General features: G+C 46.0%; 10 protein-coding genes and 1 non-coding gene across 11 annotated transcripts; 5 read left to right on the top strand and 6 right to left on the bottom strand.

Annotated features, from left to right (window-relative positions):
* Nucleotides 1-6,652: 6,652 nt before the first annotated feature.
* LOC128723996 (cytochrome P450 6a8-like) lies at nt 6,653-8,220 on the bottom strand. The gene is made up of 2 exons (XM_053817761.1): nt 7,140-8,220; nt 6,653-7,077 (listed from the first exon to the last, which is right to left on the bottom strand). Exons 1-2 carry the CDS (start codon nt 8,218-8,220, stop codon nt 6,653-6,655), a joined length of 1,506 nt encoding a protein of 501 aa, XP_053673736.1.
* A 4,707-nt stretch (nt 8,221-12,927) lies between these two features.
* On the bottom strand, nt 12,928-14,489 carry LOC128723997 (probable cytochrome P450 6a23). Its single transcript, XM_053817763.1, has 2 exons — nt 13,409-14,489; nt 12,928-13,343 (listed from the first exon to the last, which is right to left on the bottom strand). Exons 1-2 carry the CDS (start codon nt 14,487-14,489, stop codon nt 12,928-12,930), a joined length of 1,497 nt encoding a protein of 498 aa, XP_053673738.1.
* Nucleotides 14,490-15,340: 851 nt separating this feature from the next.
* Nucleotides 15,341-16,914, bottom strand: LOC128725993 (probable cytochrome P450 6a23). Its single transcript, XM_053819769.1, has 2 exons — nt 15,831-16,914; nt 15,341-15,756 (listed from the first exon to the last, which is right to left on the bottom strand). The coding sequence occupies exons 1-2, from the start codon at nt 16,912-16,914 to the stop codon at nt 15,341-15,343; spliced, it is 1,500 nt and encodes a 499-aa protein (XP_053675744.1).
* A 1,104-nt stretch (nt 16,915-18,018) lies between these two features.
* Nucleotides 18,019-18,091, top strand: Trnak-cuu (transfer RNA lysine (anticodon CUU)). Its single transcript has one exon. It is a non-coding gene; the product is annotated as a tRNA-Lys (tRNA).
* Nucleotides 18,092-18,797: 706 nt separating this feature from the next.
* LOC128725992 (cytochrome P450 6A1-like) lies at nt 18,798-20,363 on the top strand. The gene is made up of 2 exons (XM_053819768.1): nt 18,798-19,878; nt 19,945-20,363. The coding sequence occupies exons 1-2, from the start codon at nt 18,798-18,800 to the stop codon at nt 20,361-20,363; spliced, it is 1,500 nt and encodes a 499-aa protein (XP_053675743.1).
* An 875-nt stretch (nt 20,364-21,238) lies between these two features.
* On the bottom strand, nt 21,239-23,162 carry LOC128725989 (probable cytochrome P450 6a23). Its single transcript, XM_053819765.1, has 2 exons — nt 22,021-23,162; nt 21,239-21,965 (listed from the first exon to the last, which is right to left on the bottom strand). Exons 1-2 carry the CDS (start codon nt 23,099-23,101, stop codon nt 21,550-21,552), a joined length of 1,497 nt encoding a protein of 498 aa, XP_053675740.1. The 5' UTR covers nt 23,102-23,162; the 3' UTR covers nt 21,239-21,549.
* A 1,001-nt stretch (nt 23,163-24,163) lies between these two features.
* LOC128725987 (cytochrome P450 6a8-like) lies at nt 24,164-25,739 on the top strand. The gene is made up of 2 exons (XM_053819762.1): nt 24,164-25,256; nt 25,324-25,739. The coding sequence occupies exons 1-2, from the start codon at nt 24,164-24,166 to the stop codon at nt 25,737-25,739; spliced, it is 1,509 nt and encodes a 502-aa protein (XP_053675737.1).
* Nucleotides 25,740-26,499: 760 nt separating this feature from the next.
* On the top strand, nt 26,500-28,285 carry LOC128723998 (cytochrome P450 6a2-like). Its single transcript, XM_053817764.1, has 2 exons — nt 26,500-27,601; nt 27,667-28,285. The coding sequence occupies exons 1-2, from the start codon at nt 26,500-26,502 to the stop codon at nt 28,095-28,097; spliced, it is 1,533 nt and encodes a 510-aa protein (XP_053673739.1). The 3' UTR covers nt 28,098-28,285.
* Nucleotides 28,286-29,013: 728 nt separating this feature from the next.
* LOC128725988 (cytochrome P450 6A1-like) lies at nt 29,014-30,674 on the top strand. Its single transcript, XM_053819763.1, has 2 exons — nt 29,014-30,094; nt 30,167-30,674. Exons 1-2 carry the CDS (start codon nt 29,014-29,016, stop codon nt 30,586-30,588), a joined length of 1,503 nt encoding a protein of 500 aa, XP_053675738.1. The 3' UTR covers nt 30,589-30,674.
* A 1,997-nt stretch (nt 30,675-32,671) lies between these two features.
* Nucleotides 32,672-34,287, bottom strand: LOC128725990 (cytochrome P450 6A1-like). Its single transcript, XM_053819766.1, has 2 exons — nt 33,204-34,287; nt 32,672-33,138 (listed from the first exon to the last, which is right to left on the bottom strand). Exons 1-2 carry the CDS (start codon nt 34,285-34,287, stop codon nt 32,717-32,719), a joined length of 1,506 nt encoding a protein of 501 aa, XP_053675741.1. The 3' UTR covers nt 32,672-32,716.
* Nucleotides 34,288-34,775: 488 nt separating this feature from the next.
* Nucleotides 34,776-36,166, bottom strand: LOC128723999 (probable cytochrome P450 6a17). Its single transcript, XM_053817765.1, has 3 exons — nt 35,696-36,166; nt 35,278-35,659; nt 34,776-35,215 (listed from the first exon to the last, which is right to left on the bottom strand). Exons 1-3 carry the CDS (start codon nt 36,164-36,166, stop codon nt 34,776-34,778), a joined length of 1,293 nt encoding a protein of 430 aa, XP_053673740.1.
* Nucleotides 36,167-65,327: the final 29,161 nt, after the last annotated feature.

Genomic DNA, 65,327 nt, shown 5'->3' on the forward strand with positions numbered 1-65,327 from the left:
GTCCCGTGAGTACCGTCCGTGCGTTCAACGTTGGGTCCCATTCCTTACCGAGCCTGAGCCATTTTGTACCACCCCCCCCTCCCCCCAACACCACTTGGTGGGGTAAATTCCTCCTCTTGGCTGTGACGACCAGCGGCGTCCGAAAGGACACACCGGAGGGAGTCATAAAAAGTGTATTTATTTTATCATTACTCCCGCCAGCATCCACCGTTAGCAAACGGCTAACGAGCGCTGGCGGAAAACCCCAGAAAAGGAGCTCGGAACCCGGGAGAAGCGTGTGACCCGCATGCCTCCATCACCGCCGGGCAGCCGTAAAGGGGAATTTGCGCCTGCCTGCCGGCATCGCGCTGAAATGTGATCCGATCAATAATGCTTTTCGGTGGCGGCCGGATTAGTGGCCCATCGCTTTTGGGGGGCACATTTTCACCTCACACCCACGTGGCCTTGGCATCGTGGTCGCATTTCGTCGCACCGCAGCAGACCATCCGTTGACGAAGAAGAGCCGTTACGCAACGCACAGTCCAGCCGCCTGGGGGGAAAGAGATTTTTCTTGAGCATCGGCTGAGATTTCCCTGCGGCAGACTTCTCGCCGGGAGGTTGGCGTGTTTCTACCGGCGCGGGAAAATAAAGCACCCATCGTGGCCTCGCCTTTCCACGCGTCACTTTATCAAACCGACACGATTGAATTGGAAATATACGATTTACGTATCGATCCGGTGGGGTGAACGGTGGATTCCCTTCTTTCCCAGCAAAGAAGCCCGACCTCAGCGCGGTCACTCGGCTGGCTCGTGGAATGCGCATTCCAGCAGCACGATAGAGCACGGAAGCGGCCTATTTCCGTTGCCTCTTCGTTAGCGTGCCCGGGTTCTTATTGCTTCCGATACACGCCGGCCAGTTTGCCGTTTCTTGCCTATTCCAGTTCATTCGTCTTCCGACGACGGCGGTCCTTTTCCACGCGCCCGTACGCCGTCGGTCTTTTTTTTCACATCCCACGTTTTTCCAAAGCGTCCGCTTTTCCGGGCACAAAATCTCGGTCGGATAAATCGATCCCGACCGCTTCCTACCACCCGTTTTTCCACCGATCGAGCACGTGCGCTTCCCGTGCCGAGCGTTGGCACACACGCAATTTGCGTATCATTTCCATTTCCTCGCGTGTGCGTACGTGGGCAGGTAGCCTTGAGGATGGCGTCCCGAATCCGCCTCTCAGGATGCGGCAACGGCAGGAAACAACAAACATTCAGCCTTCAAAATAAACAGATGGCTGGAGGGGCCCTTTTTTTGCGCCACGACCACACGTTTCCGACAGCGCATACGGATGGAACGCATTACGTAACACCTTGGCCGAGATCGTTGCGACCGAATGTCGGAGGTAGTCGCTAGCGGCATCCAATTACGATTTGGTTCCATGATTAAATTAGGCCCGATGGCATCTCGGACACTTACCATCGTCCCGGCTCGGCTAAGCAAGCTTGTTGTGTATTTTTCATCCACAAAAAAAACACACACATCATTAACCCAGATCGCCAGGGTGGGCAGGAGCCTTTTTTACTCTTTATTTTTTCCTCGCTTTTCCAGCCAGCCAGCGATGGGAAAAGCCTCGATGATGCTGAGTGACCACATGTAACACGAAATGTAGAGCAGCAATTCGACGATGCCGTGCCTTCGCGGTCAGCATTTGCTCATCCCAGTTGCGGCTGCAAAACGATATCCTATTACGCGAGACCGTATCCATCATAATTAATCTTGCCACGACGTGTGACGCACGTAGAGACGATCGGTTTGTCTGGGAACCTGGGACCGACCGACTACGGGACGTAGACGAGTATGCTTTCAATGGCTGGCATCAAACAGCTATCATTCGTCTATCAAGCTATCATGGCAAAACGGGCGAACAAGCACTCGCCCACCCATGGTGATAGCCGCTGCGATCGATGCCTTTTTTCGCGCTTGCAGAAAGAGTACATTGAGTACAGTACAACAAGCAAAACAAAAATCCCCAACGAGTGTGGAAAACAATACACCAGCCCTGGCTGGCTTTTAGCTGGATTAGATTTCCGTTTGCAGTCACTGCGTTCAGCCTTGAAAGTTTCCATGGAACAGCCTGCAGCGTGCTGCTAATGGGTGCACAAGTAGAGCAATGCAGAGCGATAAATTTCCCATGAACTCTGGTGGGTTCTGCGCTTGACGAACCACACATATTGAGACAAAGATCGACAGCAATTTTTGTCGCCAAAACCATATCATGTTCCCATTAAATTTAACCATTTCAAAGAAACGTGGTTTCTGTCGCAATATTGTGCTGCGAATCGGTTCGCCTTCCCAGAACATTGCCTTTCATCTTTCGCTTTCCTTTCGCGGTATAACTCTACCGTTCGGGCTCGTACATTCACCCTTCACCATAAATATGTATTTACCAGACCAAACGAAGACCGTGCACGCACTTTGCTCGTCACAGAGCGGTGTCACCGATCGGACATTTTTTTTTTTGAGCGACAACACACACAACAACATCCCACGTGCTGTTTCGCTGAATCGAGCAAATAAATAACATTTCCATAAAATACACGTGCCCTTTTCTGTACGCATTTTTGACGGCGACATCAACAATCGTCCCAGCTATGATGGCAGCAACATGAGAACGGTGGCGTTCCTCGACTTACCTGCAACCATTTACCTAGAACATCCGACGGGGTTTTATTTCCCCCCAAGCCAATCTCAAACCGTCCGATAAGACCGCTGGGTGGTACGCTTGGTTCAGCACCATGCCAGAGACGCACACAGGTGCGCCCCCAAAAGCCACTCCCGCACAGACACTAGATCAATGCCGGAAGGCAAGCTGAAGCCGAGCAAACCCTCCTTGAAAACCCGTCCAACCCGGACGGTTTCGGTTGGCTGGTTGTTTGCTGGTTTAGGTTTCGACGCACGAATTTGCTGAATGTTGCTTCCCGCTTCGCACGAACTAGCTCACCCTAATTACGGATAAGCCGCACTTTGGGCGCAAAACACAAAGCACAATTTAAAACGCACTAGCACACGCTCACTTCTTAAAAACACGCGCCGTTTAATGAACAGCGCACCGCTTAGTGGGCTGTGGGAGAGTCGTTGGTTAGGGATGATCTCGGGTGCTTTTCTCCGGTTGAAATTGATTATTTCGATGAATTTTCGCTTTTCATTCGCGCGCTCGAAAAGAAACACCTTTCCGAATCAAGCACGATCAAACGTTAATTGACGAAGACGCGAGGCGTTGATGCAAGCGAGCGGAATCAGGCAACGACTAGTTAAGGGGAAGGATAATTTGTATTTTTACAATCGCACACACACGCACGCATACACACGAACGTTCACATGACACTGCACACAAAACACGTTTACACACACGGGGAGAGATTTACAGCGCGGAAAAAAACGGGTCACATAAGCACGAAACACGCAACGGAACCGCACCACACACAAGAAGGACACTCGCGAACGGATACGCGCGTATTCGTTAAGCCGTTGCTAGTAATTGAATTGAAACTTCAATCCCCTGGCACGCTTGGATGAATTAAGCTCTAGGCCGGAAGGTAGCCAGCGTCAGACACCACCGAACGGGTGCTCGAGCCGTCGCTTCACTCAAAGTCCCTTCAGGCGATCGACGCTTTGGAAGCGTAAAGCGTTCAAATTTGTCAACCGCCCTGCCGAGAGTCTGGCACGTCCTGTCTCGACGGCAACTTGCCAGTGGCTCAGGAACTTGATGAAATTAATTTGCACTCGCTCCTCGGATGGTTCCCGTACCAGCTCGAGCTCCACGCGCGGCTAGGCTGTTGCTTTCACTTTCACAGCTTCCACAAGGATCAACCAGACCGTCCCTGCTGACTCGCTGGCCTACTGGCACACTGACCACGGACGGTCCAACGGTTCAGGCGCTCGCCTCTCGACACCAGACCGTGCGCTCACTGGGGCAGTGTGTGTGCTTCACTCGCGTATCCTGCTGCACGACTGGCACGCAGCCTGGCAAGGACGTGTCGCGACCGCTTGCGAAACGAAACCGAATCACCGAAACCAGCCCGGCTTCGGCTGGATGCTGGAGCACACGAAAAGCACGCAGACTCCCAGAGCAGCATCGCGCGAGCTTTGCCACCTGTTAGGAAAGCTCGTGCGAGGGAGCTTTTCGAGCAGTTTCGAGCTGTTTCGGGATTGTTCCGGCCTTGCCGAAGGTCGCACCCGAACGCAGCCGAGCACCGATCAGCTGGGGTTGCCCATAGCAACCCTCGTGCGTCCCACGTGCGTGTCACTGTGTGCGGCAGGACAGCAAACAGTCCATCACACTCAGTGCGATTTTCGACACGAGCTGAAAATGGGGATGCGACCCCCAAGACCCTTACCCGATTCGCTTACGAGCTGGTTAATAACATGCGGGTAGCGAGTAGCTGCCGCCTTTTTGGCCAGCCTGGTGGATTTACGATCGACCCGAAACCCATCATTCGCTTCGCATCCTGCAACCCCCCATGGACGGGGTCGCTGATGTTCACACGTGGGGGTGGGGGTGGGGGTTGAGGAGTGAATGAGATGGAAAACACGTCCTCGCAAACATCCACCGAACGGGTGTGGGGATGAGTTTGAAACCAGCGGGTTGTTGCGTCTGGTTATTAGCTGGCGCACCATTCTTTGATGCTGGTGAAACAAGGATGAACATCGGTGGAGGGCGCCCATGGGAGGGATGCGTGCCCACCAGCGTGACGGTGTTATTTTTATGAAATTATACTAAAAGCTACAGCCGCACTCGGGCTGTTACCATGGTGTTTGGGCATGTATTGCCTTCACCTCGGGTGGTGGTTCAAACGTATACAGCGCCAGCGGCACGGGCCGCTACCAGGGAAGAAGCGAACCACAGCCATCATCATGAAATTTTCTTCATTTTGGTTATTCTGTGCGGAGTGAAAAAAAAATGTTCATCCCTCACACTCTCTTCGGTTGCGTGAGGCCCTCCACATCCCTTAAACGAACCCCTTAAACTGGCAACACCTTTGGTGCCCTTCGTGCTACATCACATTGAGAAAATGGCGTCGCATGCTGATGTTTTTCTTTAATTTTCGCAGCATGTTTTTCTTTCCGGTGGGTGATTTTTGCGGTTCGCCAGGAGGGGATACCGCTACCCATTGTCCCTGTTTTTTCTTCTGCTGCCACTCGCTGTGGTTGGTGTAAAATCAAAGCTTCACTAACGCAGAAGAACACAGAGCAGAACTCTAGGAAAGGCCACTAACGTGGCATGAAACAAACAGACACTTGGTGAATGTGCCCCCATGTTTCTTACATTCGTGTCAACGAGGGACTGATGAAGCTGCGTTTTTGAAGGGCGTGTTTCACGGATTCTCTCGAATCATCCGTTCTGTGAGGAAGCGATAGTCATCTCCTTTAAACAACCTCATTCTCAGATGCATTCTGTAAAACAAATCTGGTGGTCGTCTCGATTAAATATATTGTACGACATTCGAGAGTGACCGTTGCAGATGTCAAGCAAATAATGAAACAAAAAAAACCTTATTTTTCAAATCACCAAACCGGAACATTACTCGTTTGTTTCTGATAGATATTGATCCCAAAAATAAAAGTCTTTTATTGCTAGCAGTGTTTTGTAAGGCAATTATATCAATAAAATCGCAATATGAAGCAAAAAAAGCATTAGAACTACGTTGCTCGCTGCATTGTTGACTCGCAACTTTACCATTCATGAGAATATCTTTTCACAGATTTGAAATTTAAACGGTGGTCAATTTATTCTTTAGCTCTATGGTACGTAAATCAAGTAAAGATTTCTTAATGTTCAATTCAAAATTACACCGTTGCTGTGAAAAGTTTAAAAAAATATATAGTGGTTTTATATTTATAACACACAGTGCATCGTTGAAAAAGCTAAGCGTTTTAGTGAAATATTTCGAACACTTTGAAATATTTCATACAGCTTTGAAATGCTCTAGGCTACCGAGCGTTGAAATATTAAATTTGTTTCACATAAAAAATCATTGCAAAAAGTGGCACATTAAATCAAACCACAATACTCGTGCTCTGATCTCTCTTCAATTGTCGAATTCGTACCATAATGCACAATGGAATTAACAAATATTGCAGGCGTTTTTTCTTCTTATTGTCCATTTAATGAATAGAACACAAAACATGGACATAAATCCAACAGGGTATATATAAGTTACACATGCCTCGCAGCTCAAAATTTCGATCATACACTGGCGTGCAGTTGGAAAGCGAGCTTCACAAAGTTGATGCAGTATGGCCAAACTATTATTCGTGGTATGTGCAGTGTTAGTGCTCCTAACTATCACCCAACCAATTCAAAGTCATTTGCGAAACTGCACGACGTTTAATTCAACCACGGTATGTTTCCAGGAATTTACTTTCACAAACAGTAATTTCTAAGGTAAATTGTGCTTTTTACAGGTTTATTGCACAATAAGCAACACTACGGGATACGGTCATCACCACAAAAAGCGCTTTCAATCAAGTATCATCAAAACTTTGAATGTTATGGATGAACCTATAGTTCCTGTTCCCAATTCTAATCAGCTAAATACAGACCACTAACAGCTATGAAGCTATGCAAATCAAATTAAATCAAAACAAAAAAAACGCAAAAAGCAATTCTTTTCATAAAACCTCTCTAAGGATCGTTTACTTTTTCCACCTTTAACCACATTCCTCCACGTGGTGATAAAATAGCATTTTTGATATCAAACTTCATCGGAACAAGGGTTTTTGAGCACGTAGAAAACTGAAAACTCGCGATCAATCGCGCCAATCCGATCCGTGTTTGCATCATCCCAAATCGGAGGCCCACACAAATCCTTGGTCCTTCTCCAAACGGTGTCCAGGCGTACGGGTGTCGTTTCGCTTCCTCTTCGGGTGTAAACCGTTCGGGGTCGAAACGATTGGGATCGGGAAAATATTCTGGATCGTGATGAATTCCTAGAACCGGAACCATGACTGAGGTTCCTGCTTCAAGCACCGTGTTCGTTCCTGGAACGAGGTAGTCCTGTGTCGCGATTCGAAAATGCACGGAAATCGGTGGGTATTTTCGGAGACACTCTGCGAATGGTCAGATAAAACGATAAGTATGTCTGCAATTAACTAAGTTTCAAAAAGCGAACCTTTCAACACTCGTTCCAAATAGTGCATCTCCATGGCAGCCTCGTATGTCATCTCTCCGTTGTGGCGCTCTAACACTTCTTTCACGCATTGTCTTGCTTTTTGTTGAATTTCTGGATTCAAAGCCAGCTCGTACAACGTGAACGCCATCAAGGACGATGATGTTTCAAATCCGGCCAAGAAAAACACAAACGCTTGTGCGGCAATCTCGTTGAACGTGAGCGTACCATCATCCGACTTTGTTTCCTTATCACTGCGCATCCGAATGAGAATGTCCATGAAATCATTCTTCTGCACATTGTTCTCCACCCGGTACTTGATCGTATCGCGCACGACGTTCATAAAAAAATCGGACACCTCCGGTGCAATCACGGTGATTCCAAACATCCTGGCTACACTTGGTAACGCATTCATGAGCAAAAGTTTCACTTTTCCCCGGGGGCGTTGGAAGATTTTCTTTCCCATTACGCGAAACTCAGCATCAGGATCGCGCATACTGTTGCACTCGATACCGAACGCGCACATCCCGATCACATCGGTAGTGTAACGAGCCAGCAGATCCTTCAGCTCCACTTCTGGTTGTTCGCGAATCGTGTCCTCCATAAAATCATTAAACTGTTTACTTGCTGCCACGACCGTCGGAAACATCATTTTCATCTTGCCGGACGTGAACGTTGGTGACAAGCTACTGCGCAAGGTCCTCCACTTTTGACCCTCGATATTAAACAAATGTGCCGATAAAGGATCGTCCCGTTCATTGTAGTATGTTCCTCGATTGTGAAAAAACTGAAAGTCCCTCACAAAAACACTCTTCAACAGTTCCAGATCGGTCACAAGTGCCACCGGTTTGATGAACATGTAGATTCCTCCGAACGGATGCTTGCCCTTCAGTTCGCTGTACAGCTGCTGAAATCTTTCTCCGATGTGATAAATTTTATTCACCTCTCGAACGTTGCCGAACAAAAACTCTGGTTTCGAATGTGGCACGTTGCGGTCCGCCCAGTACTGAAGTTTCTTAATGATAAAAAGATACACCGCAGCGCACAGCATCCCAAAAGGGATCAAGATGTCAAAAACTCCCATCTTAGATTACTTTCTGTGATGATTTCTAAGGTGATTTGTATGACCATAGTTTCTTAACTTAAGCACTTAACTTTGAGTTGACACCCTGCTTCTTAAAAAACTGGACGAAGACTATTGAAACACGCATGGCGTAAGACTCTTACAAGCGGTATATAATCTTGTTTCTTATCAATCTATTTCAAAATGAAGCATACTTGATACGTGAGATAGCGGTAGCTCAGAAATCTTTTCCATTTTACCTGCCAACACAAATTTAAGGTTGATTTCTTATCTATCCACCTCTGATTGAAGCATGTTCAATGGATGAGGCAATACAAGGTAATGAATGGGTAATTTTATGTAAAAAAGAAATAGTGTAACATATTTTAGTATGAGCTTTTGAAAACAAGTTTTATTTAAACGAATGGGCTGTAGTTTTGATTCATGTCAAACCATTTCAGTGCTTTTATAGAACTGTAAGTTGTTCTCTCTTTTTTTTGACATTTTTAGAGTGTTGCTTTTAACAGTATTCGATATTGTCCATTTCCATAGCCGTAGTCAAGTCAGAGATTCATTCCTTCAAACTAGTTTTGCTTTTATTGTTGGGATTGGTCGAATTATCATCTTCATTTAGCTGTTATTTGGATGTTGTCACCTAATCAGGATACCATATTATGTTAACTATATTGCTATATTCCTCCACGTGATTAATCGGCATGATGCAAGAGTACAATTGGTGAACGGTCCAACGGAATAATTTTTTTTTCAAGCGCACAAGCGTCTACAGTTCACAAAGCCACGGCACAACTGACGAAAATTCAACTATGTGCCAGTCATTATATATGCTGCATCGCACAGGTAACGTTAGGCACTTTCACGTTTTATGTTTGCTACGTGTATCATCAAAATTTATTTTTATTATCATCTTCCTGTTTTCATTTGTTTGGCACAGCTGTATTTAAAAAATGAGTGGCTCGGTGCTGTGAGAATAAACAAGATAAAAAAATGTGTAAATTTTCTGGAACAAGATTATGACAAATTTATATTTTCGAACACAACATTCCATGAAAATTTTCTTTGAGCTTAACTACTTCACGAGCTGTTATTGCGTAAGGAGTTATTCAAATTGAACACATTTTGAGCACATGCAAAGAGTTTTGATCCTTTACGTATCCTTGACGTTTTGCTTGCCATAAAAAATATTATTTAGTACTTTTTATCTTACATACTCATGCATCCTTTTTGCTTTTGCTTTCCTTTGTTTACTATGTATTACTAAAACAAACAAATATCCTTTTATTCGCTAATTGATTCATTCCTTAATCATGATTTCTTAGAGAAATATACCATGCAAATATTTAACTTTAGCATCCTCTGCAATTTGTGGTTTTGGTTACTGTTTTTGTGTGCTAATTTGTTGGCATTTCGCCGATAGCCCTGGAGTGGAGGACCTTGTCGGCATTTGCCGCGATCCTGTTCCCTGTCGACATCGGCGGCAGACGTTAGAATACGATGTTTTCTAACACTACCATTAAATTTGCTCGTGTTACGATGAATTTTCAAGATATTTATTTGAAAACCCAAAACTAATTTTCTGGTTTGTTATCGATCTAATACGAAATTAAGAATATTTGATGTCATATCACGTAACTACGGTTGAAAGGAGTATTTTAATGTTATCTGCATACTCTTATTTTTCGGTAAAAGTTTATAAATTATTTTTTATTAATCCACCTCTGATTGAAGTATTATCAATTAGCGAGGCAAAACGATGTAATAAATGGGTAATCGATGCCGTATTTAATCTTTTCACAAATTTTTATACGACAAATATGATAAATTTTTTGGTTCTCTATTTTCTTGTTGAATGAAACTCTCTTATATACTCGTTGAAAAAAAAGGATTGCATTTTGCTATAGACTATAGCATTTTATCACATTAAAAAAAATAAAAACGAAAATCATTGCATTTTTAAGTACAAGCTGTTGAAAGCACACTACATTTTATTGAAACAAATGAACTGTAATTGTGATGCATGTCTAAGACATTTTGGGCTTGTAGTCTACTAAATTACTCAGCAAACATCCCTCTAAGAAAACGCTTTTGAGGCACCTCTTCGAAGTATTGCTGTTGACAGTGTTCGTTGTTGTCCATATCCGTTGCCGTAGTCAATCCAGAGATTCAAAACCGCTTACTCCTCTTGCCTTTGTTGTTGCGATTGTTCGATTCGTCATCTTGATCTTGTAATTATTTCCTTTTGCTCGTCTACACTTCAATAAATTATAATAATTATAACATCTCCTCCGTACATATTCGCCATGATGCTAGAGTACAGTTGGTGATCGGTCCAACGGAATAGAATTTTTTTCAAGCGCACGAGCGTCTACAGTTCACAAAACCACGGCACAACTGACGAAAATTCAACTATGTGCCAGTCATTATATATGCTGCATCCCACAGGTAACGTTAGGCACTTTCACGTTTTATGTTTGCTACGTTTATCATCAAAATTTATCATTATTATCATCTTCCGGTCTTCATCTGTGTGACACTACTATAAACGAGTATTTGGGAGCTTGAAGGAACAAATAAGATAAAGGAACGTTCAAGTTTTTTACCACGAGAATATGACAAATATTTATAATGAAAAAAATATGTTTGAGCTTTGCTGTATAAAAATTTGTAATTGGGGGAAGTTGTATCCGAAACGAACACGTTTTTAGCACATGAAATGGTTTTTGATGGCTCGATTTTGGTTTCGATTATGATTTTATTTACTTACGAATAACATACACCCAGATCTTTTTATTGTCCTTACATGAACCAGTTGCAATTACATCTATTTAACTGAGCAATATGATATACTTAAAACAAACAAACATCTATTCTATTGTATTCATAGGCAGATAGATGAATGAAACATTGTTATTTAAAAATTAGCTGAAGTAGCCAATTTTATTTGGCTAATTGATGGTTTAATGAATTAACTTTTCGTTCATTAAAAGACAAATGTCAAGAAGAGCATATCATGAAAATGATTATTATATGCAGCCAAATGATAAGAAATGGAAAACATTAGATTTCTCAGCTTCTTCTAAAGAGTAATAAAATGTATCTAGTAAAACTTCCATTTTACTGAAGATTATTACTTTTTATCTCATTTCAAATCAAACAAAAAAACAAGTAATATTACATGCTTAAGTATGAGCTTTTGCCAATACGGTAAGATTTATTGATAAAATTTAGTTTGGATTAGAATAAATTTCAGAAACATTTTTTAGTGTCCTCATTCAATTATTTTCATTTAGCATACATCCGTCTAAGAAAACGCCATTTACGCCTGGCTTCCTTGGAGTATTGCTATTGATAGTGTTCGGAAATGTCCATTTTGTCCATCCTCGTAGTCAATCCAGCCAGATATTCAGTTGCCCATACTCCTCTTGCTCGAATACGACGATCTTCAAAAAGCTCGTAAGACGCTTTTGCCAGTTGTTACGATTGGTCGAGTCATCATTTTGTTCTTGCAATTATATCTTTAAGCCATCTGCACATCACACAACAACGATAATTATAACAACATCCCCCATCGAATACTGCATGATGCTAGCGTGCAATTGGTGATCGGTCCTCGTCGATAGGTTTTCAAACTCGCAAATGCGTCTACAGTTCACAAAGCCACGGCACAACTGATGGAAACTCTGCTATGTGAGGATCACTATATATAAGACATCTCATAGGCACCGTTAGGCAGTATCACGGTTTTTGTTCATGCCCTGCAAATTACTATCCTCACTATCATCTTCTGGTTTTTATTTGCTTAGTAAAGCTTTGTAAAAACTACCCTAATGATCTCGATACAATCTCTTACTGTAAGTTCTCTAAGATACAAGCAACAAACAAGATAAACGAAGGTGTAAATTTTATGCCACATGCTCATGACAATTTATTATTTATTCAGCTAACAGTATATTCCAAGAAAACCTCCAATAAGTTACGTTATCAAACGCGTTTCTATCCGATGCAGTGTGATCGCAAATGAATGTATTTTGTACAAGCTAGCATTTGCTAACAGTTCATTTTATCTTGCTTAATATGGCTTTCAACATTGTTTGAGCTGGTTTTCAATACTTTCTCCTAACTTGTTTTCGGACACTTTTTTATCTCGACAAATGAAATTAGTTATTTATTTCAATTTCTTATATTTATCAAAGCATAATTAAATTATTAAGCCAAAAAAGGCATACATGCTGAAAAATTTTTACTCTTAAAACACCAGATGGATGAAACAGTGATAGAGAAATACACGAAATGGCAATATTTGAACAAAATTGTAATGAATTTGCGTTGCAGAGATAATGTTGCAATAGATGGTCCGAGAGAATTTCATCGTTTGTATGGTAAACTTGGTCACCAACGAATTGTAATTAAAAATAAATATGATCAATTTGTGTCTCAAATTTGCAGATCTTAGCAATTCATCACATAAATATTCAATTGTTTAATAAACTGAAAGATACAATTATTTATCGTGAGTTGGTTGCCTGCTTTTATGTCTTAAACGTTCATCTAAATAGCAATAGCCATTTGCAATTTTAAATAAAATTATCGCTTTTCAGATCTACTTCCAATTGTGATCGAAATATAAATACTTAAAACACAGTAACACTCAATGCAGCCACCTGTGTGCTACTTCAAAATCTAGCAAACACTTGTTAAATTATCTTATACTTATAGCTTCACAACTTTAAGCCACATTCCTCCTTCGGGAGAAAGGATGAAGCTTTTAATATCGAGCTTCATCGGAACGGGCGTTTTCGCGCCTCGAGTAAAACGGAATCCTGTTAACAAATAAGCTAGCCCAATTCGAGCCTGCATCATACCAAAACGAAGGCCAACGCATATCCTAGGACCCTCGCCAAACGGTGTCCACGCATATTGATGACGCTTCGCTTCCTCTTCCGGGGTGAATCGATCTGGATCGAAACGGTCTGGATCGGGAAAATGTTCGGGATCGCGATGTATCGCATAAACCGGAATCATTACCGATGTTCCAGCCTCTAGGATCGTTTTTGTGCCCGGCACTTGGTACTCCGTTGACGTTACGCGAAAATGAACTGGCACTGGTGGATATTTTCGAAGGCTCTCTAAGGAATGCAATGAAAACGATAATGAGCTTCCTAAATGCAGGACTTCAGCCAATGATACTCACCTTTGAGAATCTGATCCAAGTAGTGCATTTCCATGACAGCGTCATACGAAAACTCGCCATTGTGGCGCTCTAACACCTCCCGGACGCATTGTCTACCTTTATCTTGTATCGCTTGATTCAAAGCCAGCTCGTACAATGTGAAAGTCAACAGAGTGGAAGATGTTTCAAATCCGGCCAAGAAAAACACAAACGCTTGTGCGGCAATCTCGTTGAACGTGAGCGTACCATCATCCGACTTGGTTTCCTTATCGCTGCGCATCCGAATGAGAATGTCCATGAAATCGTTTCGCTGCACATTGTTCTCCACCCGGTACTTGATCGTATCCCGCACGACGGTCATGAAAAAGTCCGACACATCTGGATCAAGCGTGCGCAGGCCAACCAATTTAGCAAGTTTTGGAAGCGAGTTCATCATCAAACTCTTGACTTTTCCCCGTGGACGAGCAAAAATTTTTCTTCCCATTACGCGAAACTCAGCATCAGGATCACGCATGCTGTTACACTCGATACCAAAGGCGCACATCCCGATCACATCGGTCGTGAAACGTGCCAGTAGATCCTTCAGTTCCACCTCCGCTTGTTGATGTACCGTTTCCTCCATAAAGTCCTTAAACTGCTTGCCGGCAGCAACGATCGTCGGGAACATCATCTTCATCTTGCCGGACGTGAACGTGGGGGAGAGTTTGTTGCGAAGGTTTTTCCATTTTTGACCCTCAATGTTGAACAGATGGGCCGTCAAAGGATCATGCTTCTCGTTGTAGTACGTTCCACGATCGTGAAAGTGTGAGAAATCTTTCACAAAGATACACTTCAAGAGCTCTAGGTCGGTCACGAGAGCGACAGGCTTAAAGAACAGGTACATTCCACCAAACGGATGCTTGCCTTTCAGCTCATCGTATATCTCACGAAACTTATCAGCCAGATGAATGGTTCTGCTTACTTCTCGAACATTGCCAAAAATCAGCTCAGGCTTTGATTGCGGCACATTGCGATCGGTCCAATACTGGAAGCGTTTTTCAAGCAACAAGTACGCGACGACACAAAACACCACGATCGTGATCACAATGTCCAGAGGCTCCATCGGGCCAGTTTGTACTCTACGGCTCTTGTCTTTTTTAGCTCTAACAACCGGAAACGCAATTACGTTCGTTGCTCTTCCTCTCTCTCTCTCTTTCTATTTAAGTTAATTCATACCACCAACAAACGATCGCCACCCAACCAGACACCACGGCAGTTGGAACTACACTAGCAGATATACGACCAATTATGGGTCATTTTATATTACACACCGCAGATAATGCACTGCTCACGCTCGGACATGACAAGCGGGATTCGTTATCGCGAGCTGCTCTCGCGGATGCTCAGCGTTTGTTAAAACAGTGAAACGCATTGTTATGGAAGAGCAACGGCGTGTGAGAGCAAATGATTATTTTGGATTTCTGCAGCACTATTCATCATGACATGGCACTTAAGCGGGCATCGGGTAAGTGTGACTCTAACCGATAAGCAAAAATAGTGAACCGAGAAAAACTGTGTTTCGTTATGTCATTTCTAGAGCAAAATGCTTGATATGTGGTTAAAATAGAAGGAATTCAACACCTAGTAGGGTTTTATGTTCCATGATGGATAATTTTTGTAAGTATGATAAAAAAAATCATCAATAAATTTGTTTACTCGACAGTGTGGCCTGAAATCCAATTTTTCCATCGTAATCGATGTCAAAATAAGTACAATATCTGTTAAAGCAAAGAGCTATGTTTCTGAAAAAGTATTAGTGTGTAAATAAAACTTCTTCCTTTATATGTGAAATACGTCTATTTAAATAATTTTTTGCCATACATTACTATTTACCATCTAAACAATGTGTACCTTAAATGCTAGCCAGACTTTTAATACTGAGCAAGTGGTGAATGCGTCCGTATCGAGAGTGCTTTAAATTTTGTCGACCTTTAGCCAGAGACCACCTTCCGGTGCCATAATGAAGCTCTCCTTCGACAGTTTCATGGGAATAACGGTTTTGGCACTCGGTGAAAACTGGAACCCATCCAGCAGATAGGCCAGCCCAATGCGAGCCTGCATCATACCAAACCGAAGTCCCACACATATCCGAGGACCTTCACCGAACGGTGTCCACGCGTAAGGATGACGTTTGGCTTCCTCTTCCGGGCTGAACCGCTCCGGATCGAAACGATCCGGTTCGGGGAAAACCTCCGGGTCGTGGTGGATTGCGTGAACCGGTACAAAAACGGCGGTTCCAGCTTCTAGCACCGATTTAGTGCCAGGTACGTGGTAATCCTTCGATGCAATACGGAAGTGAATAGGAACTGGTGGGTATTTACGAAGAGACTCTGTGGAAATATTTAAGCAAACGCAGACAGATAAGCCTGAATTCATAGACATGGTTAATCGCACTCGAGCTTACCGTTTAGAATCTGATCTAGGTACTTCATCTCGACGATCGCTTCGTACGACATCTCGCCATTATGTTTTTCCAGCACTTCCCGCACGCACTGGCGGCCCTTCTCCTGCAGCTCTTGATTAAGCGCCAGCTCGTACAGAGTCCAGGTGAGTAGCGTGGAAGACGTCTCAAACCCGGCCAGGAAGAACACAAACGCCTGCGCGGCGATCTCGTTGAACGTGAGCGAATCATCGTCGGGTTTGTTCTCGTCCTTGCTCATCATTTTAATCAGCAGATCGACAAAGTCATTGCGCTGAACATTGTTCGCCAACCGATAGTCGATCGTGTCCCGCACTGCGTTCATGAAAAAGTCCGACACTTCCTGGTCGGTCAGCTTCATGCGCAGTATTTTCGCCAGCTCCGGCATGCCATTGATCATCATCGTGCGGAACGTACCCGGAGAGATCTCAAAGATCTTTCTTCCCATCGCGCGGAACTTCGCGTCAGGATCGCGCAGACTATTACACTCGATACCAAACGCACACATCCCGATCACATCGGTCGTGAAGCGGGCCAGCAGATCCTTCAACTCGAACACGTTCTCGCGCTCCACCGTCTCATCCATGAAGTCCTTAAACTGCTTGCCAGCCGCAATGATCGTCGGGAACATCATCTTCATCTTGCCAGACGTAAACGTGGGTGAGAGTTTATTACGCAACGAGCGCCACTTTTGACCCTCGATGTTGAACAGATGCGCCGACAGCGGATCATCTCGCTCATTGTAGAAGGTACCACGATCGTGGAAATACTGGAAATCCTTCACAAACACGCACTTCAACAGCTCCAGATCCGTGATCAAGGCCACCGGCTTCACAAACTGATACATGCCAGCGAACGGATGCTTGCCCTTATGCTCATCGTAGATCTGTTTCATCGGCACAGTGATGTGTTCTTTTCTGCCGACGTTGCGGAAATTACCGAACAGAAGGTCACCTTGTGGGCCAGGCACGCCACGTTCCTTCCAGTAGTTTCGTTTCTTATCCAGATAGTAGTACACGGCGGCACCGAGGGCCGCCACGAGAAATGCGAAATCTAGGAAACTAAACATTTTCGGTGCACGATCATTCACTACGATCTAACAAACTAATTCGAAGTGCCAAATTGCTTCCAAAAGCACAGTTCTTCTCACAATGATGCCAAACGACTGATTTTGGTACGCTGAATTGGTGAACCCACTGTTTGAGGCGCGTTGCTGCTCTCGCCTCGAACCTCCACAGTATTGATGAATTGGACGCCCAAACCGGTCCATTATATACGTGCCGCTTCTCTCAAAAATAATCTAACCATCGCCAAACTTATCGCTCTCAATTACTTCGGTACGATGCGTGTGTCAGGATGAGTTGGCCAATTTTTACTATGGCACGGCTCGTGTGCGTAATGAACAACAAAAAAACACTCGATGTTTACCCCCAAGAGGTCTCGACCGCACAATCTCTGTCTTTTGGCGCGTTTTACAAATTTTTTCTCGTGAAAGATTAGATAAATAACGGCTGGATGTGACTGTGCGGACGGTAAGGGTGTGAAACAGTGACATAAGCAAAAATTGAGCTGTGAATCAACCTTGCCCTATTGGGTCCCGCTGTCCGAAAATGGGAATGTACTGCGCATTGGAACAGGGCTGTGTTTACCGATGCAATATTTGCTGTGGTAGTGAGATTTTTGTTTTATTGTGATAATCAAGATGCTTTGTTTGTAAATAAATTGAAGTAATAAAAAAGATCATAACAGGTGTTTAAATCGGAATGTATTTAATATTCATTGAATTAATCTTTTTATACGACAAAGTTATTAATCTTATACAAAGGCCCGCGCATGCCATTTGAAGTGAAAAACATAAGCATGTAACGAAAGAGTTAACCTAAATCCAAGCAACTGTTGAGTGCCACTGGCGATTAAACGACGACCAGTGATATTTTTTGGGCTATTATAAATTATTCTCTTATCTCGCTGATGCTTTATCTGGTTTCAAATATGAAATTCATTTTTTAAACCCACTGTCGAATGCCGTGCTCATCCATCCATGTCGTTTATGGGAGGGGGTTGATACAAAATTAAACTCCGAATTCGTAGCGCCGGCGCAGTCGCGTGTTAGCAAGTGAACGCGAAATAGAAAGCATCACTGCGCATCAATGTTGAACTAATCTATGCAACAGCCCGGCTAGCTCAGTCGGTAGAGCATGAGACTCTTAATCTCAGGGTCGTGGGTTCGAGCCCCACGTTGGGCGCAACATTTAATCTATTTTATGCATATGGTCATCATGCATTTCACTTATTGATTGAACGGAAGATGATCAAGACAGGGGTAACACATTTCTTCTAATCTTTCAATCACCTTTCAATTCACCAATCTAATCATTCAATATTTTTTCGAATATTTCTTATCATCAACATTGATTCATCTGCGGGCTCAATTGAACCATAAGCGCACCATGCCTCTGCTCGTGAAGATTATCAAATTACTGTATCATGGTGACAGACGCCTAATTTCCCACTGCAGACAAAACCGGTGTTTGCCAAAAAATGGAACACGCGTCGACCATCCTCCGATAATGTCCTGACTTTAAGGCGCCCGATCTGCACCGAGGGAATCGTTTCAACAACCATCATTCGCAGAGATTAGATAGGTGAGCCGCACACAGCTGATGCACTCGCATTGCGAAGATTGCGGTGTACAACATCTCTTTACACTGTTGCTCGCAAGATTACTCGGGTATTTTTTATCTCAATTTTGAAAGGCGTTAAATTTATCCCCGAAGGAACGCTACGTTATACCGTGAAATAATATCTGAGCACATTGTGCGAAATTACCGCACAACAGTGTGATAATTATTCGGCCCGGTTTGCGCAAGTCATGCTAGAACGGTTTCATTTGCCAAGCCTATTCAAATCAAGTCAGTCTCTCAGAAACTTACAACCCTACAACATCACGAGATGTGGATAAATCTGCTCGCTGTAGGTTTACTGCTGGCGGTGTACTGGCTCAGGCAGCGCCTGTCTTACTGGAAACACCGCGATGTGGCTTTCGTACAGCCATCGTTCCCTTACGGGAACCTGGCCGGAGTTGGGAAAAAGAAACACATGTGCCAGATATTGCAGCACTGCTACCAGCAGCTGAAAGGTTCGGGCCCATTCGGTGGAATTTACTTCTTTATCAATCCCGTGGCGTTGATCATCGACCCGGACCTCATCAAGTCGGTGTTGGTGAAGGATTTCACGATCTTCCACGATCGCAATCTCTACCACAACGACCGGGATGATCCGCTGTCGCGCCATCTCGTCGCCATGGAGGGTTCGAAGTGGAAAAACCTGCGAGCCAAATTGACGCCGACGTTCACCTCGGGCAAGATGAAGCTGATGTTTTCGACCGTGACGGATGTGGCCGAAGAGTTCGCAAAATGTATGGCACGGGAGTCCGCCAATCGGTCCGATGTGGAGATGAAGGATCTGCTGGCACGCTTCACCACGGACGTTATCGGTTCGGTGGCGTTCGGGCTGGAGTGCAACAGCCTGAAGGATCCGGAAGCTAAATTTCGTGCCATGGGCCGCAAGGTGTTCCAACCGTCCTCGTACAGGGTGATGAAGATCTTCCTGGCAGCGCAGTTTCCAAAGCTAGCTCGAACACTGCGAGTCACGCTGACCGCACCTGATGTGTCTGAGTTTTTCATGGGCGTCGTGAAGGACACGATCAAATTCCGCACAACCAACCACGTGCAGCGGAACGATTTCATGACACTGCTAATGAAAGTGATGAAAGACCAGGAAGAACACGGTGCAGTCGGTGACTCGAAAGATCACCTCACGATGGATGACATCGCGGCCCAAGCTTTTGTGTTCTTCCTGGCTGGGTTTGAGACGTCTTCCACCACGATGTCCTTCTGTTTGTACGAGTTGGCACTGCATCAGGAGTTACAGGACAAAGCTAGACAGGAGATCACAAGAGTGCTCGAAAAGCACGACTCCGTCAGCTACGAGGCGATCCATGAAATGAAGTACATCGAGATGTGCATTAATGGTAAGTCTCAGCCATTCGAATTCAATTATGCCACCATGAAAAACTAATGATCGCCTTTCACCGTAGAATCACTGCGAAAATATCCACCAGCAACCACCCTCACCAGAAGAGTCGAGCAGGACTATCGGGTGGCTGGCACCGATAAGGTGCTGCAGAAAGGAATGATGGTTGCAATACCGGTGTACGCCCTTCATCGCGATCCTGAACATTTTCCCGATCCCGAGCGATTTGACCCGGAACGATTCTCCCCGGAAGCGTGCGAAAAACGGCACCCCTTCGTTTATCTACCCTTTGGGGAGGGTCCACGCGTTTGCATTGGATTGCGCTTTGGCATGATGCAGGCTCGTATCGGGTTGGTTTATCTGTTGAAAAACTTCCGGTTCACGCTGGCGCCGAAGAAAATGAGCGTTCCACTGAAGACGTCACCCTCCAGTTCGATTTTATCCATCGAAGGAGGCCTTTGGTTGTCAGTGGAAAAGTTGTAGCGAATGTGGTCGAATGGAGTAGAGGAAAACAAGAATGTAAACATTGCAATAAATTGTCTTTCTGTCAAACAGACAGCACCTTTGCACTACTCATATCTGAATCTTCACGTGTCAGCAACACAGATACTTATCGGGTTCAATCGTGTCCAGTCACGTGCTTACTGCAGCAGTATGTTATTTGTGTAATGGCAATCTACCATCCACCATGGTAATGGGTACATGAATAGATGTGAGTAAGCTTTTCAAAGCAATCGGTAGCTCGCCGATTCAACAAAAAAAACATGTCAGAGTTAATTGGACAACACTCGAGCAGAGGGTTGATTAGCTCCTAGAGTTGCATCTATTTATCTTTCCCAATGCCGTAGATGCATTAAGTTGCATAAACAGTAGATTAATGAAGAGCTATTTCTATTGCATTATAGAGGGTCTTCATGATTTAGATATATTGAAAGCACACATATAATCTTCTCTTAATATAACCTTAAAATATTTACAAATTTTAATATCGTTCATTTTTCCTTCACCTGAAACATGCAATGATTAATTCTGTAGAACAGTACGCCTCCGCTTTCCTTCATTCGTACATTACAAGTCGTATTAACTCTGTTTGATTGATGACGTACGCAAACACAGTTTTATCGCATCGATTATAGTACCAATAGTAGTAATTCACCCCTTTTTTCCGCTCTCTTGCTATCAACACCCGGATATTACCACTTCATCGGTCTGTCTGGTGAAACGCTCATGGGATGCGCAACAGTTTGCTACTACTCTACAGTGCCGTGTAGATTATACTGTACTGTACTTGCGTTTGAGGCTTCTAATCTAAACCTCTTCATACGTATCGAGTTGATAAAGCGGCAAGCCAAAGAGCTAGCTGATTGTTTGTACTCAAGGGGGGGTATTGATATCGAATTTCACACTTTCTGAGGTACGAAAACAAGACACCTTTTGAACATGGCACTTGCTGTAGCACAATACACCGCTACAGTACGTTTTTATTCATTTTTCTCACATCACAATATATCACATAAAGCTGGTATGTTAGGCATTTTTTTTATCAGCGAAACCCTGTTACAATGGTGTACACTTTTCTCCATTCTACCCATATAAAATACATAAATACGTTTACATTTACACATCACTCAAACTTCACTTGATATGTCAGCGCCAAACTTTGAAGCCCTTACAGTTTATTAATTTTAAGCCATAACCCGTCTTTCGGTGCCAGAATGAAGCTGTTTTCAATGAATTTCATCGGAATGCTGGTTTTCTCGTACGCGCTGACGGTAAAGCCCTGCAACAGATACGCCAGCCCGATGCGTGCTTGCATCATACCGAAGCGCAACCCAATGCAAACCCGCGGACCCTCTCCGAAAGGTGTCCACGCGAACGGATGTCGCTTTTCCTCCTCTTCCGGGCTGAACCGATCGGGATCGAATTTAAGCGGCTCGGGGAACAAATCCGCGTCTCGTTGAATTGCGAAAATCGGAATAAACACCGGTGTGCCGGCTGTAATTACGGAGTCCGTGTTCGGCACCTGGTAGTCGTTGGCCGTCACCCGGAAGTGCATCGGAACTGGCGGGTATTTTCTCAACGACTCTGAAAGATGAAAAGCGTCGTTATTTAAATTCACCAAGTAAAGCCGATGTACTACCTTTTAAAATTTGGTCCAAATATTTCATCTCCATCACGGCCTCGTAAGTCATTTCACCATTGTACTTCTGCAGTACCTCGTTCACGCACTGTCGACCCTTTTCCTGCACCTCGGAGTTTTGCGCCAGCTCATAAAGCGTCCACGTCAGCAAGGTAGAGGACGTTTCGAATCCGGCGAAAAAGAACACAAACGCCTGGGCCGCCACCTCGTTGAACGTTAGCGATTCTTCCGAGCTCTCCGTGTTCCGGTACATTCGGATCATCAAATCCATGAAGTCGTTCCGCTCAACGCCGTGCTTCACGCGGTAGTCGATGGTTTCGCGCACCACGTCCAGGAAAAACGTCGAAACCTCTCGGTCGATCAAGCGCACACCCAACAACCGGCACAGCTTCGGTGAGAACTGAATCAACAAATTCACCAACTGTGACGGCTGGCGCTCGATGAACTGCCTTCCCATGGCTCGGAATTTTGCATCCGGATTTTTTATACAGTTGCACTCGATACCAAACGCGCAGGTTCCGATCACGTCCGTCGTGAAGCGCGACATAACGTCCTTGAGCTCGAGCTCGTTCTGCTTCTGGACGGTTTGCTCCAAAAACTCCTTCAGCTGCTTACCAGCGGCCACGATCGTCGGGAACATCATCTTCATCTTGCCGGACGTGAACGTGGGCGTGATTTTGTTGCGCAAATGGCGCCATTTTTGACCTTCGAGATTGAACAAATGCGCCGTTAGCGGGTCACTTTTCTCGTTGTAGTACAGCCCGCGATCGTGGAAATTTTGGAAATCGCGCACGAGCATCGTCTTCACCAGCTCGAGGTCTGTCGGCATCGCGGCCGGGGAAATGAGCAAGTACACCCCCATGAAAGGGTGCTTTCCTTTGAGGCTTTCGTAGTGTCGCACCACCCCGTCCGTGAAGTGTTCCGTTTGGCCGGCATTTTTGAAACTGCCAAAGAAAAAGGCCGGCTTCAGATGGGGCACGCCACGGTCTTTCCAGTAGGACTGTTTGCGCACAATGTAATACACTGCACCGCCTAACAACGTTAACAGCGCAATAAGCGCTTCGATTGAGAAAAGCCACATTCTACGAGCTCATCTACGGACGCGTTCCAGCGTTAGACTGGCGTTGGCCAACGCCCGATGGAGGCGCCAGATGTTACGACGCCAAACGCGACTGGTTGTGTTCGTGAGCTCAGCTCCCGCGGTGATGCAGCACTTCCAAACGTTATATTTATAGAAAACATATCCAACGTCTCAGGTTCCATGGCGGGCAGCAAGCAAATACAGTCGTAAGTCGATAAGTTTTGTCACGAGTACAGTGCATAATAAAAGAATATGCCTCCTAGCAGTTTTTGGACTATATAACACTTCCTTAGAATAGAAATTTTATTTCCTTACGCCATGTTTTCCACCGGCTCGAGTAAAGGATTTCCAACAATAAATCAAGCCCAATTTAATTTTAAAAAATAGATTTATAATCAGTTTTTAATGTATTTTTTAATATACTTTATAATTTGTCTTTTTTCAGCTTGAATTTTTCAATTTGTATATTAAAAATATATTACAGTGAATTACATTAAATATCTATTCTGTTGGATAAAAATCTTATTGCTAACGATAAGGCGTCTCCATATTTTTATAAGACTTTTTTTTTCAAATAAGTCATAAAAGATTTTTTTGAGTTGTCTACACCTGCTGAGGGCAAGAGCTTATACGTGCTTCACTTCAAATTTCTTTAAGCTTCCAATCTCTACTTACAACTGAACGATCAGTGGTCAATCAAACTTGTCCATTAATCAGTATGGCAAGCGATAACTTGCCGCATATTTAGCACGATCGCTCATAAATTTCCGGCTCAAACCGGTTCAATAGCGCTGATTAAGCCCACTGTCATATCAGCTATAAAAAGGCATCATTCGTGCAAACTAGCTCTCGCGAGTACTCACCATTGTCCGGTTATCACAACGCGGAAAGACGCGATTGTTCGAAATCGCACTCTCGCTCAATATTCCGCCGACCAAAGGAGAGATCACATCGTTTGTGCTAAGAACTCACTCCCCTCTACAGAGTAGATTGAAGGCAATCGTTGCCTTCCACCGACGAAGTAGTTTTAGTGTAAATTCAAACGTGAGCCAGCTCGTAAGCATGTGGCTTCAAGTGATCGGTTTTGTGATCGCGATCGTAGCACTTTGCTACGCGTGGATCAAACGACGGTACCATTTTTGGAAGGATCGATCCGTCGCCTACATTGAACCGAGCTTTCCATTCGGTAACTTCCGCACACTCGGCAAAGTGGAACACATTGCACCGATCACGCAGCGACACTACGATTACTTCCGGCTGCTAAACGTGCCCTATGGCGGTGTGTTTATGCTCACAACTCCGCTGCTCTACATCTTCGACACACAGCTAATCAAAACGTTGCTGGTGAAGGACTTCCACAACTTCCCCAACCGGGGTGTCTACTTCAACGAGCGTGATGATCCGCTCTCGGCACACATGTTTGCCATCGAGGGCCAAAAGTGGCGCACTCTGCGTGCCAAGCTTTCGCCCACGTTCACGTCTGGCCGGATCAAAGCGACCTTTCCGTTGGTGCAGGAAGTGTGTCGACGATTCTGCGATCACCTACACGAGGTACTTCGATCGACAGATGAGGTTGAGGTACACGATCTTCTGTCTCGTTACACGATCGATGTGATCGGGGCTTGTGCATTTGGTATCGAGTGCAACAGTTTCCGCGAACCTGACAACGAATTCCGGCGCTACGGGAAGATTGCGTTTGATAAGTTACCTCACTCACCGCTCGTAGTGTACCTCATGAAGGCGTTCCGGAAGTACGCAAACGCTCTCGGTATGAAACAGCTGCACGAGGACGTGTCGGGCTTCTTTATGCGCGTGGTTAAGGACACGGTCGAGTATCGCGAGCGTGAGCAGATCGTACGGAATGACTTCATGGATCTGCTGCTGAAGCTCAAGAACACTGGCCGGTTGGAGGAGCAAGGCGAAGAGATCGGTCGGTTGACGTTCGAAGAGATCGCAGCTCAGGCGTTCATCTTCTTCACGGCAGGCTACGACACGTCGTCCACAGCCATGTCGTACACGCTGTACGAGCTGGCGTTGAATCCTGTGGCGCAGGAAAAAGCCCGCCAATGCGTTCGAGAGATACTCCAGAAGTATGACGGGCAGCTCACCTACGAAGCGGTGTCGGAGATGGGCTATCTGGAGCAATGCATTAGTGGTAAGTGACGCTATCTTTCGGTGGCATTGTGCCATAATTCATCCTGATAAACATCCCCAATTTCTAGAGACACTACGCAAACACCCACCGGTGGCGATACTGGAGCGAAATGCCGATAAGGACTACCGGCTGCCGGAGAGCGGATTGTTGCTTCGCCGAGGGCAGAAGATCATGATCCCGATCTACGCCATGCACCATGATCCTGCTCATTTCCCCGAACCGGATGAATACCGGCCGGAGCGATTTTCCGCCGAAGCGACGGCTCGTCGAGATCCACACTGTTACTTGCCATTTGGGGAAGGACCTCGCATCTGCATCGGCATGCGATTCGGTTCGATTCAGGCCAAGCTGGGACTGGCCAGTCTGCTGGATCGCTTCCGATTTAGCACCTACGATCGGACGCAAATTCCGGTTCAGTACTCGCGCACTAATTTCATTCTCGGACCAGCCAATGGCGTGTGGCTGAAAGCGGAGGTGCTTTGAGATTACTAAGAAATTCTGAGATTAGATTCGATCTAAATAGATTCTACTCGTAACCCTTTATGCTAAGCTATACTTAATTACACATAAATGTATTTCGTATCATTTGAACCGAGACAAATTCCATCAATTTTGTCTGGAATATGTAAATAGACACTGTTTGAACGATAGAATGCTAGATTACAGCATCCGAAGTCTAAAAAATAAACATAAATAGAGCTTCAAAACACTCAATCTGCTCTGTTATCAAGCAAAATCATGAGCACAATTTGTTAAAGGGTGTGGCTATAAATTGAGCTAACTCAGCGCCTCGATCGCAGTTAAACTCCACTATTACCGCAACAAAACCTTCTTTCACTATCACTCAGCCCAAAGTCCATCACAACCGGCTTCATAAATCAGCATACAATCGACACCAGCAATGAAAAAATGCGTCTTCCGTTCCAGTCATTACGTCACGCAAATCTCACCCTACCGCGGTCTCCAACAGACATCTCATTCTGCAGTCACATCACATCAAGCGGACGTCGACGAGACTCAAAAAAGGGTGGCCGCGTCTGAAACAGGTCCCCCCGTAGTGGGACTGTGCCATTTCTGGGTGGCCTCCAAAACAATTGCATGGCCGGTACTCGGCACACTCGCTTCTCCGTCGACTTGTGAGTGTTCCGCGAGATAGCGCAGGTTGTACTGATCGTCTAGGTCGATTGGAGCACACCCAACCGATAAGGCCAACCGTGGAGTCAGTGCTGTCAGTGTTTCGACGATGGAGCTGGCGCTAACATCGATCGCGTGTCTCGTGATGCTCTGTCTCGGTGTGTACCTGTGGGTGATCCGTCGGTACGCCTTCTGGCGTAGGTATAACGTGCCTTTCGTCCAACCAGTGCTACCGTACGGCAACTTCCGGGAAATGGGAAAATCCATCCATCCAGCTCACCTTAGTCAGCGGTTTTACGAGCAATACAAGAACGCGGATGGGCTCGGATTCGTGGGGTTGTACATCTTTCTCAACCCGGTGTTGATGGTCACAAACCTGCGTCTGGCCAAGCGAATTCTCATCGAAGACTTCCAGTATTTCCCGGATCGAGGCGTTTACTTTAACGAACGGGATGATCCACTGTCGGCGCATTTATTCGCACTCGAAGGTCGTCGATGGAGGGATCTTCGTGCGAAACTCACGCCAACGTTCACGAGTGGCCGCATGAAGGCAGCTTTTCCGCTAGTGCACGCCATCGCCGAGCAGTTTTGCGCTTTTCTGCAAGAACAGCATGGTTCTGGTGAGATTGTTGAGGTAAGAGACCTCATGGCACGTTTCACAACCGACGTGATCGGATCGTACGCGTTTGGGTTGGAGTGTAACAGCTTCCGGGAACCGCACAACGAGTTCCGGCGTATCGGCCGGAAGCACTTTGACACACCACGGAACCACCCACTGAAGGTGTTCATCATGAAGACGTTCCGTGGGCTGGCTAATGCGCTCGGGATGAAGCTTCTGCACGACGACGTGGCTGCCTTCTTCCAGGGTGTCATCGAGCAGACGATCGAGCATCGTGAACGGCACGGCACTAAACGAAGCGATTTCCTCGACCTACTGATAAGGCTGAAGAATACCGGCACACTTGAGGGCTCGGGAGAGATAGTAGGGCGGCTGTCGGGTGCGGAAATTGCCGCCCAAGCGTTCATTTTCTTCACGGCCGGCTTCGAGACGTCTTCCAGCGCGATGACCTATACGTTGTATGAGTTGGCGCTGAACGAGGAGATTCAGCGACGAGCGAGGGAGTGCGTGTTGGAGGCACTCGATCGGCATGACGGTGTCCTGTCGTACGAGTCCTCCAAAGGGATGCTCTATCTCGATCAGTGTATCTACGGTGAGTGAAGTGCGATCTCCTCGCGATGACTTTCGATAATCTTGACACGATCATTTCTCCCACAGAAACGCTTCGTAAATATCCACCTGTTGCCATACTCGAACGGACGGTTGCGAAACCCTACCGAATCCCAGAAACCGACATCCTGTTGCACCGCGGCATGAAGATCATGATTCCCGCGTATGCTATCCACCACGATCCGAATATTTATCCCAACCCAGGCACGTATGATCCGGACCGGTTTACCCCCGATCGGATGGCTAGACGTGATCCTTGCGCATATCTGCCCTTTGGCGAAGGTCCTCGGATCTGCATTGGGTTGCGTTTTGGTATGATGCAGGCCCGGATTGGGCTGGCCTTGCTGCTGAAGCACTTCCAAGTGCTGCCCTGTGAAGAGACGGACGTGCCACTTAGCTACTCTCCGAGGGCGTTCGTGCTAACACCAGTCAATGGTGTGCGGTTGCGGTTGGTGAAATATGATGAGCCCCTCAGCTAGTTTTATTAATGGCATTGTAGGAATGGTTTCACATTTTCTCAATAGCCTATTGTGCTATTAAATGTGGCTTTTTAAAGTCGTATTACAAAAAAACCACAACAAACCAGTGAGCATATGCGGAAAATTCATTATTATAATTATATATACACAAGAAAATTACTCTTATTATAGTATGATGATAAATAAATTCCATAGCCAGTTGTTTTTCAATATTAGCGAAAAAGTATGGAAACATTTTATTTTATGACTGCACGTGCAATCTACAAACAAGTTGCGCACCCCTGACATACATCGCATCCATCCATATGCAATGCATAATAATTATGAGCTATTTAAGAATATGTAATCATAATTATTATAATTTAAAACATATTCCGTGATGTTATTTGGTTTAAATTTCATTTACATTTCAATTCTATAACTTTTCCTAAATATTGTTCGATTGTCGATCGATGCAGATTGCTTAAGCAAATATAAAAAGCATGTTTAGCATTTTAGCGGAAAGAAATGGGTCACTTTTTTTACCTATTATTTAATCAGCAATATTTTAAAAACATATTTATCAACTTGCAATATTCTTTCAAAATAATAAAAATATATAAATTTGACCGAAAGAATAGCGATGAAGGGACAGTGTGCAATTGAAAAACGTAAACATTACACACACTAGCATTCCTGGACGAATGAAAAATATTTAAAAAAAAACCGACTCAAAACAAGGTCACATCAAGCAATTAGAGTCTTGTAGCGGCACTGCTACCAGATGTGAGTGAAAAATCGCAGCGTACAAGCCTCAAACAAAGATAAGTTTAATTTACTATGGTATATTTCCCTTACAATCCATCTGTCGTGATTATTCGCAGCGGTTCTGACGGTCGCGCTGCGCTACAGTCATCACTTTTAGTGCCGGAGAAAGATGCTGATCTATCTCTTGCTGATCATCGTAACGGCCTCGATCTGGTATGTGCGCAGGAAGTACTCGTTCTGGGCGGACCGGGATGTGCCCTACGCCCAGCCTCGCTTCCCGTTCGGCAACATCCAGGGTATTGGCCGGCGCCTGCATTCGTCCCAGGCGATGATGAAGCTCTACAACGAACTGAAACCATCCGGAAAATCTTTCGGTGGAATCTACTTCTTCACCAACCCGGTAGCGCTGGCACTCGATCTGGACTTTGTGAAGAACGTGCTGGTGCGTGATTTCGCACACTTCCACGATCGAGGCGTGTACTACAACGAAAAGGACGATCCGATTTCGGGACATCTGTTCAACATCGAGGGCTCCAAATGGACCAACCTCCGCAAAAAGCTAATCCCGACGTTTTCGTCGGGCAAGATGAAGATGATGTGTCCGATTGTCGTGTCCGTTGGAGACCGGTTCCGAGAGTGCCTGGAGAAATGCATCGCCGTGGATGCTGAGGTAGAGATGAAGGAACTGCTGGCCCGGTTCACCACCGACGTGATCGGAACGTGCGCTTTCGGTATCGATTGCAACAGCCTGAACGATCCCGATGCCGAGTTCCTGCGGATGGGTCGAAAAGTGTTCGAAGTGCCTCGGGGTCGTATACTGAAGTTTTTCTTTATGGCCACGTTCAAGGAATTTTCCCGACGGTTGCACATTAAGGGCACGAGTGACGACGTGTCGAAGTTCTTTTTCAAGGTTGTGCAAGAAACGATCGAGTACCGCGAGAAGAACAACGTGCAGCGTAACGATTTCATGAACCTGCTGATGCAGCTGAAGAACAGCGGCCAGCTGGACGATTCGGGCGAGGACGTAGGAAAGCTCAGTATGAACGAGATCGTGGCGCAAGCTTTCGTGTTTTTCCTCGGAGGCTTTGAGACGTCCTCGACGACTATGTCGTACTGTTTGTACGAGCTTTCGTTGAATTCGCAGATTCAGGATCGAGCCCGGCAGTGTGTGCTGGATGCGGTGCAGAAGCATGGAGGACTCACCTATGATGCCCTAATGGACATGCCCTACATCGATCAGTGTATTAACGGTACGAATGTGATCAAGAATAACACTAGGAGAACAAAAAATCACTAATGGTCATGCATGCATTTCTTTGTAGAATCGCTTCGAAAATACCCACCAGGAGCTAATCTCATTCGGCAAGTCAGTCAGGACTATCGCGTACCGGGCACGAATGTAGTCTTTCCGAAGGGGATGAACGTCATGATCCCGGTGTACGGTATCCAGCACGATCCGGAAAATTATCCCGACCCGGAACGTTACGATCCCGATCGCTTCTCACCGGAAGCGAGCCAATTCCGTAAACCGTACAGTTTTATCCCGTTCGGAGAGGGACCACGAATTTGCATTGCTGCTCGTTTTGGTATGCTTGAAGCTCGGATTGGCCTATCGGTGCTGCTGACGCATTTTAGATTCGCTCGATGCTCGAAAACGAACGTTCCGTTGGTGATTTCATCGCGCCATGCCGTTCTCACGCCGGAAGGTGGATTGTGGCTGAAGGTTGAGAAGCTGATGTCATAAGCGCCATATAAAGTGACAAAACATGTGAATTTCAAGCATGTGACATGATGCCATGATGCACTCTAGATGTGATTATTTTAATCCTGCTATCAGATATCTTTGAATAAATTTTAATCAACTGTTTTCAATAGTTATGGCTTGTGTTTTTTCTTTGTACGCGTAATGAACTTGAGGCTTATGAAAACTCTGTGCATAATAGAAACAGGCAGGAACAGAGCCTTATTATGCATGACGGCCTTTTGAACATCATTAATGGAAGGGCTTCGTCTCCTTGATCACGAGCATCACCCTTTGAAGGTGACCAGAACCGGGAGGCGAGCGTAGTTGATCTGTGGATTTGAAACACATATCCCTATCATTTGTATTTGAGCATTCGAACGAGTTGGATCGTACAAAACGTGATCATGTTCGCGTCGGAGATACTTTTAATATTGATATTGCTAGTCGCAGTGTTGTGTATCGTTTTTATTCGGAATCATTATTCGTTTTGGGCTCGTCAAGGTGTCCCATTCGTACCGGCCCTGTTTCCTCTCGGTAATATCCAGCATTCGTCTCATCTGATGCTGGAGCTCTATCGCGATCTGAAGGGCCGACACCCTTTCGGAGGATTATTCCAATTCATCGAACCAGTGGCCATGATCACGGATCCAGAGATGGTGAAAAACGTGACAGTGAGAGATTTTCGTCACTTCTACGATCGTGGCGGGTATTTCAACGCCGAACACGATGTCCTCTCTGCTAATATGATCAACAGAGAAGGCAAACGATGGACAGCGTTACGCCACGCAACTAGTCCAATCTTCGCCAGCGGCAAAATAAAGGCGTTCTTTCCTGTGATGGTGCATATGATTGATTGCTTTCGGGAGCATCTCAATGCGAAACTGAATGCGGAAAGTGATAAGATAGATCTGAAGGATGTGCTTGGTCGGTTAAATACGGACATTTCTACACGCTTTCTAACCGGTGTCGACGGAAACTGTCTCACCGCTCCCAATGGTGGTCTGTACGGGGCGTTATGTCGTGAAACATTCCGCATTCCGAGTGGCTGGAAGCTTTTCTTCATGACATGCTTCCGTTCGTTGGCCAACAAGATGCGATTAAAACAATTCTCTCGCCAGTTTACCCAATTGATGCTGGAGATCGTGCAAGATTCAATCGACCATCGAAGGCAGTATCCCGACGCTAATCGACGAAGCGATCTTATAGATCAACTATTAAAATTCCCTGGGGTCGATGGAATTCCTCCGTTGACAGCTGCAGAAATTTCGTCGGAGCTGTTCCTTTTTTTCGCTGCAAGTGAAGGTACGGGCATCATGATAACCTACTGTCTTTACGAGCTAGCACAAAATCCCGATATTCAGGATCGAGCAAGGCAGTGTGTCCTCGACACAGTTGCTAAACATGGCGGACTTACATACGAAGCAGTGGCTGACATGCCTTACATTGAGCAGTGCTTAAACGGTACTTCTTATTTCTTCAGTCAACAAATTGCAATTGCTAACTCACACTTTTGTTCGTTTAGAAACCTTACGAAAATACCCACTTGCGATAAACCTCATTCGTGTTGTTACCGAGGATTATCCCGTGCCCGATTCATCAGGTGTTGTGCTACGGAAGGGGCTGAATGTCATCATACCGGTATACGCGATCCATCACGATCCTGAATACTATCCGAATCCTGAGCTTTTCGACCCGGAACGGTTCTCCCCGGAAGCATGTAGGCAGAGAATTCCGTACACTTTTTTACCGTTTGGCCAAGGACCTAAAATTTGCATGGGCTATCGTCACGCGAGGGTGTATTTGCGGGTAATGCTAGCTATGTTGCTGCATAACTATGAATTTAAATGTTGTCCCGAAATGCGCGAATCGCAATCGAAATCGCACACCGTTATGAAACTGGACGGAGGTTTATGGTTCAAGGTGAGCAAAATAGAGTAAGGAACGAAAAAAACTACAAGAGAAGAAAATTAAAGGAAGTGAAATAGATACTGAGACAATAAGTTTTATTATGTTCCCTTTCAAATACTAAAAATGTTGATCAAATCAACGTACCCAGATAATCAAGGTAACTAGAGGTAGTCAGAGGTACAAAAGAGGTTGCAAAATATTATGATTTGCCATCTTTGTCTTAAGGCTTCGTAAGGCGTTCCACGTTCAACCAAACATCGCCGGCTGGACCATGCAATAGATTGATAGGGTCGATACGCAAAGGACGCTGTGCTTCGCACGAGTCCATAGTAAAGTTGTAGTTCCGTAACAACATTGCCAATCCGAGACGCGTTTGAAGTAATCCAAATCGCATTCCTATACATATCCTCGGGCCTTCACCGAAAGGAAGATAGCTGAAGTTATTTTTCGATTCGTTTTTATCCGCAAATCGTTCCGGTTTGAAGGCTTCTGGGTCAGGAAAAAATTCGGGATCGTAATGAAAGGCCAAATTTGAAATAATCACCCCAATTCCTTCGGGTAAAATAGCTCCGTTCGGAAGCCGGTAAGCCTGCGTTGTCATGCGATGCAGTGAGGCCACCGGAGGGTACATACGGAGGGTTTCTGAAATCAATCACAATTGTTATCGGTTATGAAATGTGGTATTTTACTTGGTGCTTCTCTCCTACCATTGATAATACACCCCAGGTATTCCATGTCCATAACAGCATCGTATGAAAGCTCATCGTTATGCTTCTCGAGCACATCCTTTACGCATTGCCGTGCTTTCTGCTGTACTTCAGGGTGCTTTGCCATCAAATGTAAGGCACAAGTCATCGTGGTGGTAGACGTTTCGAATCCGGCAAAGAAAAACACAAACGCTTGGGCAGCAATTTCCTCAAAGGTGACACCTTCGCCTTCGGTCACTCCATTCTTTTTCATCATATCGATTAGCAGCTGCATGAAATCATCCCTTCGAATAGCATTTTTCTCTCGGTATCGGATCGTGTCATGGACGACAGAAATGAAGAAATCCGAAACGTCTTTGTCGTTAAATCGCACTCCGAGAGACCTCGCTTGTTTCCGGAACATCATCGCAAAGAACACCTTGAGTGCCTTTAGCTTTGGTAGATTAATCATTCGTTTTCCCATCTGCCGGAACTCAGATTGCGGATTTTTCAAGCTATTACACTCGATTCCAAACGCACAGGAGCCAATAACATCTGTTAGGAAGCGTGCCAGCAGCTCTTTGATATCGATAAGTTGCGCTCCGGTGCATTTTTCCTCCATGTACTGATCCAGTTTTGTCCCCACATCTACTATCGTGTGGAACATAGCTTTAAGCTTGCCAGACGTGAACGTCGGCGTGAGTTTTGCCCGCAGTTCGCGCCATCGTTGACCTTCCATGAAAAACAGATTGGCAGACAAGGGATCAACCTCCGCATTGCTGTATACACCTCGATCGATAAAACAATTAAAATCCTTCACCAGCACCGATCGAGCGAATTCCGGCGACAGAACCAGCAGCACAGGATCGCGGAAGAAATAGATGCCAACGTAATCGCCTCGATGCTTAAGCTGTCGGTAAAGTCGGTCGACGATATGTGCAAAATGAATGGTCGGTTTCAGTGTGTCACCAACATTTCCAACCGGGAATGTTGGCTCCAGATAGGGAACGTTTAATTCTGCCCAGAACTGGTAACGGCGCATGAAATGCCTGTAAACCCATAACAAACCGAGGCTGACACAGAGCACGAGAAAAAACAGCCACATGATTTACGTTTATACAACTCTTCGACCGATACTAATCGTAATCCTAGCAACTGAAACCAATGCAACATTCACACTGGAGGTGTTTCGAGATCGATTGTTTCGCATATTTATCGGAGGTAATCGCTTTTTGATGGAAAACTGATAAGAACAGAATGGATTGAAACAGCGGCTATCATATCGCTATGAATATTTTGTTTATTGACGTTAGCTTGTTTACATTTTTCAATGTCATAACATCACCTGCCACCTTGCGGGAAAACTTGAAACTTATTTTTAATTTAAAACAATGGTTATCAGTATTACATAAATTATGTATTTGAACTAAACAAAACCATGTAATTTAAAAACAAATTTCATAGAATACATTACTATTGAACGTTCGTATTATAATTCCACAAATTGCCCTTCGGGCATAGTTCGAACATGTCATTCTGCATTTATGATTTCCGCCGTACTTAGTTCCCATATTTTTTTAGGAATCAATAATTTCATTTAATTTGTTTGTTTCTCGATTTTTTTATACTTTTAACTTCTAACCAAACTTCATCAGCTGGACCATGCATCAAATTGATAGGATGAATACGCAAAGGACGTTGTGCTTCGCACGAGTCCATCGTAAAGTTATAGTTTCGTAACAACATTGCCAACCCAAGCCGCGTTTGGAGCAATGCAAACCGCATTCCAATGCACATCCGTGGTCCTTCACCGAAAGGCAGATAGCTGAAGTTGTTCTTCCAATCCGTCGTGCCGGCAAATCGGTCCGGTTTGAAAGCATATGGATTTGGGAAATGCTCAGGATCGTAATGGAAGGCCAAATTCGATATAATCACTCCAATTCCTTTCGGTATGATTGCTCCATTTGCAAGCTGGTAGGGTTGTGTAGTTTCACGATGAATCGATGCCACCGGAGGGTACATACGGAGGGTTTCTGAAACCAAAACAGAGTTATAGATTTGCATCGATGGAAATTAAGAGAGACTGATGTTATACCACTGATGATACACCCCAGGTATTCCATTTCATTAACAGCATCGTAGGAAAGCTCATTGTTATATTTCTCGAGCACATCTTTCACACATTGCCGGGCCTTATGCTGCACTTTGGGATGCTTTGCCATCAAATGTAAGGCGCAGGTCATCGTGGTGGTAGACGTTTCGAACCCGGCGAAGAAGAATATGTAGGCTTGAGAAGCGATTTCTTCAAATGTCAACCCATCCTCCTGATTAGATCCAGTCTTTTTCATCATATCAATTAGCAGCTGCATGAAATCATCCCTTCGTGAATTAGTTTCCTTACGGTGTCGCATCGTATCCTGCACGACCGAAATAAAGTAATCCGATACATGCTTGGAGTTGAATCGCACCCCCAGCATCTTTGCTTGATGTGGAAACCTTATGGCAAAGAACACCTTCAGAGCCTTGTACTTTGGCAGATTGACCATCTGCTTGCCCATTTGCCGGAAATGGGACTGTGGATCGTTCAAGCTGTTACTCTCGATCCCAAACGCCCAGGAGGCGATAACGTCGGTCAGAAAGCGAGCCAGCAATTCTTTGACGTCGATTAGCTGCACCTTGGCACATCTTGCTTCCAAGTACTGGTCCAGTTTCTTGCCAACATCCACTATTGTGTGAAACATTGCCCTAAGCTTTCCGGACGTGAACGACGGTGTCAGCTTCATCCGCAGTTTGCGCCATCGATCTCCTCGCATGAAGAACACATTCGCGGCTAATGGATCGACTTCTTCATTGCTGTAGATCCCGTGATCCGTGAAGTAGTTGAAATCACTCAATAGCACCTTTCGCGCGAATTCTGGTGAAGTCACTAACAGCACGGGATCTCTTAGTAAAAAGATACCGACGTAGTCACCATGATGTTTCATTTGTCCGTACAGCCGCTTGATAACGTGCGCGAAGTGCGTTTTTTGCTTTAAACATTCGCCGATGTTTCCGACAGGGAAGGTCGGCTCTAAAAAGGGTACACCTCGTTCCAGCCAAAACCGGTACTGCTGCTTAAAGTGTCTATAAATCCACAAAAATCCAATGATAAATCCGAAGAGAGAAAACGCCAACCACATGATTACAGATTTCGACCAACTGAACCGCAACCCGCGGCATTGCACAGCATTTAAACCAGAGTAAAGTGCCACTGTTGGTGTTTCGAATTCAATTGTAATCGTCATTATTCGTCACCAATCAATTATGATAAGTACGAAGGGTAGGTAAGCCGCTTCGGATTTTAGCAAATTGTTGGTCTTACTTGTAATATGGCTACGTGACACTATGAAAAAGTTTACTCGGTTTTTTCGCCCGCGTCAAACTGTACTGGAAATCAATGCGTTCAGTGGTCATTTGAAGCTTATTACAATATTGTTTCCGTTCATTACTGTTAAAATTTATTGCCATAAGTGTCCACAGGGACTTAAATTAAACGTTGAAGATGTTACAAGCTTACAAGTAGCATAATTTTGGTACAAGCTGTACAGGCTTTCCGGTGCTACAGCGACATCTAGCAGATTTATTACAAAGCTCATTACATAATTTAAAAACATTCATGCGCTTCTACGGTCTTTGTGCTGATTATTTAGCATGAAAACAGAATGGACGGAAACCACGGTTAGGTTTCTTCCACTGTTTAAGATTGCTTCAAATGCCATGATTATTATACGCGCAGAATCAGAATTATCCACTCAGTGATTTAACAAACCGTGCACGTTGTCGATACTGGCCAATCGAAGATCTGCTCCAATGATGTGTACCAGCTTTTCATCAATTTGGTTTGATGTATTTTGAGCCCATTCAAGCTTATCTTCTAAAGGAAGCTGAAGCCTTTCACGGTAGGTGGATTCACGGCTTTACACAAACCCAAACTGAAATCCGGCCCTTTAATGTCCTGCAAGATTGTGTGTCCCCCGGGGATGCTCAAGCACTCGTGTCCTCTTGTAAACATAATCGTTCGGTCGAGCCGTTGCTTATTCAATTCACCCTCGACAATTCGTCGTGCGGAGTTTCTTTCACCCAGCGGCACGTTCGCGTAGGCTCTGGAAGTAAAAGCTTTCGTCTGTTTTCAGAAATTGGGTTAATCCCGCCACAGAACCAAACACTTTGCTGCCGAAACGGTGTTGAAGAGGAGCTCCGTCGAACTACAAAAAAAAAAGACACGTGTACGTGCCTCGCGCTTCCTGCGGCATTACCTTGCTTGGATCGGCTGCAACTGTTGCACACCACGAAACAACCAAGTTGTCCAATCATGTCCAAACACAACCACCACGGTGGCTTGTATTCGAACGACCTGTACCGCTGCCTCAGGAAGGACGTGTTGCACTCACGTGGAAGCGAGTTGGCGAAAGTGAAAATTGTTTATCGCAGGCAGGGAAAACGCTCAAGAGCGCAAGGACGACAACCTGTTCCGGCTGGTTCGAACCTCGTTTAACCTAATTTATATTCGGGCGCACCTTTCACTCGACGAATCAAAAGGACTTTCCCAAACGTCGGGAGGGTGTTGGTCGCGATGGGGAGCAAGAGAGAGAAAGAGAGAAAGAGAGCGAGAGGAAGCTTTTATTTACCGTCCTGTCGATAAAGGCAATCGTTATTCGATGAGAAATGGCACTCACCGGGCGCGTACTGGGGCGGCACGTACCACGGACAGGAAGCGTCCAAACATCGAAGCCCACCCCCACTCGGAGGTCCTTTTTCCGGCTCGGCAATCCGTTTGTTATTGATGTATTTTAGCGAGCACTAACACGAACCACCCACGTCACGGGCGGCCGATCCTGCTCGAGCAGGGCTCGCTTACGGAAAGCGTACGCGATAAATTTAAGCCTCCCCGTTCGAGGTGAGACAGCAACAGGGGCGACTTGAATCGGTCGAAGGTAGCAAAATTTAAGATGCCACTATCCGGGACCGTTTGCCTCGATTGGGAATTGACACGGCTCGAGGGAACTGTTTCGGTGTACGTGCCACATCGCTAAGGGGTGGCCTCGGTTTGGCCACCGTCAGGACTTTCGGTGGCGATAAAACGAGGGTAATTTATTCGCCACGATAGCGCGTCTCGAGGCAGTTGAAGATTTGCGATTGAATGAATGATCGATTGACGGGCGAGATGGGAAGGATTTGTCAAGCCGATGCGGGACGAAAAACGACGGCACACGAATGACGCTTTTCTATCACACGCTGCCCAATGTCCAAAAGGATCCTGCCGAAACGTTGATTACGGGTATCGTAAATCATGCCTCGGGTCTACGTCTCGGTGCTGTATCGCCGGTAGCGGCCTTTTAAAACTGATTACTTCGTAGATTGTGTGAACGTTTTTGCCCCACCGTGATTAATGGTACTGAGCCCGACGGGGTGCCCATTGTCAGTGGCTGCGAATGTGGCGCGAATTGGTTGTCTATTATCGGTGGTCGTTTTTTTTCTTTTCGCCCTTTAAACCCTTTTAAATACGAGGGGCTTTTTATGCAGCAAACAAAAAATTCCAGTACATACTCACACATTTTTCGGTGCACCTGTGGTGTCCTTTATCACCACGCGGCGTGTGTGAGCTAATTAATTTTAAGTGCGCTATCTTTGCCCCACAGCAATGCCTGGCAGCGGAAACCAGCGTGATAAGCGCGTGTCCTACGATCCGGGATAACAGGCTCATCCGAGGTTTATCCGAGATAACCGACAGCCTCGGTCAGTTGGCCCCGTCGGTGCGACAAAAGGATGCACCTGAACGCACTTGCACTCAGGCTGGTACCGGCATCGTCGTAATTGAAAAGTGCCGCAAAGAGAGAAACACCACACTTCCCTGGACGCCCTTTTTTGGAAGGCGGGTTGTGAACAAAATTACCTTCACTACCAGGTGCCGGTGAGCTTCGGATGCCTCTGAAATGGGCAGACAAGCGCCGTGCAATGGGCAGACGTGTCCCGGATGGGTGCCTTTTGTCGCCGCAGTGCTGCAGTAATTAGCTTCCACCGACGGATACCTTTTCTAAAGATGACAAGGTTGTAACGGGTGAGATGAGTTAGTCCACCCTTTGCATCAGGTGTGCGAGACTGCCAGACCGTAATCGGATGTTTCCGGTGGAAAGAAGCTCAAAATCCATCACTAGTTCCGTGGTATACGATGTAGAAAATTGTTTCATTTTTCACTACAATGTTGTGCACAAATAAACCAAACCAAAAAAAAACAGATGTGAATAAATCGAATAAACCCTCTCTGCCACCGTGTAGTGCAAATTGTTTTTATGCTAAAAGAAAAACTAATCGCCCACCGGTGGAAATTCTATCCCCACGCGTCCCAGCGATGCGGCGGATTTCTTTACACCCCGTGCGATTTTCCTCACGGCGATGGGTTGGGGCCGAAAAAGAGAAAAAAAAACAAAATAGCAAACACATTTCAAACCCGTCCACTGGCGCAGATAATGGTTTTGCCACGGGGCCGGCACACGAGAGCTGGCCAAAGCAAAAGCAAACACGCTCCGGGCGCCGGTGGTGTGTTCGTTGCTCGGGCAAAACGAAACAAATGCTGTTATTCGCCAAACAACATTGCACCTTTCCGGAAGATAAGCTTCACCCCGGCGCCGTGGTTGGGTGGTTTTTTTTTTTTCGGCCGAGACTGCAACGTAGAGCACCTAGACCGCGACGGTGTGTGTGTGTGTGTGTGTGGGAGTAAAAAGTGAGCCAAAAACCGAGCAAAAAAACACAAAAAAGAAGGACCGTTGCAATTGCAACATTCTTATTTCATCCACCGGCGCGCAACGACCGGTTGAAGGTGGCGGATATTTAGCTCCATAAAACAATGGCATCGCGTGGGGGTGGTGCTTACCATAGGTGGCTTAGCAGGGGGAAAAAAAGTGTCGGCGGATGGGTGGTGAAGAAAGAAAGAGCAACAACACAAAAAAAAATGCAAACAGCACTACGAAGGACTAGATGATAAAGTTGCGCCCAGACGGTGGAAGAGCACTAGCTTTTTTTCCTTCATCCCAACGCCTGCTGATCCTAAACACTGGTTTATGGTTTGTATGTATGTGTGCGTGTGTGTGTGTTTGCAAAATGGAAGCAGAAGATCAACCCCCGTCCGACCACGGTGAATGTGTGTGTGATTTTCTAGCTTTTCCCCGCTTGGCTGTTGGAATGGAGCTACGGGAAAAGATTATGATTCTAACTCGGTGCAGTGGAATCCTTTCTATTTCTGCTCGAAATGAACATCAGCAAGCATGGGGGGGTGGAAATGAAAATATGTCGATTGTGCTGCCAAGGAGTTGCTCGATTTTTAAAACATCCGCACACGCCGGGGGGGATTTAGGGAAACGTGCTTTAATATCATTTACGGGAGATTGTTGGTACCAGTTGAAAGGGTTGTATGAAATTCCACCGCTCGTGAGCTCCGAGGATCATGTAGCTTGTGGCCTTTTTTTGGTTTAGTTTCCTGGTGAACTTTTTGCAACTAAATAATCTGCTATGTGAGAAGCCCACCACAAAAGGCAGAAAAATAAACGCATGCAGAAGGTTTTGCCCTGCGCGAAATGATATATGGTGTGTGATTAAGGGCAGAAGTTGATAAACGGTCATTATTTAAGATGCCCCATCCATTTCCGGAGCTATCATCCACAAAAAAGGGACCATTTTTCATGCGTGAAGAATAAATTAAGAAAATGTGTAATTTGAGACGCACGTCTTTTGCGCTCAAGCTAACCGAAGAAAAGAAGGTCGTATGTCCTTTTTTCGGTGGTTTGTGTAAAAAAATAGCCATAAAAGGGGGCTTTTTTTGCCTCATTGACGAACCTCAATTCAACGATTTACGGAGAATTGAGAGAAGCCTTGCTGAAGCCTTCCTACGCGAAATACACTTCCGTCGTTGTTCCGTCATCGGGCTGATTTACGGATCAGTTCCGCGCGGTGTGTCACAGATCCTTTTCCTACGAAAACTAACATTTCCGGTAGCAAGCTCGAGGGCGCACGTGCCCACACGTGCCACACCGATGTCAGACTATTCATCGCATCGCAATATAGGGGGCGGTATCATTTCGATAACATCCTCGCATCTCGTCACATTGACTCGATCGACCACGCTTCACGCAGATACTGGGCAGGGCGGCACAACATTCGCTTCTACTCACCAACCGACATTTGCTAGCCAGCTGAGCAACGGTTTCCCCAACGGTTGATGTCACCAATTCCTATCGAAAATGAGCACAATGCGGCTAAATCATAGCCCCATTCGGCATTCGGTGGAGCTGTTGGATGCGGTACGCCATCGCACCATTACGCCCAGAAGCTCGTGTAAAAACTTGTTCCGGTGGCAAAGCGAAAAGCGCCAACAACGGCACGAGCTCCCGAACCCGATTTCTTACAATTCCACGCCCTTAACCTTCCGATCCCAGGTCCCGGGCGCGAACCAGGACTCAATGGCTCTAATCCCGGATGAGAAGTGTAGTTCCGGTTTTACTTGTCTGATGAAGTTTCCGCTCGCTCCGCTTCGATGTTCGCTGGGTTCGATTTGAGACAGCCCGGAGAAGGACACACTTTAAGGACCCGTGCAACTTTAAGATTCGTGCTGGGGAATTCACACCACACGATGAAGGAAGGCAATTTGTTTAGAAGACAAGAAATCCAGCCACATGGCGTTAAGCCTTGGGTTGATGGATTTATATCGGGTGGGAAATTTGATAGAATATATAGTGCTCTTTGCTGGAAAACACTTATGCTATGGAGAATAAAAAAATAAACGGTTGAATTTGTAGACAACAATTGAACGCGTAAGTCAAGCAGGAAAAGTAAAAGCATATTTGCTCGGCACCAATACACAGCTGCCGGGCCCAGTTTTTTTTTATTATACGCGTCGGAAGCAAGGAAGCGAAGGAAAACATTTGCACAATGAATCGCTGCATCCTTGCACTGTGCGCTCGGTTCGCCCGACTATTTGCTTCGCCATTGTATTTTTAAGCACCCTCTTTTAGCACAATTTCCGCCGTTTGAGAACCGAACGCGGGAATGGGGCGCATTTTTTTTTCTTTCTTTCGCAGCCTTTCGCATTTCCCTTTTTTCCCGCGGTGGCACGACTCTGGTGGCTTCGGGGCTGTAAAGGCTTCACCAAGGGCTAGCGCGTCGTCCTGGTCTCGTGTGGGGTTTCTAGTTTTGCTTCGCTTTTGCCAGCGAAGACCCGCTCGCTTTGGTCGGAACGGAAGCGCAAGCGATCGTGAGGCAATAACGGTTTCCATCAACCATACGGTGCAGCTTCCGGCAGCGAGCCAGAGAGCCGAGGAAAGCGGCTTAACAATTATTGTCGCCAACAGGTTGCCGATGATGATGTGGGGCCCTCAGGCACTGGGTGGTTGGCTGTGAAGTGCCTGAACGGATTTTCCCGCAACCATGCAGAGGACGGAAACTGTGGAATGCTTGTCAAAATGTTTCCGCCATCCGCGTTCGCAACCGTTCGGCCAACCGTAAGGGAGGTTTTCGCGAGGTCTTCCAAGCACTCCCAGCCATTAAAGTCGGAAAGGTTAGTTCCGATCACACGAAACACATGGCTGAGCAATCGAGAGCGTTGTAAGTGCTGGTTGCCCTTTTCGTTGGTTCGATTGCTTCCGTCGGATGATGGCGTTTCGTTTTCGTCGTCCTATTTTCACCCAACCACGTGCAGCCGAGCGGCGTCGATTGCAATGTTATCGGTACAAGCGCCTCGTTCGGTGTCGATTTTCCTCTCGCTTCGATATCCTGGCATTACAGCCAGGACTAACAGCACCTGGCTAGCGCTTGTCACTTCCCGGAGTGTTCGCAAGTGTGTTTTCCCGAACGACGGGAACGGGAAGATTATTTGAATTTTTAATACCACCCACCGCCCGAGCGTCCTGTTTGGTGAACCCGTGGGTGGCTGGGAAAATTCGATGCCTTTCCCCGGGGGGAACATGTACGACGATGCATCCGCTTCTAAGGGGATTCCGGTTCAATTTGTGGATTCATTACTCTCCGTCGTGGGGTGATGTTTTTCCGTTCGTTTCGAGCTCGAGAATCCTTCGCCCCCACGGGAGGCTACGCCTGGCTGACGGGTGTTGGAGCAAAACAAAAAAAAACGCACCATCCGACTCATTTCGGAGGAGCCGGAACGATTTAGCACAGCCTTCGCTTAGTTCGCGTGAGGTGGATGGTAATTTGTTTAGGCGTTTGTTGCTGTCTTCATTCATTTGGCGCCGTTTCCGTCGAACGATGGCGCCGTTTCTATCGGTAACGGTTTGCGTTGGGCTCACGGAATGACGCCATTGGCACTTGTGCGAACCGGAAATGGCACCGGATTCGGCATAAAGATGTCATTGGCAGAGGAAAATCGTTCGCCTTTCTCGCAAGCAGCTCGGGATGTGTCTTTGCTGCGTGGAGTTAATTGCTTGGCGTTAAGGACTGGCGCGGAGATTGATTTTAGCCAGCTTCCAGTCACACACGAAGCTTTTGCTGGCTCATTCAGGGCACATGCCAGCGTATGTTTGACAAAGTCCAATTAATTATCGTTTATTCATCCACCTGCCTTGAATGGATGCTTCAGCATAAGCACGCGCTTTGCAAACACACCGCTGTTACTGGTTGTTTGCACCTGATGGGATATTTACGCTGTTGGATTTTCTTTTTTGGGAGTAATCTTGGGGGAGTTCACGCTTTTCTTGAGTACATGTCAGCGTGAAGGGTGCTCAAAGTAGAGTGACGTGGGTTACACAATAAGTTAGGCAATAAAATCAACGTTACAACAATTAGATAGTATCAATTGGTATTAGTATTAGTAGTATCAATTAGTTGTATATATTTCAATTCAACGGGCTTAGATCCTTCCGCTACAAGTAATTTTGCAAAGCTTTAGAAACATTAGAATATAAAATTCCACAGTAAGCGAATTTGATTGCCAGATTTTAGTGCCTCAAATACTGGCTCACAACCAGTCCTACAACAATAAGTACAGCAACACGTATAACAAGTCCTACAAACAAGCAATTGATCGCTTAACATCGTTCGTTCGAATCTCTCAAAGCCTGATCGTATAACAAGGAGTAAAACACCGAGAAATTAATCACGTCCAACGTAACCAACGTAAATGAATGCGTTACGCGCGAAACAAACCCATCCGTCACATCCGGGCCCTAGGCAACAACCAAAACGATTGCTGCCCGCCGCGAAGGTTTTAAGGTAATGCACAGTGTGCTGCATCTAATGCGCCCGGCATATCAACTAATTCCTCCCGTGCGACTCCGAGCTCCCAACGGAAATCGAATTGCCTTACGATAAATATAAACAACCTCCGCGACACGCCACGCGAGGTTTACTTTCTTACGCTCCACCTGGCTTTTTTCGGTGCACCGTTGCCGGCCAAGAACGAGCTCAAGCACCGAAGCATTCATCGCAAACGTGTGCACGAGGCAGCGTCAGGAAGCAACACAACAAGGGCATTATTTCATCAATATTCAACACGTGTCTTTCGGTTCCGTCCCGCGTGCCAGCTGCTCTCTCGGACTATGGGCGGAGAAAAACAACTCAATGCAATGTGGGGTGGTTGGGTGGGTGGTTTGGATGCGAGAAGGCGAAAGAGAAAAGTTTTTCTTCTTCCGGACTGGCTCGAACCAGATGGGCAGATAGCAACGAGCGTGGAAATGATGTATAAAAAATGGCCCGAAACACATAAATCGCCCCACACCCTAATGGAGCGTGGACAACACACGAGAGCGGAACGGAAGATGGAAAAAATGGACGATGGAACCTGTTCGATTTCCTTCTGTTTTCCGAGTGGGGTTTTTCTGCCATTTTCCCGGTCGTCGAGAAGGTCTCTTCGAGCGCGCCGTAAAAGAACAGCTTCCGACGTGGCGTTCTTCGCGGCGTTTGATTCAATTTTCCCGCTTGATCTACGCGCTCAGTGGGGTAGGGAATTTTCTCGCCCACCGCCTTCCATTCATTCGCTGGTTGCGGCAGGCGGGCTACTTCCGCTCAACCGGAAAGGTGCTAAATTTCACTACGAAACCACTACCAACCCGAAACGAAACCGACAGTCGCGGGCCACAAAAAAAAAAACGCGACCCCACCACCGAGCGAGTCGCGTTTGATCTTTTGTTTGGCCGTCCCCGAAAGCGGCCTCTCAGCTTTTCCGGCCCCGTGTGGTTGCAACTCCGACTCCGACGACTTGTCCGCTTTTCTTTTGACACAAAAATGGAAAGACGAGCGGCCGGTTCGGTGGCTGAAGCGAAATGTAAACAACGGGCGCGAGCAATCAACAGTTTTCCACAGGGCCAGGCCCCCTCGATTCATGTGCTGGGAAACATGTGCGTGGTTTTTCGCGAACCGACCCGAGTCAGGTTGAGCGTGAGAGAGCGCGTGAGAGCTCGCAGCTCACGATGTGAGCATGAGAGTGGTAGAGCGTGAGAGAGTGCTTTCTCACTATGGAAGGAAGCGAGACGGCTAGTGTGGCGTTTGCTTGTTTCCGAGGATGCTGGGGCACGGGTCCGACGATCGCGTCAGGATTTGGAATCAGGCTGCTGGGGACACATCCTTGGAACTGCGGGAGCCTTCGCCAGTTGGTGCCGTGAACTTCGCGCGAGTGGATGTGGCTGGCTGGCGTGGTCGGAAAATCTCACGCAGTCGAGCACTCGAGCACGAGCGGCAAGTGTTAGGAGTGTGGATTTTTTTTTGTTTCTGCACAAGCAAAAGTGTTGTCCGTGAAATAGAGAGACGTACGAAAAAAAAAAACACCACGCACGAATACTTCACGCTGGTTGCCAAAAAATATTGTCCTGAATTTTATACGCCGCTGGAAAGATAAACTGTGACGTTTTATGTGCGGATCCGCTGCCCTTCGGGAAATCAAGTGATAGTTGACGATTCGAAAACAGTTTCCACTGTACTGGCCGCGATTCCGATTTATCCGTGCGGCGCCGGGGAGTGTGCCATCAGCTTAAGTGAAGGAATTACTCCACCAAAAACGGCTTTCGGCTCCCAACCGTTGTGCCGCCTGTCAGCAGTGGGGCTATTTTTTCTTTCTTTTGCAAGTGACCTTTTTCGTTCATTTTTACACCCCCGCGTTAGGAAGTAAATCAAAATTTGGCCAATCGTGAAATTTACTCCATTCTTTACCCCTTTTTGCTGACCAGCCGCACGAGTTCGTTTGTGTGTGCGCGCCCTACGTGGTTCTGAGCGGTTCGTGAGCCATTACCGGAGCAGCACGTTTTGCTGGTTGGGTTGAAAAGTACGAAAACAAAACGAAAGTGATAAAAGGATTCGTAACCCCCTCCCCCCGGCAAGGGGGCGTAATTCAACGCGGTTCATTTTCCAACCGACCGCAGCGCGTGTGAGGCAAGCAGAGGCCGTGCAATAACAGGTTGAGGATCGAGTTCGCGTGTGTCCCGTGCGTGCTCGCGTGGAAGCGCGTGTTGTACGCGAGAAGTAAAATAAGGAAATAAATGCGAGAATAAATGAGGGAAGAGAAAAAAAAAGGAGACGCACCAGGGAGTACGGAGGCGCCTGGGAAATAGATTGCAATTTTTATTGACTTCGACGGTTGGGTGGTGCGTTTGGATCGAGCCAAGTTTTCCCAGCCCAGTAAGCGGTCCTGTTAGTGGAGTGCGATAGAAAACTCGCAAAATGGCACGCGTGATCGGTGGTGCATTGTAATGGCGCACGGTAAGTTACACTTTCGTTGGCGTGAATATGACCACGGGAAGCATTTTCTTCTGTCGCTTGGTGCGTTCAAACCGCTTACCGCGTGACCCCAGGATACATTTATTACAGCGCTGCAAAAGAGCAGCCGTCATCCCCGCGTGGTGGCGGAAACGGAATTGTTTTTGGCCACCCGCCGAGTGGAGTTATTAAAATTGGTGTAAATGATTTTGAAGATAAGGCGCCAGGCACCTTTCATGTTGAGTTGGCCCCCGGTTGGACGTGTAAATCCCCCTTTTTGAGTAATAAATCGGCCGCGTTAAGTTTTACGAAAGCAGTTACGCGGCAAACGCGAACAGGCACATAATCTTGGCACGGGTGAAACATCTCGGCTTGCTCTCCTGCACATCGTAAATTATTAATTGCGCTGAAGTGTGATGTAAAGAACACGACAATGCAGAGGAAGGTACTCTTCTAAGGCCACGTAACAGCGTATTAAAATTATGATAATTTCTGCACTTTGCACCAGTCGTAAATAGCGTCACCTTCTAAAGGGAAAGGAAGGAATTATATTGCTAAAGAAATAACATTTTATGAACATTTGTTGATCATTCGAAATTATATGGCGTTTGTGACAATTGGCTTATAACTTCGAAAAGCGAGCTTTTGGTTCAAAATTGTACATTTTTGTAAAAAACAGGCTTTACAAAAAAAAAACAAGCCTTTCATCATAGCAATTTAAATGATAGGTAATTAAAATGTACAAACAATCAAAGCACCTTTTTCCATAGGTCAAATACTTGCATCAATCATTATCCTTTATCTATTTCGTTAGATGGAATTTGATTACAATTGAGCATTATAGCTATCAGGATATGCTAGTGCCATTTCCTAACATCACTTTCAACATACTTTGACATTTTCAACGTTGACTAAAATTAAACTCCCGTTTCGTGCAGCTGACGATCGAGCTGCCGTAGTTTAAAAAATAGATGCTGTCTTTTTGCTGCTTGCTTTTCTGACAAAAATAGCCCACAGCGACAAAAAAGCACTTGCACTGCACTAGTAATCGTTGTATAATCGTTGACACCGCATGGTTCTTTCAACAGCCGGTTAGAGAACTAATCACATTTACTGTCATCCCTGTCGTTTGCTCGAGCCTGCCAGCATGCTAATGGCAAGATGAATTTGTAATTTAACCGCTACGCGAAACTCGACTTCAAGGCTATAACTTACAAAACTTCTCAAGGCACGATCAACGAGAGCGCCATTAAAAAGTTATGGAATAATTCCAGTGCCTCTCCGAGTGCCACAGAAATTGTATTGATTTATTTCGCACGCCACTTCCGCTAGTCGCTAGCCGTGCGTGGCAGTTCCGTTCGTGGCAGCCTTTGTCTGCTGCGACATTCATCAGTACACTGATCAGCAATAATTTGAATTCAAACACAAAGCCGACGGCAATTTGAATACATTTCGCGTCGGATTCGATGGTAATGGTGTTCGAACTTTCTTGGTATTATTTACGGATTACCTTCCGCCATCGCACAGCCGGTGGCCAATTGAAATCTCATCTGTCCTCGATAAAACTTCATTACAGCTGCATTCGCAATCGAACGACACGCGTACACAGCCACCGCGCAGAAAGACACATGCCCCCGAGTCCTCCGGCGACTATCGGAATGTTTTGTGGCATTCGTGGAAGCTGACGTGTTTTTTCGTATCCTTTCTAGGAACCGTCCTCCTCACGAGAAGGCTCTTGCGGCTGTGATTACGATGGCAGGTCGCTACCTTTTACCGCTACCCAGATCGGGTAATGAAGAATGGCAAAGCCAATGCATAATCTAATTTGACGAAAATAAACGATTACTTTTACGCCGTCCCTACCGCCGTAGGGTTGCTTCCGGTTGCGGGTCGTTCGCTTCAGCCCGCTTGAGAGTGAGCGAGTGTCCTCCTGGGGGAAACCGTGCGATGCGATTCAATTACGCTTGTTGCAGGAGCTTGAAGTGCTGTGCTACGGCAAAAGAGCGTCTTTATTTTTACCTTTTTGGCTTCATCTTATGGCCTCCGAAGCTCATGCCCGCCTGATAGCAAAGATAAAGCAGTTACCAGAAGCTTTATGAGGTACCGGTTGGCCATTTTGCAGTGCGATGTTACGACGAGGCCACCGAAGGTGTAGAAAGGCAAAAAAAGGACACCCCTTGAAGTGACTCGACATAACAACCGGTGCGGGCAGATGCCGAGCCCATCGTGTTGATTTAATTTCGTTCAACACCGGTTCCGCTGTCGTCGATCCCGAAAGTGAAAGTGTCCCCGGCTTATCGATGGCCTTGAAAAGTCCCCGCCGGTGCCAGTGTGGCTGCAGGGTTGAAGATGGCAAGATTTCCAACCCATCGGGCGGCAGACTGAGGACGATGTCGCATCTGCAGCCGGTTGTGATGCGCATTCCGACATCGAGTTCGAATCGGAGACCGGAAGGTTCCGTTGGTGGCCGGATATCGTTTTAATTGTGTGCCGGCCGCCACTGTGATAATGCGCGTCATAATAAATGGTGGAGAAGCTAATGAATACTAAGTGAATTTGGCGCCCGAGGCGTACTTTTGTCGGGCGTCTGTAAATCATTAATTAGATCGCACCCTGCCAGCGGCGGTGACGGTTGGCCGGTTGAATTACGTCGTTAGCGAGAAACGCGAAAGAGGAAAGAGCCTTCGCAAGTGTACAGCTTCCCTCTGGCTGGTCCGGCGCCGTAAGCCCGGCTTAAAGCTCTGCCCTGTTGAAGTGAAGTGTGTCAATTATGAGGTTGTTAAGGTGTTCATTTAAATTTCATGAAATTTCAATTACCACTCCGCTGTTCGTTCTGGTGGCGTTTCATAAAGTTCGCCACTGTTCGTTGGCGTTCCTTTTTTTTCGTTCTCTCCTTCCACTCTCAATTTCTAACAAACGAACTCAATACGCTGTTTCGCGTGTGCTCGCTTAAGCATGACGTTGGATCAGGGTGTGTTTTTTCAGCACTCCACGGAATACAATGCACAACAACTTACACCAGAAAAGCCATATCAAACAAAAGGGGATGTAGTTTTTGTTATTTCGAATTTTGGCTATTTAAAATTCTTTTCCAATTTTGGCTCATAAACCAAACATTTGTTTCACCGTATGGGGGCCGTTTTTCCTATGCCCAGAGAAAGCACACACACACACACACACCTTCACATTGTTTTCGTGGTGCCATGAAAAACAACTGCTCGTAGATGGGTGTACGAAAAAAAAAACGGGAAACTTTTCCTATTTTTGAAATGCCACGCGGGAAGTGATTTTTTTTCTTCGCTCGCCTGCCTATTTTCCGTAGCACGAAAAAGAAACTTTCTCTTGCCATCCATGCCTGTTATGGTAGAATTTGTCGCTTACAACAGCAAGTGATTTCCTGCTAAAACAACCATTTGCGAATGGTGCTGATCAAGCGTGGTAGGAAAAGGCGAAAGAACGTGCATGGCGCCCGTACATTCCACGCGAATCAGCTGAAGCATGCCGCCTTATTTGTGATGCTCCGTCGTTGCTTCAAGCAAACAACGCAAAAACGAAAATCACCACACTTCAAAGAACCCGAATGGAAAATGCTTATTTTGATGATTGCAAGAGCCGTTGCCCGAGTCGTCGCCATCTTTCTTTCATGCAGGCCGTGGTCGTATGGTCGTTGGTCGTATTTTTTTTTTGCCACCCCAAAGTACCAGATTGAGGAGCTCGTTTTCATTGGCGCCTCGAGCGTGGACCGAAAGTCGTGTATTCGAACGGTGTTTGGATGTGCATCGTGTTGCATAAAATATTCCCTCAGCGCATGGCTGCGCCGAATCACGATCACGGGCCTGTTCGCTTGTTCGAAGCGTGCTCGCGCGTTCAAAAACCATGTTTATGACACCGATGTCGAAGTCGATCCAAGGAGCCACAGAGTGGCGACACAAGAAAAATGGAAGGTGAGAAACACAGCAAGCGGCTTGACGTGCTTGAAAGCCGCCATCGGAGGTCAACGGTGGAAGTGCACGGATGTTTATCGGATATCATCCGAATCGGAATTCAACCACACCGGTGCTTGTGTTCGGTGGAGCGCGATAGAACCTCTTGACCCAGGGACTCACCATCCGTCGTTGCCTGCTGGCGTGGAGATGAATTCCCATTCTGTTCGAGCGGAGAAAAATAATCCATTTCCCGCCAGCAGCGAACTCGGTCCCTTAAGAATAAGAATGATGGGCCCAGTTGGGTCGTGTAGTGCGCATTTTTGTCTCGCTCTCTCTCTCTCTCTCTCGATCACGTGCGAGGTTCAGCTTCACCAGATACCCCGTAGACGGTGATGACGGTGAGGATGACGATGATGATGATGATGATGATGTACAGCCAGATGAGGTTTCATTCATTTTTCATAACCCAATCTTTCATTTGCCGTCGTTGCTGCCGGCACACGTTCCACGGCTAGGGGGTTTGCAATTTGGCGCTAAAGTGAAAATCGCACGTTTGCCAAACGCAAACGGACGCCGTACCACGGGGAAATGACTCGTTTATGCGGCATTAGCTCGTGGCTAGTTTTCGTTAGCCGTGATTTCTGCTCTCTCCGCGGATCTCTCCTTTTTGCCGCCTTTTGGTGCTGTTGTATTTACGATGTGCTTTTCTTACTGCTTTCGCTCTTGAAGGTCAAGTAGCGAGATTAATATCGTTAATTTGTTTGCCCTGCAGAGGCTCCGAGAGTCCAAATGTACCTGGACGAAGGAACATCCGGTGTCGTTGTTATGGTTTTCCTCGGGTGTTCTTGAAATTAGATTCGATTGTCGGTGGAGTCGCGCGCACAACAACGGTCTTCTTGGCTGTGTCGTTCTCAAGAACTGTTCAGTCCTCCATTGCTTATGGCATAATTATGCTCACATTACGGCAAATGATGACGCTCATCGATACTACCAACACAACGACGGAAGTGACCTCACGCCATCGAAAAACGTATCCTTCGCCGTGCGCCTCTGGAAATGCGCCATTCCTCGGGGCAGGTGCGCAAGTTTGCTAAACGCATAATTAGCATAATTGATAGCGACGCAACGATCCGCTCACCATCTGCCACGGGATGCGTCCGGACGCTGTGACAACGCACCGGAAGTGGCTAGACCGGCACGGGTCTAGTTCATATTTACGACCTCTAATGAAGGCACATTGTCGTGGTCGGGATCGATTTATGGTGGCATGTATCAAGCGTGGTGGAAGGCACCGGAAGATGGTTTGCGTACGAATTAGTGAGATCGTTGAAGGTGAGCCGATGGGTAGGGTGGATGAACGTAAATAAGCAATATTCAGTTAATCGTTTGTGGAAGCAACGTTGGTCATGTATTGGAGGTAGATGGAAAATGCGAACCTTTTAGCGCAAGCAAGGACTAATTTTGTAGCAATTTGTTAGCTACCGGGTACAATATTCATTTTCTGTTCAAAATTTTGTCTAACAGCAATTGTTCTAGTGTTACATTGTGCAATAAATGCAAAATTATTTTTAAGTAATAATGTCATTAATTAAAGCAATAATCAAACCTTAAAAATAGAGAGCGCTTCGATCGTTAATTCGATCGACTTTATATATTATAAGTTCAGCTTGTGCACCTCAAATTTAGGTACACAAACAAAAACGGATATAAAAAGTAACGCAGGAAAAAACCCGCCCTAATCAAATTCTATTCTAATCACCCACGCAGCAAAACATGCACCGCTTGTTTCAATTAATGAGACGAGCTGATAAAAAAACTCCGATATCGGATCGCAGAAGGCTATGCAATGGGAAACTCTTGGAAACCACTTCATTAGGGCGTGATTAATCTTTTCCTTCCGAACTAGGTAAGGCATGACGTTGGGTAATGAGAATCATCACCGAAAAAAAAAAAGCCAAAAAAGCATCCCTTAGCCTCACTTTGAAATGTCATTTGGCTGAATTAGCGGACAGACGGTGGATTCGGCTGTAACGGTTTCGGTTTGCTCCGCCGCAGGAAGTGAAATTCAGCAAACCCCCGTGACGTGGAGACGCTCGAAAGTATTACAAGCGCCGAAATTAAGGGATTCCAAGGCCCCCTTCCTTCGCCGAAGGAATTGAAATCCAACCGACGCGCCTGTGAACCACCCCATTTTCGAACTGATTTAACTGGAATCATTAATTTTGCTACTCAATTTGTACCATCGCCCACTCGTACCGGTGGTTTTCCGAGGAGAGGATCTGATATCCCTTTTGCGTTTTGGTGGCGCACACGGAACGAATGCTGACCCGAAGGACGAAAGGGGAAAACCGAACAGCGATTCAAACGATATTTTCCTCCAGTTTAGCGTCTGTTGAAAGTTCTCTATGCGGTGCGAAATTCGGTAGAAATGGGACCATGTTGTAAACGGTTGAGAGGGTGGATGTCGTTCGGAACATGCGACAGCGAGCTACCAGAGGCTGGCTGCGATTCCTACTGGGTACGGGTCGTAAGTGGGAAAGCCCTTCCGTTCGGATTCGACTCCCCGGGAGGTGGGCGTAATTGATCGAGTTTGGTTTCGAGTGGTGAAGGAACGATCCGCTTCCCAACGGGAGAAAACGGATCGGAGCGTAGTCAAGCTTCCAAAGTCTCCAGTCTGGTGTCGTTTGGTCAAGGGAGAGCGAGCACGTTTAAAGGACGCTCGTTTGGACGGTTTGATGTACATATTTAATGGCCGAGGGAGTTGAATTTACGTTCATTTCCTCCAGCAAAAGCCGGGCTCTCGAATCCATTGCCATTTAACGCCTTAATTATCGAGCGGTTTGCAATTTGCAACGCTGGGAGGTAGGCCCGGCACCATTCAACTTTTGTGATAAATGAGCCGGCTCGTACTTGAGAAAAGGTGACAGTATGATTCCCATCGACCGACCCAAAGGCTGGTCAAACGGGGGTCTTGATGAGAATGCTTCACAAACCCCCATCACAGTCACACTTGAGCACGAAAGTGAAGCTTCCGGCATTGGTTGGTTGCTTGGTTGGTTTGGTTTTATTGGTCTCGGTCGGCGGAAGAGACTCTTTTCGTGGAAGGCTCCGAGAGTCTCGTCCTGGCCACACGGACCTTGACGAGGGTCGATCAACCGTTGGACGGATTTTTGCACGATCGTTTGGGTGGACTGCAAAATCGGACAATAAAACCACATCTTCGGTATCGGGTTGGGCGTGTGGGTGGCGTAAAAGCACCCAACCATTCGAAAAGTGTGTGTGTGAAGAAAAAAGCCTTCGTCCTTCACGAAAAGAAATGGACTCGAGTTTGATTGCGTTAGCTTCATTCCACAAATCCACCTTGGCTTTCCCTGCACTCCAGGCATGCATAATACATCAAAAGCTGGCGCGTGGAACCCGAGAGCCATAGAAACAATACAATATTGGCTCCCGCAACCGACTGGACGGGTATTTTCTACCAGCACAGCTGCGGGGCAATTCGACTGTTCCATCATTGGGCAAAAGCTCACCGGCGGCATTCGAAACGACGTTGATGCATCTCGACGAGGATTTGTATTTCGCCGACGTGGACCTCGCCGGGCCGGGCGGGTTGGCTGATTGATGGGCTTTTCCAGGGAACTCGCGCAGGATTTCGGTGTTGTTTTGCATATGTCTCACGAGCGGGACAGAGAGCCGGCCCGGCGAGGGTTGATAACGAGAAAGAACGGGGCGCGTGAGAGAGAGGATTGGAAACAAACAACGGTAGAGTCAACATTCCTTAACAATGATTGGCTTTCCTCGAAGCGGCGGAGGAGGATTTAGTTTCGGCAAGTGATTTGATTTACCAGGCGGCATTCGATACTGAATAAAGCGAGGTGTCAGCTTTTCGTGGTAGCGCGTTGCGGTTGAGGGCACACGGAATTAAAGCGGAGAGTAAACAGATTTGAAAATGGTTAAGCATGTGGTAGGAACGTAATAAAATGGGATGAAATATGATTCAATCTAGCGAGTGTGCTCGATATTGGCATTGTGGCCCTTTTTTGGATAGCTGCTACTCAACAGCTCTACAAAAAAAATGAAATTTGATATTAAAAACTTCTCGTCAAAGCTCCATTTAATTTAATTTGTCAACAAGTGAAAAATCACAAACAGTGGAAGTACAACATTGGCATAAAATTGCTATTTTCATGCAATCACATTTGTAAGGACATATTAGAGGTCCAAAACCTTCCGCGTTCTAAAATGCATTCCCATACCAATCATTACATCTGCGTGTTTTGAAAAAAAAAGGTATGATCCCGCCGGAAGAGCCTTTGAAACAGAACAATGGATGGGATGCCTGAACCTTCGAGATAACGTTATCCCAACAACATACAATCACGGCACCTCACAAACAAGCGATAAACGTGCGTAAATGAGTAAAGTATATAATGATTTCGCTACAAATGCACACACCAACGAGTTCATTGGCTTTTGGCTGCTCTGCTTCAAAGCGTCTATTTCCGATTAGTCGTTTCTTCACCATGCCGAGCACCAGGCGGCGGAAATGGTGCCAATCAATCGAAACGATCCGACCCAGCGTCGGCGTGTTGAAGCGGGGCAATAATCTAATGTAATTCCAAAGCCACCCCCAAAGCGTGCGCGGTTCAATACATCGATTTACGATGGGGATCGGAAGGTTTCATCTGACCGTGAATTTCGTGCGATACCCTCGAACGAACACCGCCCTAGAACGCTTCAGCGAAACCGTGTAAAAACCATTAGATTTATGCGTTTGCTTCAATGTGCGCGGGAAAATAGCGTAACGATGCTTAACGCGTGCCGGTAATGGAACGGAAAAAAATATAAATAAAATTAAAGAAAAGCTGCCGCGTCACAGGTACCTGCTTTTGTTAGACAGCGAAACCCTCGTGGGGTAGAAATAATGATGCATGAAAGCAAAAGGGAAACTCGGGTGGATTCTGTGGCCCCGGCTAAGTACTGCCCGAAGTGAGCACCTCCATTCGTCTTCGGTGGAAGATTCCATTTCCCAAGCGCTTCGCGTCCCCGTGATCCCCACACGATGTCCTGTTTGCTGAATCGAAAGCACCGGAACAAATGACATGTGCCGCAGCTGGTATTTTTAGCGTTTTATATTTCACCGAGCCATTCTTTGTGCTCGTTGCCGCGGGTGAGTCTTGCGGGAGCGCAAGGATTATAAAATTTATGAAATCCCAATATACCCGGGCAAGAGCGCCTAGAGGGTGGACGAACGCTGGAGCTGGGTCGCTTTTGATGCTGGATTCCATTCAACAGCGTGTTTTGCTGTATTGTGCCGCGCATCGTACACGTTGTTTGTTGGGTTGTATGCGACACTTTTGCGAAACTCGGCTTCTCCACTCGGGTTTGCCACTCAATTAGGCTGGCGTGACAGAAAGAGAGGGTTCGATCGATGAAAAATGGCTCAAGAACGCTTCCGAACCGCGCTGCAACGTGTGCGAGGAAAATGTGAAGCTTGATCCGATTTTCCCCTAACCAGCGGGCACATCCGGCGCTCGGTTTACCCTTTTTCGGATTTATCGTTTCCGGGTTGTACCGGGCGCAGCGGATCGGTTACGGTTCCTTTCAATTTCCTGTTTAGCATTTTGGGGTGGAATCCACCTTAAATTCGGTCACCGGCAGAGATGACAAAATGATGGTCTTGATCGAGCTGTACGCTCGACCGTTGAGGTGCCCGTGGTGCCCTGGCGCTCCGGATGTATTTCGTCTCGTTTCGCTGTGCCCCGTGCACTGGAGGGGTTATTTTTATTGCATCGCATTTATTTAAAACATGATGAGCGGAAGAACACGAGCAACATCACGAGAAGAAGGCAGGAAAATGTTTATTAAACATTTCATACATGAATCTTTGCACGGAAATGTTTGTTTGTGTTTAGTTTGTGTCGCTTTGATGATGCATTCCGTGGCGAGGACACGTTCAAAAGAGGCGCAAACAAACTAGCGGAGCTTAAAGAACACGCTCCGGGTTGTTTCTCGCTGATAACGATGCGCTCTGGTATGACGGATTATCGTTCAAGCGCTGTCCGGAGCACAGGGGACATGCTAGGCTATGTACAGAAACAGAAAAACAAAATACGTTATGCGAAATAAATATTCACACTACCGCGGATGCATACGAGAGACCTTCAATTGCATGGTCAACATCAAATGGATGCTATAAAAGAAGGAAATGCGGTTTACTCGGGGTTTTTAATAGGGAAATGCATTGCTTAGCGAAGCAGCGTAATATACCGCATTCGTTTTAATTTGGGTAGTACTTGCAAAAGCTTTATATATTTTGTAATTTTTTATTATTAACAAATGAATGTTATAGTTGGCATAGTTGTTAAACGAATTTTATGATGTTTTTTCAGCTTTTTCCAAGATATACATTATAAGGCTCTGGTATATTTGTCATGAGATTAGTTGATACTCTCTTACTAGTACCTTTGTGCAGGATGAATTACTTATGGAATATGTATAGTTTTTATCCATTCTTTGAAGTAAAGCCTATATTTTTAATCCTAATTCAGACCTTATGACTTAAAAATTTCACTAGTGTGCCCATATTATATCACCTCCGTAGTACTATGGCATCGTTTTAGCATCGACAGTTAGTCTTATATATCATTCACGCTCTTAAATTTTACATCAACAAATGCAAAAGGTAACCGACCATCGAATGCCTGACCCAAACGCACGCAACCTGTCAATAGCATTTGATCCTTTCGTCGCCATAGCAACCAACCATTTGTACTGAAATCCTGCTCGTTGATGAGCGCTTACCACTTCTACGCTGCATCCCGGCTGGATGGTGAATGACCGAGTGACCACTTATGCACACGCCCATGAAAGCCTCTATAATGAAGTATTTTGATTCTCGGTTACGTTTGCCCAGATCCAGGTCCCTCGGTTAGGTCCCCCGGCCAGCTGCAAATGTCAAGGCACTACTGTGTGGTGTGTGAGCTCATATTTGATTAGCAATCGGGTAAAGTTTACCCTCCGACACTGCCGCAGTGGGTGCGAACGGTGGTTGCAATGAACGAAACTAGAGCATGCAAATGGCCACCATACCCAATTACATCGGGCGGATCGTTGCATCGGGGCAGCGTTCGTCTACCGTTGCGCTCGAGTGCGTCGCTTTTAGTTTATTGGGATGATGGAAACTACCATTGGCTATGCGGGCGTACGCGTCGCGAGAAGAAGGGTGTTTATAAGTGATCATTCCACACGCTAAACCACTAGATCCAGTTGCAATATGTGTTGTGGGCTGAAAATTCGAAAACGTGGCTTGGTAATAAAGGAAGCATGTAGCTTTTTACAGTTGCCAGCAAGAAAGATTAAAAAACAATTACATCAACGTTTTGCTGGCTTCAATTAGAAACGTACTTATGTACTTATACTGCGATGTACTTATAAATGACATAAACAACAAAAAGAGAAGCTTTTGTTGGATAGTTGAATGGTTTGGAATGGTTTTCTAGACAACTAAAACGATAAAAAAGCTGCTTACGTGGTTAGAGAGCAGAGCGCATAGTTTGAATAGACGCTTGGAGCGAAAAGGATTAGTTCGCTAGCGCAAGAACAAAAGCTTACGTTTAAAATATCAAAACTTCGTAGAAATTAAAGGTCACTTCTTCTCTGTGCGGCGAGCGCCCACGCGTCAGCTGCTGTTGATTATTTTTACAGCGTCGACGAGGAGGTTTGACGGTATCGAAGAAAAAGATAATAAAAAGCGGCATTAATAATGCATCCCCCGGTCGCAGACAATGAGCCCGAAAAAGAGCGCAGAACGAGCGAGCAGTTGTTTTTCCTGTATCGGTGATTGTGTCTTCGCTTGTGAATAATGTAACGATTCATCAACAGCATCACTGGCGTTTCTACGCTACCCACTCGTGGCGTTCATCAGCTGGAAGAGTTTCCACGCTCCATTCATAACACCGCGAGCTTAAACATAATGGCTGGCGACGGTCCACGTCATAAAGGCAACGTTTCGCACCGTTAGTTGACATGAAAAGGGCGATGGATGATGGAAGAAGCAGCTTAAAAATGTGCATTACATGCTCGAGTTTAAATCGCTTTACCTTTCAAATTATGGTTTACTTTCCGTTGGATGGAAAGCTCGTGACTTTTTGGGTTTTTTATTTGCCCGGTGCCAGTGTCGAAGAGCAACTTTTCATGACAAATAGATCCCTTTTCTGGTGGTGTGCCCACGAATACGCTTCTTTTGCGGGAAACGGTGGCAAATGAAACCGTGATTCCACAAGGTAAATATTTCGGTTTCACCCCCAAAAGTCAATACCAGAATGCACGCACTGTCAGAGTGTAGAAAGGAACGAAATTACGGTGGTACAAATATTTGCCGGAATTATTCACACCAACTCCCGCCCCAAAAGCTACTCTCTCGCACTCCTCATTTTCCAGTGTGCAAAAGGGTTGCCAGAGCATCTCTTTCCACGGCATTAATTAGGAAGGCCAAAAGCAAAGGCACAACATGAAAGGTGAAAACCGATTCCCCATGGAGGTGAACGCAAGCTTCACTCCGGGATGAAAGAAAACGAGGATCATTCGTTTGTTTTGCTGGCTCCGGTGCGCTGCTCGTGGCATGGAAACGGAGAAACGGGTGCGTTTTGAAGGAAATTAAGCACCATCACTTATTTGCCACAAATGCTCCCGTCGCACTCCACCAAAAACGTCACTTGCATGTGCTGCAAAAGGTGGGTATTAGTCGTATTTGAGCAGCTACTTAGTCAAACGGATCCGAGGCGTTTCAAGGCGATCGTGAGGAGGGTTGCTCTCAGGAAGATCAACTTTTTACCCACCGAAACGAAACGAACTTCAAAGGAAGGTGGCAAAGAAATTCCTTCAATGCTAGCGCAAGAATATTTATCTTTCCCGCAGCCTTCGGTCGCATGTAGACAAACACACACACTTTCGCACACTTTCGCACACTCTGTAGCGCTGTAAATTTTCAATTAGTGTGTTCCCGGTCGCATCCCATCACCCGGTGTCCCAGCCATTGTGGGTGGCGTGAGCACGTGGAGCAAAATATGTTTATGCTAAAATTCTTTTGCCGCATTCCCCTGCAACCGGTGCGCCTTACACGATTAGTGAAAAGATGCTTCTCACAAAGCGGCATTCCATTCGCGAGGGGCCACAAAACGCAGAAACCGTGCCATAACGGTGTGGTGCCGTTCGACTTCATCTTGGCTTGATGGTAGATCAGAGGAATTCCGGATTGCTTTCATTACCGCCCGCGCGCAAAGTCACTTCATTTGGTTTGGTTTTTGGCAATCAGCGAAGTAGCGAAGGAGGCGTTGATGTGAGCGCCCGCGAGTGTGACGAATGATGCGAAAAGTACTGCCGCGTCAAAAGCAAGCGTGGCCTTTTTGTTTTTCACCAAAACTTTGCGCTGATTGCGATCGGAGCGCAAAAATAAGGCGCTTGATGTATTATTTGCGAGCTCCCATCTGGTGGTGCGCGTGTGTAACCCCCATTTGGGTTGTTCGTGAATATCTCGATTTTCCTTGACAAATGTACGGAATTTTGTTTGCCGCCAGCTTGGTTTGCTGGCAGCGAGAAGAAGGCCCGTTGCTGGTTCGGTTTTCGGGGAAAGCTGAGTGAAAAGTTTTTCCACAAATTGACTGACTTGACTACCGGTGAAAGGCATCCCTGGGGGAAAATGGCACCGAAGACGAACCAAACCACGGTTCGAATAGTTTAGTTCCACACCTCCTCGCTGGGATGATGGCGTCGTTTGCGATTTGCGGCGGTTTCCAAGCATAATGGACCGATGGTGGAGGTGGTTGGCGAACGGAGATAGATAAATAAAGCCCATCTTGGGCCAAGTTTCGACCAGCATTCATATCGGACCACGGCAGCGGTATCGGGATGTATGATTGCACGTATCGGTAACCTTTCTACCGGTAAGGGTCCAGTCGGTTGAACAATAGCGTCCTGAATATGCTGGCTGTTGGGGTGAGTTCGCTTTAAGTTGAAATTGAACCCATCGAACCGCACATCGGTTTGAGTTCGGCAGTTGAAATGGGATCCCCTACTGAAAAGGCCAAACAATCGAGAAAGGATTGAATTTCCGACCGAGTAGCTGTCAAGATCATCCGACATTCAATGCTCGTGTCAAGGATCAAGGACCAGTTGTTGAAGATTTTCGGGAGGGGGACTTGCTTGATGCCATGCTTACACGGGAATGAATTACGATTCGGTTTAGGATAGGAGCCGTCGGTCGCCTTTGTGAATGATATTAAATGAGCTTGTTATGGCGCACGGGAACATCCACCCTAGCAGGTTGAAGCCACTGAAAGAAACTCGATTACCACGAAACACATAGAACAGTACACTCAATTACCTCACCGTCTGGAAGCCTTCGGATAGCATACTGTTCGTGGCATTAAAAGCAGCATTCGCGAATAAAAAAAGAAACTTTTGCCAGGTACACCCGCAGATGGTGTTGTACTCTACCCACTACCCGAAGGTAGCTCGCGGGAACGGACCTTATAAATCACCGCGCCGAATGGACCCGACCGTACTTGCAAATCAAAACAAAAAAAGGGCGATAAAAACGGTGGAAACATTATCAACAACTCCGCATGCCGCTGGGACAGGGAAACAAATTGAATTCCTCACAACGTGCTCCCAACCGCCATCAGCTACGGTGCGTAAAATTCAAAAAGTTTCCCTATAAATTCGCCAGTTTTTGGCGCCATTTTTCTAGCCCTCCTGAATGATGGACACGTTCCGTTCCGTTTTTTTGGGGGGGAAGGTTTCCCTTTTTTGATTTTTTGTCGCTTTTTGAACGATGAGTGTTACCAATTTTTCAAATCGTCGGTTTTGTTTTAAAGTGGCGCGAATATTGCGTGCATTTGCACACTCTTCGTTACTCCGTTAACAGCATGATGGACTGTTTCGTACCTTGAGACGAGTTCATCTCGTTTTGTGTAAATTACACGAGCAAAAAAAACACTACAGAATCATGAAAAGAAAAACAGCAGCTCTCTATCGGAGAGTATCCATGGATACTCCGTTAATGTCGGTTGAGGTTTTTTTTTGTCAGAACTCATACCAACAACGCGATGACATTAACGCCGTACAGTACGGCTTAATTGAAAGCGAGTAAATTTTCACAGCAGCTACCTTGTCCCTTTGGGAACGGCCGAGACAGGCCGAGAAGTTTTGACCGATTATTGATTACGGTTGCCAGTCGACTGGTGGTTGATCATTTTTGTATGACGGAAACGCTCGCCCCAAGTTGTGGATGTTTTCACATTATTCACCCACCGCAACGGGTAGGGAAATTCGCAACCACCTCGAAAGGTGCCGCACCTAATGGTGGTGAAAGAAGCCGGGATGTAGAACAAGCACCGTTCGAACTTTGGTATCTGCTGTCAAAAGAATTGATTACCAACCGAGTTTTTCTGCTGCTGGTCTTGATGGAGCTTGCGCTGCGTTGCTTTTCTCTTCTCGTGCGCTTTGCTCAAGGGCACCCCACCGTTTGACTGATTGTTCAGAGCAACGGACGATAATACCTTGCTTCTACGAAAGAAAACACGAAAGGCAGGGGAATTTGGTTTCTTTGGGATTATTTTCTTTCGATCATTGTCAACGGAGAAGGTTTAGCGGACGAACATTAATTTCACTAATGAGGCATGGATGGTTGAGAACTTTGAGGCAGGCAAACCACCAAAAGAAAAACCACTTAAAAGGCTAAAATATCAGAAAACATGCAAATTGGAAAGTTTAAAAGAGATTGACTTGTTATCAAAATATAGCATCACATCGTTGAATTTGTGTGCAAAGCATGTGCCATGTGGTTGTTGTTATAAATATATCTAAGAGGTCACAGATATTAAGGTATAAGCTTATATCAATAGCTTAATGAAATATCCAAGCTATAGCTGTAACGAAAACACTGACATTGCATGTGAGCGCCTTCAAGAGATACATAAAGCTTTGCAGTTTAATTTACCATATGAAGCTGTTTCATTTAGTGACATTTCACAAACGATATCAAGCATGAAAACCTTCACCAACGTGAATACTACGTGTCGTCAATCGTGCCTCTCAGAAACATACGCACCGTAAAACCGATCTTGACGAAAGTTTGCACAAAACTTGTCCTTCTTTTTTTAGGTAAATGGCACGTCCAGCCTCGCCCGTTTCGAACACTTCCAACTTCGAAACGCTTCAGAAGCACGTCAAGTAAACGCAACCAACTTTTGCGGCACGCCTGACCGGTCGCACTTCCAGCCTGGGTTCGGTCTGGTCTCGTTTACCTCGAGTGGCGAACGGCATGACATAATGCATGAAATTGGTCCTGTCAAATCCCCGCCATGAGATCCGTCGTTTGGTGATGGCAACTTGGACAATGTTCGCACTTGCTGTCCACCAGTGGATTGCTGCTTCGTGCCGGCACGGGCAACTCTCGTCCGCAATCCGTGCGCGAAAGGCAAATAAAAGCAAAGACACACGTAACTTAATATTGAATGAATCAGATTATGTGAGCATCATTGAATAAACGCCATCGCTTTGACGGCTTTGGGTGCCCGCGGTGGATGAGCAGGACAGGCCATAATTTTCGTTGCCAGTTCGTGCCCGCGAAGCATCAGTAAAGGGAGCCAGCGTTGATCGCACTCAGTTTGGCCAACCGAACGAGAACGAACGCCTGGATCTTTAGCATGGAAGGTGTAATTGCATTGTTTCGCAAGCGAAGCACCCCGAAACGAGGTGATTCGTAGAGATTGTCTGATTTAACTTTTTTCGCTTCTCCAGGATGAGCTATTCGATATTAACGAAATGAAGGACCAGTTAGGATGATTGAGTTTAAAATAGCGCACCATTCTGAGGCATGAATATTTTCGTGGAATGCGAGTGCAAAACCTTTGTTAAATTCTTCATTCGAAAGATAGCACTCCAATGGCGTCAACGAAGCACTTGAGCCCTCCTCCTCGAGGTTACTGCAGTCAAGAGGTCAACGCAAAACGTGTGGAAAAGAAACAGAAGTGTACAAAAACCTAAAGTCGAGAAACTGCTAAAAGCGACACTGCGAGTAGTGGTGCATGCAAATGAAAAATTGGCTTCGATTTAAAGTTCAGCAGCAGCACTTTTGCTTCGCTGGAGAGTGGCTTTTACCACTCCGATTCGGATCATTCTTTGTTTCGAAGCGTATTTCTTTTTTCCTTAAGCATGAGTTTTCAAAGCTCCACTTTGCGCTTCTTCTATTTGGATTCAAGTATCCTCTTTTGTTTTTTTTGCTTCTCACTCGCCTAAGGGAACTACAGTTCCTGCCCGTTGTGCTTTAGAGTGAAATTGGCACTACACTGAGCATCGCGTTTTCATATTGCTGTGCTTTTGTTTTGCACAGCACCAGCATGATTCTCGTTCCCACTGGGGTAAATGGAAAAGTTTTCCTGCCCGTCTAATTTGCTGCGGCCCATCACCCGCCACTGCTGGCTGGTGCAGCGCGAATCGGGTGGAAAATTAGTTCCATCACCGGGGGAAGATCGAACTTTTTCCGGAGAGCTTATTGGCCTGGCGGCAAGGGCGGTTAATGGGTTTATCGATTTAAGTGATTTGTGATGAGCCGGCTGCGATACGCTTGCGGTGGAGTAACGGCCGAGGTTGGTGTGGTGTGCAAAGAGTGAGAACGAAGTGTTGAACTTGACCGCAGATAAATGTACGCCATACATCAGCCGAAGGGATGGATGTAACAGGGTCATAAGGCGGGCATAGCAAATAAGGGTACATGTCTCATGGTACATGGGAAAATGTTATTCTTTGAGCATCGTATGGGTTCACGTTGCGGTAGATTTCGATTTATATTCATGGAATTTGGAATAAAATGATGTTTATATTAGGCAAGGATGTACCATCGAATTCCTCTGTACTAGCCCTAACCGGCTATTCTTATGAGTTCTTATGACCATCTGCCCCACAATAATGATGACATTCATAAAAGAAGATAATCATACTCACCAATATCGGCCGTCCGGTCAGCTCAATACAGGGTGTGCATGAATATTGACCCATTATGCGGTTAGGTCAGTGGTTACGAACTTTTTTTCCTCTATTTCCTCCTACATCAACATTCAGTGGACGGGCCTTTGCAACCAGACTGTCGGCTCTTGTCAGAAAATACCTTTTACGTCGATTTACGAACTACCCCCGATGGTTTTATGCAAATCTGATGGCATCCTGTGGAATGCATACATTTCTGAACCAGTTTTTATCTGCTCTCCATCGTTCCCGGTGCGCTCGGGCCAACATTGTCCGAGCCCTTCTTATGGTGGTGATAGAATTTTTGGACAATGCATGCGCCGGATGCGCCTGAACGGCAAGCCGTAGGACGTGGGAGTGCGCTGTTTCGGGGCGGCTATTGTGCTGATCGAAATTTGAAAAATTTTCCAACGGAAGCGTTCGATCGCTGTTCGATTCGCTGGAGCGGAAGGAACAAGCCTGA

This window comes from Anopheles nili, chromosome 3, assembly GCF_943737925.1.
Source record: "Anopheles nili chromosome 3, idAnoNiliSN_F5_01, whole genome shotgun sequence".
Classification (NCBI taxonomy): Eukaryota; Metazoa; Arthropoda; class Insecta; order Diptera; family Culicidae; genus Anopheles; species Anopheles nili.

Bases quoted from the DNA above. Each gene is read 5' to 3' on its own strand.
- LOC128725987 (XM_053819762.1), top strand. From the start codon at position 24,164: ATGTGGCTTCAAGTGATCGGTTTTGTGATCGCGATCGTAGCACTTTGC. The intron at 25,257-25,323 runs GTAAGTGACGCT...CCCAATTTCTAG, and splicing joins TCTGGAGCAATGCATTAGTG to AGACACTACGCAAACACCCA.
- LOC128723996 (XM_053817761.1), bottom strand. From the start codon at position 8,220: ATGGGAGTTTTTGACATCTTGATCCCTTTTGGGATGCTGTGCGCTGCG. The intron at 7,078-7,139 runs GTTCGCTTTTTG...GACCATTCGCAG, and splicing joins TTTGGAACGAGTGTTGAAAG to AGTGTCTCCGAAAATACCCA.
- LOC128725988 (XM_053819763.1), top strand. From the start codon at position 29,014: ATGCTGATCTATCTCTTGCTGATCATCGTAACGGCCTCGATCTGGTAT. The intron at 30,095-30,166 runs GTACGAATGTGA...ATTTCTTTGTAG, and splicing joins CATCGATCAGTGTATTAACG to AATCGCTTCGAAAATACCCA.
- LOC128725989 (XM_053819765.1), bottom strand. From the start codon at position 23,101: ATGTGGCTTTTCTCAATCGAAGCGCTTATTGCGCTGTTAACGTTGTTA. The intron at 21,966-22,020 runs GTAGTACATCGG...TTCATCTTTCAG, and splicing joins TTTGGACCAAATTTTAAAAG to AGTCGTTGAGAAAATACCCG.
- LOC128723997 (XM_053817763.1), bottom strand. From the start codon at position 14,489: ATGGAGCCTCTGGACATTGTGATCACGATCGTGGTGTTTTGTGTCGTC. The intron at 13,344-13,408 runs GTGAGTATCATT...TGCATTCCTTAG, and splicing joins CTTGGATCAGATTCTCAAAG to AGAGCCTTCGAAAATATCCA.
- LOC128723999 (XM_053817765.1), bottom strand. From the start codon at position 36,166: ATGAAACATCATGGTGACTACGTCGGTATCTTTTTACTAAGAGATCCC. The intron at 35,660-35,695 runs GTGTTCTTTGCC...CATCAAGCAAAG, and splicing joins CAAAGTACAAGGCTCTGAAG to ATGCTGGGGGTGCGATTCAA. The intron at 35,216-35,277 runs GTATAACATCAG...TTTTGGTTTCAG, and splicing joins CCTGGGGTGTATCATCAGTG to AAACCCTCCGTATGTACCCT.
- LOC128725993 (XM_053819769.1), bottom strand. From the start codon at position 16,914: ATGTTTAGTTTCCTAGATTTCGCATTTCTCGTGGCGGCCCTCGGTGCC. The intron at 15,757-15,830 runs GTAAGCTCGAGT...ATATTTCCACAG, and splicing joins CCTAGATCAGATTCTAAACG to AGTCTCTTCGTAAATACCCA.
- LOC128723998 (XM_053817764.1), top strand. From the start codon at position 26,500: ATGGAGCTGGCGCTAACATCGATCGCGTGTCTCGTGATGCTCTGTCTC. The intron at 27,602-27,666 runs GTGAGTGAAGTG...TTTCTCCCACAG, and splicing joins TCTCGATCAGTGTATCTACG to AAACGCTTCGTAAATATCCA.
- LOC128725990 (XM_053819766.1), bottom strand. From the start codon at position 34,287: ATGTGGCTGTTTTTTCTCGTGCTCTGTGTCAGCCTCGGTTTGTTATGG. The intron at 33,139-33,203 runs GTAGGAGAGAAG...GATTGATTTCAG, and splicing joins CCTGGGGTGTATTATCAATG to AAACCCTCCGTATGTACCCT.
- LOC128725992 (XM_053819768.1), top strand. From the start codon at position 18,798: ATGTGGATAAATCTGCTCGCTGTAGGTTTACTGCTGGCGGTGTACTGG. The intron at 19,879-19,944 runs GTAAGTCTCAGC...CTTTCACCGTAG, and splicing joins CATCGAGATGTGCATTAATG to AATCACTGCGAAAATATCCA.